A 70269-nucleotide genomic window follows, 5' to 3' on the forward strand; every position below is an offset into this window, starting at 1 on the left:
ATTAGGATTTATAGCTATCTCTTAGTTCCCAATTTTATGACATTCAGTAATCTTTCATAACATTATATAAAACTATTCAAAATGCCTCCATATAAATAAATAAATTATTTTTTAAAAAATGCCTCTTGCCTTGGCTGGTATAGCTCAGTGGACTGAGTACTGGCCTGTGAACCAAACGGCTGCCCAGTTCGAATCCCATCAGGGCACATGACTAGGTTGCAAGCCAGGTCCCCCACCTGGGGGCGTGCAAGAGGCAACTAATAGACGTGTCTCTTGTACATGGAGGTTTCTCTCTCTTTCTCCCTCCCTTCCCTCTAAAAATTAAAAAAAAAAAAAATTAATGCCTCTTTAAGGTTTTTGTCTGAACCACTTCAGGGTTGGCTAGAATGTTATATCTGGAGGGTATATTTGGGTCTGACCCAAAAAAAGGCTAAGCAGTAAACACAAAATTCACTTTAGAGGGTAAGGCACCTCAAAGAAGTGGGAAATTATCTTCCTAAGCAGCTGACACTGGGGTGTGACAAGAAGATTTCTAATTGCCAAGCCAGCCACAGAAAACAAATAGTCTTTTCAAATATGATCCTCAAATTGAAAATCACAAGCGCATACATTGAGAAGAACAATCTTTAATCAGTGATGGAGCTGTTACAGAGACAGCTTCGAGTGGCAAGGACCCAGAGTGAGAATCAGCAGGGATTTATATATTTAACAATTGTTAATAATTCTCCTGAGGGGAAGCCACGCTACCTTTCAAATAACACCTACTAAATTTGTAAACTAAGAAACTCATATGAATATCAAGGGATTAAAATCCAAGATATCTACAACTTAAAGTAAGTTACACTTTAGCTACTTATTCAAAAATCTCTGCTCCATAACAAAAACATAATTATGATTTTTGGTTCAGAGTGTTGCCATATAAAAGTATATTATTTCCCCAAATTACGTCAAATAAATTAGTAAATTTCATGTATACATATATAACTGCTTTCATGCTAAGATCTGATGCAATAAAAAAACTGAATTTATCAAGTTTGCATTTCCTGCTTAGCTATCATGAATTATACTGGAGCCCAACAAGTAATGAAAGCAATAGTAAGTCCCAAGCCTCCTGCACTACAAAAATTTATCTATCTTACAACAATCATCTGCATGAGGGAAGAAAAAGTGTCCGTAAGGCAGTGAAAAGTCGTGCTCACACAGGGAGACCAATACCTTTCCAGGGGCCCGGAGGCTTTCGATGGCGCCCAGATCGCTGAGGCTCTCCGGGGGGCTTTTCAGACCCTTAAAAAAAGAAGATAAAAGGAACTTTAATTGTGCTGCAGAACTATAATATGATAGAACATACCTATTCAAATAGAAATCACCATTTTAAAAACAGAAATTTTACTGCTTTAAAATATATAGAATATGTATCCTAAAAAACACGTCACTTAATACATACAGTATTATTATTAAATCAAGTAAAGATGTACTTTTGGTAGTTTGGAATAAAAATATCATACGGCAACTCAAAACTAATGAAGACTAACTTAACCATAATTTAAAAATGACCAAAAGAAAAAAACTTTTGAGTGGCAAAAAGCATTCCACAAAAACACTTATCTATTATTACCAAATTCACCTGGTAAAATGGTCAAAGATGTATGATTCACAGATTTAATACACCAACCAACTGAGCAAATCAAAGAATTTTAAATACTACTAATTCTTAATACATAAGTAATCCCTTGGTTTTACCTGATTTAAGTTATCACCAATGTACCCAATTTCTACTGCATAATTGAGACTTAAATCTCACGTCCCTCTGCTTTCTACCAAGTCTTAACCTCTTTGGGACCTGGTAATTCCTATATCCATATCAACTGAGGTATTCTGAAAGTCTCATTTGCGCCAGGAAAAATTATCAAGACAGAAGGAAGTTAGCAATTTAAATTTTTTTTAAAAGTCTCATTTTAAAAAGAGGCCATTCGAAGCAGACACCTAAGGTTCCTATAATGTCAGTGTGGAAGCAAAAATGGCTGGTACGTTTGTTTGAGGAGAGGTTTATGCTGCAGTCGTCTTCATCCTGTAGGTGTGCCGTACTGGGCCTTCGATGTCCTTAGTATTCAAAATACATGGTACACTGAAGGTCGACTGAGCCTGAGAGCAGAACTCGCTTGTTTTTAAATTTTAGAGGTGTATTATATCTTCCATATTGTAAAATACTACCAGTCATAAGTACCATTTTTATGACAAGGTGCTCTGCCTACCCCAAGTGTCTTCCAGGACCCCCAGAGTGCTCCACCCACACCCAGCCTTCACTCTCATGCCTGTCTCTCCCCACCCCACCCAGAGTTCTGTCTCATCTCTTTCACTCCCATTCTCCTTCATGCTCACGTGCGCGCGCGCGCGCCATCTCTCTTCTCTCTCTCTCTCTCTCTCTCTCTCTCACTCACACACACACACACACACCACCTTCTAAAGAAACCAGTAACCCCCTTTCAGAATTAACTCCTCTATGCAGTCTTCCTAAATCCCTATGTTTCAAACAACACACTATTTCTCAGTATTGTCCATGGATCACCTCAATCAACACCCCCCACGGAACACTTTATAAAAAAGATTCCTGGGGCCCCACCATGGATCTAATGAATAGGTATTTCTGGATTAGGACCAGAAACTTCACTTTAACAAACAAACCAGGTGATTCATATAATCACTAATGTTTTAGAAACCCAGCCAGACATTTCCCAACACAACACTTCTGCCAAAGTGGTTAAGTTTTAATTATTAAATGTATCTCTTTCTCTCCCAGACTGACGTCCCAAGAGAAGGGAGACACCAAGTGTTATATGCCTCTATAGCCCAGCAAATATAGGCCGGCAAAGCTCCAGGAACAGAATCAACAGCAAAGAAACGAGTAAATTATTCAGCATAAGTCCTTGGGCAAGCTCCACTCTCCAACTAATTAGAACACTGTTCCCATGGGAACATGCAATTGACTTTAAAATTAAGCTCCCAGGGCAGTTTCCTAGAATAAGGGAAGCATACTGAGGATTATTGTCTCACAATGACTGAGGAAATGAAAGTATGTAACTACTGTGGGTTTGTTCCTCCTTGTCCGGGTTTCTCACCAAAAGTCACCATGAGGGCAGGACAACAATAGTGGCAGATAAGGCAAGGTTGGTTACAGGACTAAACCTCTATATACATTATATACCTCCGCATGTATACCTAACACACAGACGTGCTACAGAAAGATCTGATCAGATCACTGCGGAGAAGTAGGGAGGGGCCATAGGAGGAGTTTGCCTGGCAATGGTAAATAGCCTAGGATGGGATTGGCTAAGAAGCTGAAAGCCTCTAGAGTGCAAGGAATCACAGGCAAGAAGATTTGAAATAAAAGAAGGGCTCTCAGACTGGTGGGCTCAGGCTTTCTCTCGTTCTCCGGCTCTCTTCTTCCTTGAGGATGCCTGGATGATCCTGCTGCAGCTGCCTGCATTTCCCAATGGACGGTATTTTGGATGGGAAAGAACTCAGGGTGCAGCCTACGGTCCAGCTGCCTGGCAAGTTTCTTCTTCTTTTGGTGTTCTAGAGGAAACAACTTCTGAGGCAGTGGCCTGCCATTCTTCGAAAATTGTGTAGCTTTTAGTATCTTATGTTGTTTTAGTTTCTAAACTAACCCTATAGAAATAAGATAATTAAAAACAGGGGGCATGCTAGCAGAAATCAGGTGTTAATAGTTTACCCTTAATTGACAGGCCTACATGATTCAAGCTGTACCCAAAAACTTACAGTTTAACTTTAATTGATAGGCCTAAGTGACTAATGCATGTGGAAAGCTGTTATTCCAAAATCGTGAAGCCTTTGAATAAAGACTCCCCCTCTTTATCACCAAACTTTCGCCTCTGGAATTTTGTCTAGAGGGTGGAGGCCAGCAGTGGAACCCCAACTGCTATTCAGAAACTTACATACTTATCAATATGTATGAGAGTAAAACTTCCTAATTTGACTCAAAATTACAACCACCCTTAAAATATCTTTTTTAAAATGCAATTGCCATGCCTTTTAAACTAACATTTTCAAAGGATAGATTTGCTTAATCAATCTAACAGAAAACCTTGGGGAAATACATTGCGAGCAATTTTCTTTCCCCAGAACTACTCAGTAAAAAAAAAAAAATGCCTGAAATATAAACAAGTGACATGTACCAGTATCTCAAGAAAGGCCTTACTTCCAAATTAGTCACCACACACAATAATTTGCCACTCATATGCGACAACTTTCCACCAAATGCACAAAAATAATAATAAAAGCTGGAAACCCTCTGTACACCATAGGAAGGCGGGGAATGCAGTGATTCAAGGGATGGGCCCTTGGCCTTGAATAACTTACATACCCTGCCTGTTATTTTATTCTAACGTTGGTGACAATAACCCAGAGGCTGTTATCGCAGAGAAATGCTATTCTTCTATCAAAACTAACAAAAATTAACACCAGTATCTCAGAGTACAACATTGACACCTGCATTTTTAGGATTATAAATCTTGAATCCTTTGATTTGCAGTTTTATAAATTTCTAACAAATGTGACATCATTTCTTTTATCTTCACCTCTAAAGCAGGAAGTCATGGTTATAATTGTAGTACTCTGCCTTTAAACTGAAACTTTCACTGTAACCATTAACCATTACTTAATTTTCTTTTATATTTGTTTTGATAATTTCCTCAGTTTAAGTTTATGCAAAATTCAGCATAAAAAAATTCTTTTTTACCCAAATCAGATTAACACTTCACACTACTTCTGTTATGTTGACAAATCCTCAATTTCTATTTATGAGACCAGCAGCTTATGTCCCAATGATCAAAAGGAGCTTTGGAGATGATCTGTGTTTCCTGCTCTTTTCAGCAACATTCAACAGTCTTTATACTCAGTCCTCAGTTTCCCTGGAACGCACCCTACTCAGACTTCCTTCCACACCGCTTCACAGAGTAAGTGCTGTTGTCGAGTCGCTGATGACCTCCACGCTGCTCATCCAAAGGCTGACTCCTGTCTTCACCTTGTCGCCCATCTGCAGCATTTAACCCAGCTGATCACTCCCTCCTCTCTCAAACTCTTTACTGGGCCTCCAGGACCCACTCTATTGGGCTGCACTCTCTGTCCACCATTCACCCAATGAATATTTATTGAGCATCTGTTACGGAACAGGTGCTCACTGGGATGCTGCAGATTTCCTACCTCTCTATCTGCTCCTTCGCAATTGATGTGCTAGCTCCACCTCTTCCCCCTGATCTTGCAACACAGAATTCTCAAAAGCTCAACTGTGGACTCTTGTTTTATATCTATATTCACTCTGTTGGTGATCTTGGCCAATTTATATACGTTCTATATGTTCTCCACTCCTACATTTTTACCTATACCCTGGAATTCTTCTCAGAAATACAGACTCTTTTAGCCAACTGCTACTTTTTATCTCTCCACTTAAATATCTAAGAGGCTTTCAAATGAATGAGTCTAAAAACCTTCTCTCTTCCTTCAATCTTTTCCTCCCTCAGCCTTACCCACTTCATTAAATGGCAATTCCATTCTTCCAATTGCTGGGGCCAAACCATTCGGAGTTAACCTTGATGCTTCTCTTTCTCTCAAAGCCAAATCCAATCTGTCAAGAAATCCTGCCAACTCTACATTTAAAACATTTCCACAACCCAACCTTTTCTCAACACTTCCACCACTGGCAGCCCGGTTAAGGCCACACCCTCTCTCACCTGGATTAACCACAACAGCTCTTTTGCCCATATGGATCTCAGAGAGACTGTGGGTTCGGCTCCAGACCACCACGATAAAGTGAGGTGTAATCTTTTTGCTGGTGGAGGATCTTGTCTTCAATTTGTAAACAACACAACATCTGTGCAATAAAGCGCAATAAAAATGAGGTATGCCTGAATACTTAAAGCATAGGCCAGAAAGATCTTTCTGAAGTATATGTATAATTACAATCCTCCTCTGCTTGCTATTTCAATCAAACAGAAGCGATGAGTGAGGAGAAAAGGAGGAGGAGATGAGGTCAGGATGAGGTTCTCTGTGATCTGGTTCCCTGCTCTCGACCTCATCTCCAGCTACTTTCTCCTCACTCTCAACCCCACCCACACTAGCCTCCCGCTGTTCCTCAAACAGGCTCCAGCCTCAGGGCCTCCGCATTTACTTTTCCTGCCACCTGCCACCTGGAAAGCTGCTTCCCAGACACCCACATGGTTTGCTTCCTCACTTTGCTCAGGTTTTTATTCAAACGTGCCCTTCTCAGGGAGGCCTTCCATTGCACCCTATCTAAAATTGCAAACGACTCAAATAGTCAACTCCCAGGACTCCCCATCCTCTTAGCCCTCGTCTGTTTTGTTCACTGCTGCATCCTCCAAACTTAGAACAGTGCCTGGTACCTAGTGTTCCATAAACATGTTGAATGAACTGAAAGAACAGAGGCAGGCATAATGGAGAAAGCCTCTCGTCTAAAAAAAGAGATCAAACAAAGCCTACTCTATTCCACATCAAGGTCATGGGAAAGCCAAAATGCCAAAAACAAAACAAACAAACAAACAAACAAACAAAAACACAAGTGTCAGAGATCTTAATTTCACATCTCTTCCAATTAACAATATATTACTAGCATGTTCTATAGCCTCACCCCAAAAAATCTTTGTGTATATGTATGTGTAACACTACTCATTTAATCCAGTAACAAACGATACTAAATAAAATCCCCGGCGTAACTCTTAGGTGGCATGCTACTTTTTTATACCATACAGTTTCACAAACTGTATTAATAATGATCAAATTTGTGGAGCCAAGCTTTCATTAAATATAATTAGGATGACTTTAAAAATCTGTGTAAAATTCCTTTTACCTCACTTTTTACATAGGATAGTTGTAGCTTTTCACACGGTTCTCTGGCTTTTTTTTTTCCTCTTCATTCTAAGCACCGACTTCACCTGGTTATGTCTAATACACAGCTGACTGGGGCTGAAGTTGCCGTTTTGAGCACAATTCCACTACATTTAGGAGACAAACTTATTGCCACTGGGACCTGGACTTCTGTATTTTTACTCATTATTACAAAAGATAGTTAAAAAACAATAAATGACCAAAGCTGCTGTACAACCATGACAATGCTGACCACCCTGACTTGCACAGCAAGCAACGTGAGAGAGTGCCGAACTTAGTTGATGCACGGAATTCCAAATTCAGCATTCCAAGGCAGTTTAGGGTCATTAGTGGTAATAATGTATGAAAGTGCACATTGTTTTAAAAGTCAGATGCCAAAGTCAGCCTATTGTTTGAATTACTCAACCGCCTGCCAGATTTCCTGCTTTCCCACCATCCATGCAGCCACCGAGATGATCTCTATGATCAAACACTTCCTTGACAAGGCCCACAACTCAGTTGAGTCCTTTATTTATCTCTTTACCTTCATCACATCATATAAACATCATCACCAGGCTAAACCCATGAGGTTATTTATTATTCCTATTTTAAAGATGGGGAACAGATGATGAAAAAAGTTAGGTGACTTGCTCAAGGTCACACAGCTACTATAGATAGAATAGAGCGGGACCTGAACTCATTCTCAAGTAAGAAATGGTATGAAGCGTAACACCAGTATTCAACAAATGTGAAGGATTGTCAAATGGTACTACCCACTTACTTAAATCTTTTGTTAATCATAGAACTTTTTTAGTCTATGCCCATGACATTAGCACTGTTATCTGATGGGTAAAATGTCATGTAGGACTCATGTATTGTTAGCCAGAAATCTACAAATTGTAACCTGTCCAGATACCTCTCAAATTCTAAGTTCGCAAATCCAAATAAGAATTTAATTTGGAATTTGTATTCTTTTTTAAGCATCAACAAAATAACTCAAAAATGAACTTTTCTTTAAATGATTATCATACACCTTCGCCAAAGTTCTCAAAACCACACTGATTGAAAACTCTAATCTGAATTATCCTTCTCTCATATTAAAATAATAAAGATGGCCAGTGATAGGGAAATGTTAGAGTTCAAGTAACTAAAGCTACCTAAAACCAAGTCATGATTAATAAAAAAGGGAAATTTCTCCCACTTCTTGCTTGAAGGAAGCTGAAGCATTATTAGGAAGACCCCGACTTTATGAGATCGGATAGAAAATAGCCAGGTTTTATTCATGAATTATCACCCTGGCAAAAAATAAAAGACTATTATTTTGCCAGGACAATGATAAAAAGCAGTATTTCACAAAGAATTCTCACATACATTAGCTTACTGATGACTCTCAGAACTGTGAGATGGAATTAACAAAAAAATAAATAAATAAATCATCCTCATTTGCAGAAACTTAAGCTACAAGGCTTGGGGACTTGCCAAAAGTCATAAAGCAACCAATTCTGTCACCAAATTATCCGCTGTTTTCACTCTTTCGAGGTCATCTCTACCGCACAGACCTCACTTCCCTAGCCAGGCCACCCACTCAAAGACGACAGATAGTTTGGAAAAGGGAACTCCGGAAGGCACCTGGGGCTGTTGGTAGGGAGATGGCACACAGAGGAATAAGGGAGACAAAGCAAGCGCTGATTCCCTCACTACCCTCTTCTAAAGAAATGTTCCTGGGACGCCGCTTCCCGCTCAAGCAAGGCTCTGGACTGGGGTGCTCAGTTGAGTTTTTCAGGGCGTGCACCGGCTTGCCGGGACCCAGGACACCAGCCACCACCTACAACTTAGGTCTCCGCGCACCACGGCCCAGAAGCAGAACCTCTCAGCCTCTCTCCCAGCGGAGATGAAGGAGGCCATTGCTTCCGCCTCCGCGACTTACCTGTCGGGTCATAAGAGATTTGATTTTTTGCATGTCGAAATCGTGACAGAGGTCCCCCAGCCGCAAAGAACTAACAAATCACAACAAACCACCACCGGCTAGTCCAGACACAGGGAAGCCATAGTGAGTGGTCACGTGAAGCTGCCGACCTTCCCTTTTCCTGGGCATGCTGGGAACTGTAGTCTTCCGCCTGCCGCCCGCACCTCCAGGTACCACATTTCCCAGGAAGCCTAGCAGCCAGCGCCCTGATGAACCCTGCCAACCTTCCTCCGAGCGACCTAGACGGTATCTTGTCTTTACCTGCTGTCGAAAGTTCTAGACGCGAGGCGAAAAACTAATTCTTAGGTGACCTGGCACTGAGAGATGGGGACAAACACCAAAAAATAGTATATAAACCAGCCGGACATGATGCCCCCAGGAGTGGGACAGGAGGAGAGGAAGCCCCGCCAGATCAGGAGAGGCGGGTGGGGAAACGGAGTCTCCCGTGAAGCAGCAGGACCTCCAGGGAAGACGCTCTCCAAGGGATGACTGAGCACTGTGGGCTTGGGAAGGAGAGGTGTGGTCCAAGTTGTGCAATGGGCTGCTGGCCAAGATTAGCACTGACATTCCCCAGCCTTGGCATCCACTGCAAAGAGCCCCAAAGATTTAACCCCCACTTATTTTACTACCAGCATCATCTAAGGCAAGTCAAGAAGGGAAATATAATAAATACAAATGTCAAGATACAATAAAGATTAAATTTTAAAAGTTAGGAGCAAAAAGAATAATTGCAAAGATCACTTTGAAGTCCTTTTCTCAACTTTTAGCAGTTTAGTTAAATTGAGAAAAGTGATAGGAAAGTCATTTCAGGCTGAATTTAGGAAAAAAATGCAATTATGAGAATACAGGGGGAGGGGGAAGAAAGCAACACATAGCTAACAATAATAGCTAACATTTTTTGAAAGCTTTCTATATGTCAAGAAGTCTGCTAATAGCTTTACATGTATTACCTGATCTAGCCACACAAGCATCCTAATGGGGTCGATAACTATTATCCCCATTTTGAAGATGAGGAAAATGAGGTGTGGAGAAATTAAGCAATTTGCCTAACATTACTGCAGACGTGCGTGCAGAAACTGAAGGTCTGTTTATCCAGATGTTTTATGTGTGGGGTGGGAGAGTGAGTCCTAAGCCCCTGTGGAAGAGAAAGAGGCCACACGCTAAACCTGACAAGATTCTGCCTGGCAGCCTTACAAACTCAGAAACAAAAAGTAGCCACGGAGGCTTGTCTGAACATAAAAATTCCTAACTAAAAAAGGATCATAGTTCAAGGGATGAAGCCAGCACCATTTGCTGAGCAGGACTATGACCTTGTTAAACACAACGGCCATTTTACTCTTCTGACTCTATGTCCCCAGCACTGGAAATTACTGGAAGCATGAACAGAACGTGGCTGACTGCTCCCTGCAGCCACAGGCAGAAAGTAACATTGGAATACAATGCAGCCTGGTAATACAATGCCCCAACAGCTTGGGGGTTGCACAACAGCAACCCCCCCAACCCTTTTTGTAACCCCTCCGAGCTGGTGTAACTCTCCACACCATGCATGCCCCTCTCCTTTCTCAGAGAGTGAATAAAAGCTTTATTCTCTACGCTTTCTTCTCTTTGTGAATTCTTCCATAGCCCGCAACACCAACCACCCTAATGATAGTCCTGGCCAGTGTGGCTCAGTTGGTTGAGCACTGTCCCAAAAACCAAAGGTAGGTAGTCACACCCCAGGCTTGTAGCTTTCTAGACAAAGGTCATTCTTTACCTTAAATGAGCCTCTATTGTCTTTCTCCATCTAAAATAACATACCTTTGGAATGTCAGAGTACCCTTTTCAGACCCCTCAGGGCACACCGAGGCATGAGATCACAGAACCCTTCATTGTTATCATGTTCCCTGAATACCATGTCTGTGTGCTGTAAATGTTAATTGTTAACTGTCCTGTACCCACGAATGTAAAAGAAGTACGTGTGTCTCCATTTTACTCTTTATCCGATCTCAGAGATTTCCCTGCCTTGCTTTGTCCCATTGCTGTACTCCACCACTGATGGATTTCATGTAATCCCCCTTAGGTTTCCTCCTTTGATTCTAATGTGCAAAGTAAACTGTAAAACTGCCATCCTCTGAAGCATTTCCTCATTTCTTTGAGATTTCTCTTCCTAGCAATTGTCAGCTTGGCTCAAATAAATGCATAAATCATTTCTCTATAGGTTTTAGATGTTTCTTATGTCAACCCATGTTACTGATAATTTTTTATTTCATTTTTTTAGTGTTTATTAGGGGAAAAATCATCAGACTCATGATTTCAAAAATATTTCTTAAGACAAAAAAATGTTAAATATGACGTAAATGAAAAGTATTAGGTAGTTGCAGCAAAAATAATAAATGTGGTTTGGAAATGACTGACGGTTGAGGAACACTAATATAGTGAATTCCAACTCAAATTCCTTTATCTGACCTCTCAGACTCTTCTTAATTTTTACTAATGAAGTTGAAATATCTGACCTAGGGTTTTGTAAGGATAAAGGAGATGAGGCCAGTAAGTGCAATTTATAAATTGTACAGAACCTTACAGTTGTGAGGTATTATAGTCATGATTCTGCCCACATCTCTGCTCCAATGAAACAAACCTGTACATACTTCTATAATTGTGCTTAAAAATTCCTTTTGAAATTCTATGTTTACCTATATGCTTCTCTGACTCTGTTATTGCTAACTGTATAAAGAAATTCCAGTCACCTTAGGACAATACTAGTTTAGTTCTTCTTCTTCTTCTTCTTTTCTTGCCTGCTATAATCTTAATTGCCAGACAGATCTCAGTGTGTGAAAGTCTTTCAGATTTAGAAGTTCCTAAAAGCATCAAAAGAAACAAATTGCTAATCATATTAACATACAAACTAAAACCCAGTTCAGTAAACAGTGGTCAATTGCTGGGCATGAGGCGGAAGGATACTAAGCACTTTAGAAGCACTTTAGATTCTAAGACACATTTGTGGTCCTCAAGGAGTTTACAATTTTGTTGAAAAGCAAGTTCAGCAGTTTTTGAGCCTGAACATTTATATTCACATGAAGAGTGTGCTATTGTTCTTTTTTTCACTTATTTTTATTTTTTTATTTTATTGTTGTTCAAGTACAGTTGTTTGCATTTTCCCCCACCACTCCCAACCACCCCAACCATCCCCAACTCCCTCCCCTGATTCCACCCCCCTTGGTTATGTCCATGTGTCCCTTATAACTGTCACTGAGATCCCTTCCCCGCTTCCCCCCTTCATTCCCTCCTACCTCCCTTCTGGTTACTGTCAGATTGTTCTTAATTTCAGTGTCCCTGGTTATATTTTGCTTGCTTGTTTGTTTTGTTAATTAGGTTCCACTTAAAGGCGAGATCATATGGTATTTGTCTTTCACCTCCTGGCTTATGTCACTTAGCATAATGCTCTCCAGTTCCATCCATGCTGTCACAAAGGGTAGGAGCTCCTTCTTTCTTTCTATTGCATAGTATTCCATTGTGTAAATGTACCATCATTTTTTGATCCATTCATTTACTGATGGGCATCTTGGTTGTTTCCAGCACTTGGCTATTGTAAATTGTGCTGCTATGAACATTGGGGTGCATAGATTCTTTTGATTTGGTGTTTCAGAATTCTTAGGGCATAATCCCAGCAGTGGAATTGCCAGGTCAAAAGGCAGGTCCATTTTTAGTTTTCTGAGGAAATTCCACAGTGTTTTCCACAGTAGCTGCACCAGTCTGCATTCCCACCAACAATGTACTAGGGTTCCCTTTTCTTCATAACCTCACCAGCACTTGTTGTTTGTTGATTTGGTTATGGTGGCCATCCTGACTGGTTGAAGGGGTATTGTTATTGTTCTCTTTGGGGTTCTGTGTTTAAAAAACAGTGATTCTTACAGGCAGCCAGCTCTTGCCTTTCAACTCCATTCTTTGTGAAATGGGAAAATTTACCCACCTAAACTGTTTGAGGCCACACATTTTATTAGAGATTGATCCAGGACTAGAACACACACTCAAATCCAGATCCAAATTAAAAAAAAGTTTTTTATTCAGTGTATTTTTTTCCTATCAGCCAAATTTGGAGAAATGGGTATTTTCTGTACCTATTTGACCCTGAAAAAGCAAAAAAACTTTAAATTTTCATTTTATTCTAATACTATACAGTTTATTTTATTTCTTATAAACTAAAAAGAAATGAACAATTCAGCCTTCTGAAAGCTCAAAGGCTGTGATTGTAATATTGAAAACATATAAAGTAAGCCAGTGCTATTGTCTAAATAAACTATATTGTCTAAATAAACTATATTTTCTAACTGAACATACCCTAACACTATAGAAAATAATTGAGCTATACATGATGCATTTTTATTGACCATAAAAAAACTACAAACTTCAAGAGCACTTTTTAAAAGGTGAAGCACATTATTTCATTTCCATTTTCCAAAAATACATATATAAGACTTATTTAGGATTTGCACACTTGCCTGAAGGCTGTTAGTGGCAGGACAGAGCACAGTAGTGGATAATATGGATGGCCTGCCCACAAGTCTTGAGGAAAGCTTGCTGGGTGATAGTCATTTTATAAAGGAGTGCTGGACCCATTTTTGCAGATGGGAACATCAGGCCTAAGAGCTACGTGGATCTGATCTGGGGCAGGAGCATTAGCAGCAAAGTAGGATAAGGGCATATTTCTGGTGGTACAAATGGGAGGAGACTCTAGAAGCTTAAATAAAAGCAGAGATCTCAGTTTGATTAAAAAGATATGTTTCTAGCCATCCTATGAATATCAAAATAGTGGAAAAATGTGACCTCTGCAAGATGATGTAACTGCACTTCCTGAGCAAGCAGTAGCAGAAAACAGAATACTTTCTGAAGATGAAACAGTGACCTAGAGAAGGACTCAGGAAGGAAGCTGTGGCTGCATAGTCATTGAGCAGTCTTATCAGCAGACCTAGGTTTCTGGGCTGCAGCCCTGTTAGACATAGCTACACAGAAGTGCACACCAGCACAGGCATAGGTGGTAGCACTGGCCCCCTCCAGCGGTCAGCTCTTCCCAATAAACTGTAAGCTTTCCTAGGATCAACCCATTACAACATAAGAGAGTGCTTCCTTTGCCACTTCTTCCTGGCCCCCACTGTTCTACGTGAACTTCTCAGTTCACCATCTCTCCTTTCCAATTGTCCCTCCCATTACAAATTACTCATATGCTACTCATAAGTAAAGAATGTAGATGTTTGGAATGAATGACTGTTTGCTTTATTAAAGCAAGACCAGACTTACTTACAATTTATTAAAACTAGTAAATTATAGTGTGACTTGAGAGGTGACAAAAAGCCCTGAACCTTCTTGCCAACTTCTTTCTCTAGCCCTCTTTCTCTCTCTCTCCAGCCCCAGTGGCTCCTTGCATTGCTTGAAATTTAATCACCATGGATATAAATTGTTTTAGATTCATCAGTTTTTTCATTGCAAATGCAAATATAACTAAGATCAATATACAGGCTCCTGAATAGAATGGTAGAGCAGAGCTCCCCAGGGGGTTACAAGTGAAATGTAAGACATTGATGGTGAGAAATTTCCTACAATTATTAAACACTTTAAACCATTTTTAACAATCATGTAAACATTTACAATAGTTGAAGTTATAGTTTAACATTACTTGTAAAGGCTTCCTGTATAAACATCCTGATTTCAGAAACTAGTCGAGCAGGTAAGAGTTTATACCCATCATCTGCCACAAGAGGGCACTGTGTCATAGTTCTGCCAGGTAGCACTTTAGGAAGTTGTGTCACACAAGTAATATTACTTTTTTTTAATATTTGCCATGACGTGAAAAGATTACAACTATGATTAATGTTGGCACTTATCTTATTTATTGGTAATATTATTTATTTACCAATCATTTACTTGTAATTTATTTACATAGCACCTGTTATCACCTATGTCAGCAAAGAAATTTTTAAATATAACACAAAAATAACTAAATAAAATTACTCCTTTAAGTTGAGTAAATTTAAGATTAGGAAGAAAACACTACATTGTATTTATTTCTCTCATGTTGTGTAGGACCCAAAAAACTTCATGAACCAGCACTGGGTTTGAAACTGGAAAGAGCTTATTTTAATAAAGGTAATTGAAGATTAATATTGATTTTAAAAATGTGAGGGCTTATAGAGTCCATATGAAATCTATAGAATTTCCATGTTACTTTCCAAATCGTACTTTGTGTAACACAATATTAAAATTTACATGCATTTCTTAAGCATGAACTGAGAATCAGAAGACATGGGCTAAAGAGCATGTGGGGTTTATTTCTAGGGGAACAACTTACAAAAATACTAGTTAATCACTATGCTAGGTGCTAAGGATTCAGAAATGAATCAGATTGGCCTGCATTCTAGGAGCCCAGTGGGAAAGTAAACATGCGATGAACTCATTGAGGCTAGTGTGATGCGTGCCGCAATAGACACCTGTGCAGCTCAGAGAAAGGTGTGGTGCAGTAATTACCTGGGGGAGGCTCTTGCCATCGTTCCGAAGCACGGAGAGATCACCAAGTGACCTCTGAAGAGGCTTCAGGTTCTCCAACAGTCACTCCCTCTGGTTAGAGAAGCACCTGTGGAAGAGTTGGGAGCCTGAACATAGAAAGTGTTTCCAAACTTGGATTCCAAAATAACTATCATTCCTTTTTGTGTGTGTCCTTCAATTATAATTGAGGAATAGTCTTCCTTATCTATTATCATTTAATTTCTTCAGTGAGCCTTTATGGTTAAAAACAATTTATGCAAGGAATTTTGCTCAGTTTGATACAGGTTTGTTTATATACTTCTTTTTTTATTTTATAGAGTGGAAGGTTTGGACTAGAACCTTCTTACAAGAAATGAAATGAAATGAGGGTTAACTTATAACTTAGTAACTGAAGCAGAAATGTTCAGGCTGCCTGCTGCCATGGCAGTGAAGAGGCCGGGCTGGGACACCACAGCCCGGACATCACAGCAGTGGTGAGACTTCTCCAGCCCATTGGTTCATTTCCTCTGTGCTCAGCTGTGGAAATGCGGCCTCAGATATTATCTGCTGGCATAGGCTTTTCATTATAACTCTGCCGGCCCATAATTCAGTGTTACTTGGAAACACACCTGTGGTTTGCTTTTAAAAATAACATGAATCCATAGATTCAATAAAATCATAGCAGAAACTTGTAATATGAAATACTGCATAGACAAATATATTTTTAAAGATATTCAGGTGCTCTGTTTTGATTCTTTGGTATAATTTTTACATGTTCCTCAGTCACTTCATGATGATTTATAACTGCTTAGAAGCTCTATGAAATAGTTCAGTTTTTGTGGGAAAAAATTTTAATTTCAAAATAATGTCACAGTTTTACATGAAAACAGCTTTTGTTTTTCAGACTACTTCACAATATACTCTCATTATAAAAGCATACTGTTTTTCAGTAAAGTTACCCAAAAGGATGTTTCCCTTCATGTAATCATTAATAGCTAAGGATTACTCATGAAATATATTGACAGTTACTGATAAATGCTAAGAAGCTGTTCTGAAAGTCATAAGCCCATATTCTTGCAGAACATAAAACAGGTGTTCCCACTCCCTGTGTCCTTTGTATACACATTCATTCTGTATTCAAATCACAGAAGCAAGAGGCAGGATAGGTCTGTTACCTCACTACTAATTTCCCTGGCAAATAAGCCAGCAGCTGCTGGTCCATGAACCAAGGTGCCACTACAAACAGGACGCTGTGTACATGGGCCAGGATGCTTCCATGGAGCCCTTCGGCAGTGCCGGTGGGGTCTTTCAGTACAAAATATACCTCCTTCTTGTAGGTAAGACACTGCACCACCTAATTTTTAGCTGTTGTTTGTTTGTTTTTTTAATTGTGGGTTTAAGGTAAATATTTGCTTTGGGCTGTAGATTGACTCAGATAATAGAAGAACAGCTCAGAACCCTTTATACAATAACACACTTTGTTCCAGCAAAGTGGCAGGAACATTTAGGAGAAACAAATTTCAATAAATGGATGGTCATTGTCTTCCGAGAATGACAATTATTGTCAACAGCACTCATTTGGACAGTGAAGATACTCTAAAAACCTAATGAAGTTGTTCATTTTAGAGAGTTTACGTGTAGGTTCGGTAGTCCTCGGTACTTTGCATTTTGGCAAATATTCTTAGAGGCCATGAATTCGTGACTGCTTATAGTGAAACTCAAAACAATTTTTGAAAATGTTTACTTGCTGTTTTTATTCAAGATATGGTGGCAAACTACTAGATCTACTTCATTTTGCACTACCTATCTTATGAAGAATGGAAAAAGGTGAGGTTCCACACTGACAAAGAATATTTTATATGCAACAGGGAGAAATGGGTTTTAAAAAGTATTATTTCTCCAAAATGCCTTCAGCCTTCCTCTTTGCCTAATGTCTAGTCCTATTAAAAAATTCTTTTCTCCACCTGAATACTTTTTCCTCCATCTCTTTATCCTTAGCATTCAAAGGAGTCTTTCTCCAACATCCCCACCATTTCTGCGTCATCGTCATTTTCACCAGGCTTTCTGTCTTTCAGCCTTCCTACCTATCGGTTTTAAAGTCAAGGTTAGTTTCTGGTTTACATTCAACCAATGGGAATTTTTAAAAGCTTCTATTTCCTAAATTTGAAGAGCAACTTACTTAAATGAGCAATTTGTTTTAGCCTTCTTCAGTAGTTTAGAGCCTTGCTTTTACTGGCATATTTCCTTATAATAAATGAAATTGTTATTCACATTTATACCTAATGTTGTATATATCCCACATATTTGAAATGTACAATTTGTAAAATTTTTTAAAGTGTTTGAGGTTTCCCTAGTTGTGATCATTCCAGTGTATATGTTGTCACATTCACATCAATACAGATATTATTTTTAGAAAAATCAAACAACTGTCGTAACTGGCTTCTTCTCTTTGTGCATTTTTCTGTGATTTAAAAGTATCCTGTGTGTCAGTGCCCCACTGGTTGCTAATTTATAACAGTAGGACTGCTGTCATTTCATAAGTAATGCTTTTGTAATTGGCTTAAAGAAGAACTTAGAGACAGTTCACTTGAGAAATTCAGCTAAAAATGCTTTAGAGAAATAGCATATTCATAAGTAGTTAAAGCAGTTATTATCCCTTAAGTTATTATCTTACACAAACTCTCTTACCCATTGGTGGTGTGTCATAAAGACCACAGGGAATGTGGGAATCTTTTTGTTTTTTGGAATATTAAATTATCTGTTTGTTTGGTTTTTTTCTTTTAAAATAAAAACTTAAAAATTTGAAGCCCAAAATGTAGTTTGTAAAGTCTATTCAAAGTAAGACTGTATACTTTCTATTTTTTCTAAATATGCAAGAGTTTATTTTCAGTCAACAATAGCTGTGTTATGCTTGCTAATATCATACACGGTAATGGAGAAGTAAATGCCAACTATTTTGAGCTACTGGTAGAGGTCACTGGGAAAGTTTGATGTTTATGTTCAACACAGGGACAGTGGCCTAAGGAGTCTTTTGTTTATGGAATATACATACATTTTACAATATGACTTCAGGTGTTCTTTAACACCAGACATTCCTCTAAAACGCTATTACTACATTGTTTAAGGGAGTGTCTACCAGGGAGATTATTGCTATAATTTTGATGTCAGATTATTAATTGTATCAACAATGTCTCTCCAGATTAGTGTGCTTTATATGCAAAAAGTATATGAGTTTTCCTTTTTTATACTGAAAAAGTATTAATCTACAAATACAAATGAAATACATTTTCATTTAAGTAAAAATATTTGGAATATCAAAAGGAAGTTAAAATTTCATCACTTTTATATCATTTTTGAAGTTTATTTTTTCACACAGGGGTTGACTTTCTAAAATTAATAGTTTTAGTCTTTTTAGGTTTTCTCATACAACTAGAAAAGAGCACTTGAAAAACATTCAAAATGAAGCAAATTTTTTGAAGTTACTTAACTGCTGATAGACACATGAATTCATCACATCTGTGGGGGAAACACAGCAATGGCAAGAGAGTACGTGTTCCTGTGGTGTAGAGGAGGCATTCAATGATCTGTTCACACCTGTTCACACTCCCAAGTTCACTGCAAGTAAGGATTGAGTCCTATCAACAGAGGCATGTCTTCCCTGCAAAATAAAAAGGTTATAAGTGGCCAAAATAAAATTTTATTCCTTGAAGACATTCTTATAGCTTACTACCTACAATTTATCTGATTAAAACTGGTATAGGCGACCAACACAAACAGTATTGTCAAGCTGTGCTATGTGCTTCGTACATATATTTTAAAAATTTCAAATGACGTGACTTCATATAATTGATGTGATAAGTATTGAATATATGCAGAGATATTAATGGCAATATGTTGTTTAAGGTATTATAATGTGATGCAGTTTCTAAAGTGGTCCAAAGAACTAGTTCACCCTCCATAAACAATATTGTAAGTGCCATATAAAGTGCTATTTTCCACTAAAGTGGTTTCATTTTTACCTGGGCTGCAATATTCATATGCAATATTTTATGAAATAAAATTCACTTCTCATAACTCCAGTCACAGACTTTCTAATCAGTCTTTCATACTTTGATTCAGCATTCTGATTCAAAATCCAAAAGTCACGAAAATTTCTGTTCCCATAAAGCTGGCACTCCACAGTACGTAAGTGTTTCCCGACCATTTTCAGAATATTACAATCTCAGTTCATCTTTTTCAACCGCAACCACACAAAAAAATGTAGATAAGAAAGGGTTCTTATCCTTTTCAAAAAAAGCGAACAAGGACCTTTGCAACGACTTCCCCAAAAGACTCCAACAGACTGGCCAGAACTGCGTTCAGGGCATCTAGAGCCTCACCCCAGTCAGCAGCGGCCGCGCTTGAGCTGTATAAAGTGTGTTAAATGGGTCTGCACATCAATGACCAAACTGCTGACTAACCCAGGCAACTCCCAAGCTCTGTGTCAGTGGCCATGTAGCTTTTCCAGGGTATTCTCAAGGCGATGATGTGGATTCCCGCCCTCCCCCTTGATTCCTTGGTAACAAACACAGAATTGCCCCTTTATTAAAGGACAGCCAGGGATTGGCAATGTATTGAGTGGACTGAAACCTGAGACTCAATACTTCAAAATTCTTTGGGCTCTCTCTCAGTTAAATATGGAACCTTCAGCTTCAAAAGTAAGGTTCCTGCCACCATGGGAAAAGCACCTTAGAATGTGGAGAACATCAGTGTAAGAGAGGCCTTCGACCTCACCTGATAGCACCCCCTTTTTGCACTGGACAAAACTGGGGTCTAGAGAATAAAAACAACTACTAAGGTCACTTCACCAATCAACCCCCATTTTTATTCCAAGTGTGTGTCCTTTACTAAGACCTCACATTTGGTGAATTTTTAACTTTATCAATGTATAAGATATAGTAGCCTTTCTCTGCAAATTTAGAAAATAGGTTCCTGAAACCCCTCATTTCAAGGCAATTAATTAGCAAGTGATGGATTTAAGACCATATGGTGGAAGTGGGAAGGGAGTTCAAGCCGAGGAGTGAATGATGAAACCCTCATTAATGTTTGTATGTGTAGTTCAGTAAAAAAGAAGACAGCCAGACACAATGCATATCGTGGAAATTACATTTTACGTAGGTTAATAATGGGCACTAAAAACCTAGTTTTTATTATTGTTTACCAGGAACTTGTCAGGAGCTTGAAAGCTCCAATGTCAATGACAGGCATGCAAATGCGTGTTGTTTCATGCAGACAACACTCACACTGAAATGGACTTTTCCCTGTACTGGTCTCCCATCCAAATGCCTGGTGTCTTTCTAAAATCTGTGACTCTGAGAGCCTCGTTCCCTCTGTCAGCCTCAGCTTTACACGTCTCAGGCATCAGCGCTTCACGTCTCAGATGTCCTCTCTCATCTCCCTTTCTCTCTGTTATGATTTCCTTGCAGAAACCATTACTCCTTTCCTGTGATCCACTTTACCTCCTCTTTAGAATCCCAGCAACCAGTCCCTTCTTTTTCTACAGATTCAAATTTAACATTCTTGCACTTTCCAGAAAAGAAAACAGAAGCAAATCTTCCTACTTTTGTAACTCTTTTGCTATGGACCAAATCACTAAAATGAATATACAGGTACAGCCCATCATCAAAAAAGAAAAAAATTTACAAGTCAACCACAAATACACACAGAGGGCGAGGACAGACTGTAAGACACTTACTTGTTTATTTTTCCCACAGAGTCACCTAACTTCCAGTCCATACAGTTGGTTTCTGTTGAGCCACTGGGAGTCCCTTCTCCTTCTCACCTCCTCTGATCTTGCCCCTTCTTTCTCCTGAGTTCTTTGCTCCAACTTCCCTGCTGGCCCCAGGGTCTTACTCTCTGCTACCAGCTAGCCAAAGACCAAAAACATGGAAATCTTTGTTCCTACTGCTACCCTGGGAAGGAAAAAGGGAAATTTACTGCCAGTAGAAATTTACTTGATACCTCCTAGGAGCAGGCCTTCGTCTTCCACTTTCTCCAAAGAAATCATTGTACAATAGGACTTTATACCTTTCCCTTTCTAAGACTGAGACTGAGATAAAGCTTCAAGATTCCCTTCCTAGTTAGGGATGAAAAGGGGAAGCAATTAAAGATAGTAAACATTTTCTATATGAGGAAGTGGAAACTGTGAAACCTGATTTAATGTGTAATTTCAAGCTCATATGTAGCCCCAACACAGCAGGCCCTGCAAGCCTTGGATCTTTCCCTTATAAATCTTCACCTGCCCGAGGCAGCCAGAAACAATGGCCGTGACTTGACCAAGGGTCACAAGGTATTTTAAGTTAAAGATAATATCTTGACCTAAGGTACGTTTTAGCTCCTGAACCTGAAGGTGGAATGACTCCTTCTCTCCTTTTCTATGAATGAGAGGACCTCAGAGCTGTCTTCAAGACCTGAAGAAATGACTGATTACCGATCAGCTCCCAACATGACCCTGAACTTCTAACCCACTGTGTCTGTGATTTTTGCCCTATATAATCTGTAACCTCATGCCATTGGAGAGTTTGGGCTTTTGAGCATTCACTTCCAGTTCTTCTGCCGGGTGCCATGCATAATAAACTCTTTCTCCCCTGCAATCTTCAGGGTTTAGTGTTTGGCTCTGCTAGTGCCAGCTGGGCAAACTCTTCCTTTTCGATAACAGTTGTAAGACATGTATTTGTGCCCAAATCCCCATCTCTTCTCACCTCGGATTTTACCCCATCTTCATGCATCTGTATTCTGCTTCATCAAGATTTCTCTTTCGAGTGCATCACTCCAAGAGCTACAAATGTTTTCCTGCTGCCCTTCACAGGAAAATTCCCAGACGTGTTGTCTATACTCACTGTCTCCAATTTCCTTTCCATTCTCTCTTTTTCCCCTTACTCTTCAAAATACTTCACATGTAAGTTCCTCTATTCCCTCCCCCACTGTTTCAAATATTCCTATGATACAGGTACCATATTGCTACTTCTAAAAATGAGGGTTTTGAGGCAAAGAGATTTTAATTAGGACTTCAGCAACATGGTAGCCTAAACTAAGGAAGACTCTCTTCTCACTTGCAAGTACATAGAAATGCTAGATCAAATGAAACAATGTGTCATGGTTTAAGTAAGGACAGGGAGATCTCTAAATGCCAGAAACTAGAAAGAGACCTGCACACACAGCAGTAAGTACCTGGGCCAAAAGAAACCCAGGCAGCCAGGAGGCCAGGAGCCAGGGCTCTGCACTGGGCAGAGGTCCATGCCCCAGGGCCCTCCAGAGCCCTCCAGGACCCTCATTCCCTCCTTACTTCACTGCAGTCAGGCTTTCACGCCTAGTACACCCTTTCAGTGTTCCCTCTTCGATGTCTAATGGGCATCTAAAATGAACTTGTCCAAAACTGACTCCAGATCTTCCCCAGGAAAGTTGTTCTCCCCACAGTCTTCCCAATGATTTATTAGTTCTCCATTAATAAACGACAACTCCATTCCTCCCATTGATCAACAACCCTGGAATCATTGTTGACTCTTCTTGGTTTCATATGTCTACCCCCAATGTGTCGCCAAACCTGCTCGCTGCACCAGTCTTTTCTCACAGTGTCTTTTACCACCACCCTGGTCTACAGCACAACCGTCTCTTGCCTACTTTATTGCAGTCACCTCCTAAGCGGTTTCCTGCTCCTTCTCATGCCCTTATTTCTATCTATTCTCACAGCAATGAAAGTACACCTTAAAAAAATCATATCCCTCTCTGCTCACAAAATTCTAGTTGTATCCCCACTTCACTCAGAGAATAATTGCCGAAGTGTTTTTCCATGACTCTGAGAGACATGGGCTGATCTGCCCCCTGCCACCTTGCTGACCTCACATCTTACCACGTTCCTCCTTCACCCTGCTCCTACTCCTGCCTCTCGCTGTTCCTCAAACACACCAGCCAGCTTCCTGCCTCTGAGCAGGAATAACTGATCGTGTCTGATAATGATTTAACGTCACTCTCCCTGGGATCTTTGCATTTGTCAGGGCTTTGGCTAAAAGGAAAAAGTTCCAAAAATGTACTACTAATCATTTCAGAGGACTTTGGAAGAAGATTCTTGGGAGGAAGTACCCCTTCAATGTTTCTTGAATCACATAGTTTGGTTAGGATATGATATAACTGAGATCTTAACATAGTCACAATTTCAAATGTCTTAAAGGTTTCATGGACTTTAGAACTAATAATCTCTCACAGTTCTCCTTTTCCCATTCTTCTTCAACAGTCATAGGTAATAACTTCTGCTTTTCTTTAAAGAAGTCATGCAATCAACACAGTGTTTGGGTGGAGTTTTTGAAATGCACAAGGTTTCAGAGACAAATATTTACCTCTACCCATAACCGGTACTAGAATGGTCAGTGCCTGGAAGCCTCTCTTCTTTGAAAGGAGTTATCGTGTGATCAGCTTCTCTCTGCACTGCCTCTTTAGACTGTGAAATGCAGCTCTGGGTCTTTACTGCTTTCCTTTCCTTTGTAGTAGGAGCTTGCTCCGGGCTGAAGGTGGTGGTGCCATCACACACTGTCCATGGCACCAGGGGTCAGGCCCTCTACCTCCCTGTGCACTATGGATTCCACACCCCGGCCTCAGACATCCAGATCATATGGCTGTTTGAGAGACACCACATGATGCCCCAGTACTTACTGGGCTCTGTGAACAAGTCTGTGGTTCCCGACCTGGAATACCAACACAAGTTCACCATGATGCCACCCAACGCATCTCTGCTCATCAACCCACTGCAGTTCACTGACGAAGGCAATTACATCGTGAAGGTCAACATTCAGGGCAATGGAACGCTCTCAGCTAGTCAGAAGATACAAGTCACTGTTGACGGTGAGTCCACTGTAAGTGGCATGGGCAGCCGGGCAGCATGGCAGTGAGTCGTGACTCAGATTAAAGTGCTGGGCTTTAGGTCCTGGCTCTCCTACTTTGGGCAAATCAATTAACCCACACAGCCTCAGTGTCTCAGAGCACAAATGACACTACCCACCTCACGAGGCATCCTGAGGATTGCAGAAGACATGCATGTAAAGGACATGCACGGAACCCTGCCCCAGGTGATCCAGCAATAAGTAGAACTCATTTGTTTGCCTGGAAACTATTGAGTATAAAGTTGATAATAAAATAAGATGGAGACAATTTTATTTTCTCAGTAGCAGAATGCACCCTGGGAAGAGCTCTAATTATGTCACAGGGAGATTTTATTTTGGCACACTGTGTGGGGGAGGATGAGACCTGCTTAAAGACTGTACTTAAGGAGCAGCAAAAGTTGTGAGAAATGTCCTCTGAGGGGCAGTGGGGTCAGCTAACTTTCAGGCATTCATTCTCCTCATTGAGGTATTTAAGTGGTATACCTTAAATATACTATGTCCAAAGCCCAACTTCACATTTTTCTCTCTAAACCCATATTTTTATTTTTATTTTTTAATGTTTTTATTGTATTTTTTCATTACCATTTATATTGACCCTTATATTCCCCTCCCCACCCCTGCAATCAGCACCCTGTTGCCCATGTCCATGAGTCCCTTTTCCTTTTTGTTTGGTCCCTCCGCCCTCTAACCCCCTAAACACATTTTTTAACAATATTTCTCCTAAAATCTCAGGAATACCAACTTCATTCTATCAAGTGCTTAGGCCAAAACCTTGCCATCACCATGGCCCCCCTTCCTCTCACGTCCCACATCTGGTCCTCAAGTCACTCCTGTCGGCCTCACCTTCAAGTATGCAGAGTCCCACCACTTCTCCCCACCCCCACTACTGCCCCACCCTGCGCCACGTGGGCTCTGGCCTGGGCTGTCCTAATAGCCTGCCACCTGGCCTCCCTGCTTTTGTTCCCACCTCCTGTAGTTTAAAATCCTCCCAAAGCCTTCTATCTCACTCAGAATAAAAGTCAAAGTGCTAACAACCGCCTACAAGGCCCACCATGGTCTCCCCAACAGAGCCCACACCTATGTGACCCCACTTCCTGCCTCCCTTCCCCTCAGTCTGTTCTTCCCAGAACAGGCCAAAGACACTCGCACTTAAGACTTTTGTATTTGCTGTTCCCTCTCCCTAAACAGCTTTTCTCCTAGATAATGGCCTGGTTTGCTCCCCTATTTCCTTAAGGTCTCAGGCGAAATGTCACTCTATCTGTGAAGCCTTTCCTGACCACGTTATACAAAGTGTAGCCTCGCTCCCAAAGAAGGGGGAGGGGCAGGCAAATATCTACGTTGAGTTCCATAGAACTTACTTCCATGCAACATATTCTATGTTTAATTTTATTATTTTATTTTTTATTGAATGTCTTGGAGTGACACTGGTTAACAAAATTCTACAGGTTTCAGGTGCACAGTTCTACAACACATCATCTATACACTGCATTGTGTGTTTAAACCCCAAGTCAAGTCTCCGCCCACCACCATTTATCCCTTCCATACCTTCCTCCATTCCTCACGCCCACCCCTCTACAATCACCACACTGTTGCCTGTGTCCCTTTTTTCTCTTTATTTTTCTTTTTTTGCTCAATCCCTCCACCCCACACCCCAGTTAGTGAACCCCCTGACATCTGTCCGCCTGCTCTCTATCTATGAGTCTGTCTCTATTTTGCTTGTTACTTCATTTTGTTCATTTTATTCCACATGTGAGTGAAATCATATGGCACTTGTCTTTCTCTGACTGGCTTAATATTATATGTTTTTATTTGTTTATTGTTTCCCTTCCCCACATAGAATATAAAGTCCATGGGAGCAGGGACTTTGTACTATTTTCCACTTTGTCCTTGGTGCCTAACCCCACCATTGGCCATTAGCAGGTGCTCAGCGTGCACCTGTGGGGTAAAGGAGTGGGGACTGCAGAGCACATGTGTGGGGGACAAACACACAGGGGGTGGAAGCAGGTGCATGAAGAGCAGACTCAGGGAAAGAAAAGGAGAAAATTTTAGAGGCAATTTTCATGGAATTCTCCTGTGTAGCACCCTATCTCTACCCAAACTTTTAATAAGACATCCATTACTTGTTAACGTGTAGTAACATTGGATCTGTTTTGAGAAATGCAACCAAAATGCCTTAAGGAGGGCCTAGGGAGCACGAAAAAAGCCTTCTCAGGAAACCTGCACATGGAGCTACACTGTTTTAGGCAAATGTGTGATTACAATTGTAACATCTATTCTGATGATGGATTCTCCCCCTACGAGATCTTCCACATGTTGCCTATTTGACTTACTTCGTACCACGTATTTTTCCACACACAGGCATATTCGAAACATAGGCTTTTTTGATGTAATCGATGTACACAACTAATTTTTCTTTTTAAATCATAGTAATCTAGATAGTGCTATTCCAAATCCTTTATTCTTGTCAGAAAAGATAAAGGATTAAATTAAACAGACAAGCCAACTGGTTGCACCCATCTAGAGAAAGGCGGGGGAGGCTTCAGAACTGCCCGGTTGCCCTGCGGGCTGCGCTTTCAACTCCCTTCTAAGCTTTCCGATTTTCCTGTCCCCTCTGGGCTCACGGTTTGGGTCTGTTTGTTTCATAATCAATTTTACAGTGTATGAAATTGTGTGAGTCAAGGCCGATGTACTTAAGATACATCAACCCCAGTTAAAAACTTGATAGGAAATTGAAATCTTAATATTGGGGCCAATCATCTGCACGTATGTGTCATCTCAAACTCTCTGAGTCATACACAGATTATTAAATGCATATTTCTCCAAATTGCCAGAGAGAAACAGTGCCAGACTTAATGACCCCTTTGTCTTGCCATGTCTGCTGTGGAACTCTGGGCAAGCCCCCATCCTGTATCAAACAAAGACATGAACCCCAAAGTTTAATGAAGGTGCTGAAAATGGTTGTGGGTACTTTTACAATTTCCACCCTTATCCAACAATTTTAGAGTTAAAACTCAGAGGAGAAATATATACTCATTCTTGGAAATTTACTCATTTGACAGATATTATCTGACTACAGTGTATTGGACTTGTGACATAAAACTGTTTTCTTAGGTCTTGAAGTTCCAACAGGAATTTCTGTTGAATTTGTCTTTTATATCTCTAATATGACATAATCCCAGTAACACATTTCATTCTACTTTCAGACTGAGTCAATTTTGAAAGGTAGGTGTTGGTTTGTTGAAGTGATACATGTAAGGTTGCTACACAAATGCACAGTAATTAAAGCATATAATAGTTTGCTCACATAAAAGGAAAAGTAACTAGTACATCTATGGTTCTCTGAAACTTTTCCTTAATTTCCTGTAAGTATAATATACATGAGCTTTATATTTTGCAAATGGTAGATAGAAATTTGGATTCACCACACCCACCCCACCAGCTGCTCTTGGGACTTGGGACAAATCAAGAGAGGGGACCCACCGAATTAGTTTTGTCTGCTCCAGCACACCTTTCCAGTGTTGGCAAGCACACAAACAGGAAAGAAGGAAGCTGATACTCTCTACCACTAACTGCATTACTGTAAATGTTTTCATTGGAAAATCCTTGAAGAGTAAGTTCTTGAATGTGGATATTTCTGCTGCAATTTTTTTATATTTTATTCTTTTGAATTTCTGTAACTTTTTAATTCCCTTCCTTAATTTTTGCCTAATATCTACAGTGACAAAGTATGAAACTGTAGAATCATTTCCCCAGGATTTAACATTTGAGCGATCTCATAGATTTTTATTATTACATCATGGCAGTAAAAATCATCTCTCTCTCTCTCGACACTGCAGATCCTGTCACAAAACCGGTGGTGTGGATTCAGCCTTCCTCCGGGGCTGTGGAATATGTAGGAAACATGACCCTGACTTGCCTTGCAGAAGGGGGCACCCGGCCAGTCTACCAGTGGCTAAAAAATGGGAGACCTGTCCATATCAGCTCCACCAACTCCTTTTCTCCCCAAAACAACATCCTTCATATTGCTCCAGTGACCAAAGAAGACATTGGGAATTACAGTTGCCTTGTGAAGAACCATGTCAGTCAGATGGAAAGTGACATCATTACGCCCACCATATATTGTAAGTTAAAAAAAAAATCACAAGTTTTCCCTGGGAAATTCTCACAAGGGTAGTCACAGAGACTATCATAGTAGTGCTGTTGTAAGCACACTTCCTAGCCACCATTTTATCATGAAATACAGTTGCTTGTACAACCCTATTTCCTTTTTTAAATTTTATTTTTTATTTCTTTAATTGTTGTTCAAATACAGTTGTCTCCATTTTCTCCCCTCCTCTCCCCCACACCCCACCCATCTCCACCTCCACCCTCGATCTTACCCCCTTTGGCTTTGTCCATGTGTCCTTTATACGTGTTCCTTGACAACCCTTCCCCTATTCTCCCTTATTATCCCCTCCCCTCTGGTTACTGTGAGTTTGTTCTTTATTTCAATGTCCCTGGTTATATTTTGCTTGCTTGTTTGTTTTGTTTATTAGGTTCTTGTTATAGGTGAAATCATACAGTATCTGTCCTTCACCATCTGGTTTATTTCACTTAGCATAATGCTCTCTAGTCCCATCCGTGCTGTTGCAAAGGGTAGGAGTTCCTTCCTTCTTTCTGCTGCATAGAATTCCATTGTGTAAATGTACTATAGTTTTTTGATCCACTCATTTACTGATGGGCATCTAGGTTGCTTCCAGCACTTGGCTATTGTAAATTGTGCTGCTATGAACATTGGGGTGCATAGATTCTTTTGGATTTGTGTTTTAGGGTTCTTAGGCTATAATCCCAGCAGTGGAATTACCAGATCAAAAGGCAGCTCCACTTTTAGTTTTCTGAGGAAATTCCATACTGTTTTCCACAGTGGTTGTACCAGTCTGCATTCCCACCAACAGTGCACTTTCTCCACATCCTCACCAGTGCTTGTTGTTTGTTGATTTCACTATGATGGCCATTCTGGATGGTGTGAAGTGGTATCTCATTGTGGTTTGAATTTGCATCTCTGTGAAGGCTAGTAATGCTGAGCATCTGCACAACCCTATTTCTTGAAGTTCAAGTTGTGATACTTGCCAGGGACCTTTCAGGATACATTTTGTGACTTAGTGCATTGTGTGACCTTATTTCTAGTGGAAAATAGGAGCTTCAGTATGAAAACCCAGAGCCATGGAGAAGGCACTAAATTATTCATCCCCACGAAAGAAAAGTTGGTCATCTTAGACTAGGAAATGGATATGCTCTATGGCTGACCAAAGGGAAAAAGAAGGTTCCTAGGCTGGCTGTTCTCCCTGCCAATTTTCTCAGCTCCATTCTTGCAGTCAGGTTGTAGAGAGAATCATAGGCAGAGAAGACTTAATTATTCCTCAGTGAGGTATTGAATTTCCCAGGAAACAGTAATTATTTCAGGCATCAGTTTTCTTTGCTTCTTTTTTTCTGGTGTTGTTTAACCTCATGTACAGAGTTAAGTTCATGTCATAATGTCATCACCAACCCAAACAAGACCCCTCTCTTTATTCAGTATTTTCAACCCACTCCTCCCTACTCCATAGCGCCACCTCTAACATGTTTAATACTGCATTCTAAGTTTCTCTTTGCAGTTTCTCAACATCCACAGTAATGACATTTGGGGCTGAACAACTCATTGTTATGAGATGTTTATAGGATGTTTAACAGCATCCCTGGCTTCTATCCACTACATACCAGTACCACCTCCCTCCAGCTGTGACAACTAAAAATGTCTCGGGATATCACTGTATGTTCCCTGGAGTCGGAGAGAGGGGGCAAAATCTCCCCTAGTTGACAACCAATGGCCTATTTCACTGGGAAGTCTTCTTATCAGTTGCCATGTGGCTTGGAGCATAGCTACAACAGCAGTGTGAACAGGAAAAGTGAACCAGAGCAGAGGAAAACATCTCACTCCTGTGGCATGAGAATAGATGTGTCAGCTGGTTGAACCATAAGGGTCAAGTTAAGCCTGGTAAACTCAGAATTCAGTGTCTTACAGATGAACCAGTATCTTCAGAAACAGAAGGAATTTTATTAAAAAGTGCCAAAGAAGGAAATTATAGTTTTTCACCAAGAAATACCAAAACACCATTCACTACAAGCAAATTACATGACTTGTTACCATCATTAGTGGTAATAATATTAACAGTGGTACTGTTTTTATAGCCGAACTTTTAGTTTTATTAATATTATTACAGTAGTTTTACATAAACCTATATTCAGAAAACATTCTAAAAATATTCTGTCTGCTGGGAAATAGATTCATATAGAAAGTATAAATGGTTATACATGCACTATTAGCATTGAACTGGAGCAAAAAAAAACAGATTTGGTACAGTCTACTTATTATGTAACCATATTCTTGACTAAATAAGGTTATCCTGATATGAGTTAAAACTTCCATTCAAATACAAGTAGCACAGACCCAAGCATTCAAGTTACTTAGGGTGCAAGAAAATGTGAACAAAGTGAATTGAATCTAGGGCTATGCTGACCCATCCTTACATTATTCTTTATTGTTTGGTCTAAACTGTTAACATTCACATAGAAAAGGTACAAAATGCAAAACAAGGTATTAAACCAACCAGATATTGACTACTGGATATTGATCCCAAGAGTCCATCATCCAACGTAGTGACAGACAACAGGAAGTGAGATTGTGTTGGATCATTCCTTGTTAACTACGGAAAACCTGACCGTGCTTTGGCCACGTGCTCTAACTGACGTCTTGTCATTTGGAGAATTCAGTGGATGGCACAATGGTTGGGAGCCTCAGCTGTGAAACCAGACTGCCTGGGGTGAAGACCTGGTTCTGCCCCTTTCTGTGCCTCAGTTTCCTCATTTCCCAATCTACACTCGCCCCAGTGTAAAAGGGGTGGGGAGGATTAAGTGAAATTTTATGTATAAAGACCTCAGTGAGTGGCACAGAGGAGTAACTCAATAACGTTAGCTCTTTTTTTCCCTCTTTTTTTTCCTTTGAGCCAAAACTATGCCCATATAATTGGCAGAAAGCCTTGACAATTTAGAAGATACCTGCAAAGACAAAATGGAAAGAATACCTTTAGAAAAATATTTTTTCTCCCCTAAACATTACTTTTTAATTTAACATATTTTATTTTTCTATACGAAAAAATTTTCTTTGCATCAGTTCTTTCTTATATTATCTATCTCTCCGTCTATCTGCCTATCTTTAAACTCTGACCACAGATTTAAATAAAATATTCCTGGGGGTAATTGCATAAGCAATTATAGGCACATGAAAGTATCAATTGCTTCTTTATACTTTTGTGTTGCTACATAGTTTATTTTAACCTGGAAAAGCAAAAATAAGATTTTTCTTTCAACATGTTCAAGTTCATGCCCCAATGTCATTATTATCACAGAATATGCTGATAGTGTAGAAAGTATAAAAATGGGGAGAAAACCCATAATCACAACTGTAAATGTTAAATATTATACCTTAAATGCTATCCCATCTTTCCTTTCCTGTGTTATTTGAAATAATTAAAGTATACCAATTTCAATATGTTCAAATTTTCAAACATACCTTCCTTTACAGACTGTACTTTCTTCTTCACATTCTTTCAGGTATAACCTATGGAAATCTCACAGAGAAATTGTCATGAGTACAGGCTGACAGTAGAAGGAAGAACATTGAGAAAATTTACAAATGTGGGTTCTGGTTACACATTGTAGAGATGAATGCCTGCAGGGTTTCAGATTTTTACTCTTTTCATGGGATAATTGTGAATATAGTATTAATTAATTTTTTTGATTATTTTTATGTTCAAATGCAAAAGGGTTCACTTGGTCAAAACCACTTAATGATAGTCATTCACTCCTTTATGCATTTATTCACTTACTCATTTATGCACTCATTCACTCATATTTTGATTTGATTCAAAGATAAAATATCATTGTCTTGTTTATTCTAAGCAATTACTGCCTTTAGAAACACACATAGAATATACCTGTATGTAACATATGATAGAAACACAACTCAGGCTTGTTAATTCACGAATTTTTCTTGCTATTACTATTTTAGCCCTATTTGATTTTTTTGTTTTTGTTCTGTTTTCTTGGTTTGGGATTGTAAGAATTAAGTTAAATATATAATCTGAAGACTTGTCATTTATCCTTTCTGTCGATGTGGCTCTGACGTGTTTGCGATCTTCACCATTCCATGCAAACTGGGAATATGTGCCTGAGTGGCTGTTGCTCTCCCTTCTCTTTCTTCCCCTGCTGACATGCTCCAGGTTGCATCCTCTCCCTTCACACCTTCTCCAGAAAGGCTCCCTGCCCTGACACTGTCTCTCCTCTTCTTTGCTGCCAGGAGGGTCGCCGTGCTCCCGCAGTGCCCCGCACACACCTCTCCCCCCCCACCCCCGTACTCGCTGCACTATATTTTCCTTGAGTCGCTTCCCTCATCAGTGTCCCAGCCCCAAAGAGGAGCTCCACGTTATTCATCCTTGTATCCCTAGGGCAATACTGGACACAGATTAAGAACTCAGTCCATTCTTGAACTTGACCAAAATGGAACAGATTATCATTTTTTTCACATCCCTTTGAAATTCCAGTGTTACTTAATAATGCTGTGGAGAGGCTACATTCCCATTACAATAGCTTCTTACAGTGTTTTGGCCCTTTGTCATTGTTTTTTTTTCTGACCTTTAGCAAATTTCCTCAATAAGCTAGTAAATGTCATATTCCAATATTCTCCCAGAGAGGTCCATGGCATAAATTAGAATTTCAGAATGAATCGCTTATTCTGTTCTCTTAAGGCACTGTTGCTATGACAGCTTCCTACAAGAAATCAGGAATTATTTTTTATTCTGGCAGGAAAAAAGTATAACAAAATCTTTATTTATGAGGATATGATGTCATAATCTGGTATTGGTCCTGGTGGAATACAGTGTTAAGCCAGTAATTCAGACAAATTCCTACTTGCAGTTCATGAAATGTATATATGCCTTCCAGCTCCAGCTGTAAATAATAACCCAGTAACCCAGCCTTTTGTGTGTAGCATATGGCACCACTGCAGGGAAGTACTCTTAAGTGATAAAAAAATTAAAGAAAAAAAAAAGGTCATTCACAGTAAATACTTGCCATCTGCTCCCAAGCAGGGTGGCAAGCAGCATCATGATGAAAATATAGGTACTGTTCCCACCCAGCCATAAATTGTTAAAGAGGCAGACGTTGTGTGATTTTACAATTCATTTAGTAAACAGCCATTCCTGAGGCAAAAGGTTCATTTCTACTGGGAGTTCACTGCCAAAGGCAAGAAACTGAACCACAGTTCAAAGTCAGAATTACCCCTCTGCTTTCATCTTCAGTGTCAGAGGCCGCACCGGTCCAATCACTCCAAATGTATACAATTGGATTACTTGTGCCCATGAATAATGAACTAGGCTGCACCTCAGGTAAAGGGATGGTCAGCCTGAAGTGCTAATAAAATGCAAATAACATCATAGTGTATTAAGAAGAAAACAGTTTATAAGCAATGTATAGAGTGGGAAAGATAGAACGATGGTAGATCTATATGGGAGGGAGGAAGAAGAGGGGAAGAAGGAAGGAAGGGAGGGAAGGACAGAAAGGAAGAGAGAGAGATTAGAAGATCAATTGAAGATCATACAGTGAAATATGGATATTTGTTTTCTGAATGGTGAAATGACAAATGAGTTTTCATCTTTGTGTTTCTTTGAATTTTAGGATTTTCTGCAATGAATATGTTTGTTTTATACAATGAAATAAAATAGGTTACACTTTAAGAAACCATATCAGAGGCAAGCAACTAAAATGCTTCAGGCATTAGGTTCTAAGAACTGTGAGAAATGCTGGTGGGGACCTGGGGGAATTTGGGGAATTTGAGGCTGATTCTGAAGAGCCAGATCTAGCACATAATTCAGACAGATGGAGGACGAAAGGTTATGCCAACCATGAAACAGGACAAATGGGGACACAGCAAACTCAAAATAAACATGAGTGTAGGGAAAATGAGGTAAACTCATCAGATTCTTCTGTTTAGAAGCATGTTTTACTTTAAACTAGAGTGATGTTATTAAATTAGATGATCAGTCTTATTTACCAGCCTTCTCTCTAAATGACTGTGGGCTTTCTCTACAAATCAAACCCGTTCTGCAAAATGGAAGATTTACTATTTTTGAGAATATTCTATTATGTTGCAAGGTCCTAAGGCAATTCCAAATGAGAAATTAAAAAGCTTTGAGTAATGTCAGCACAGAGTATCGCTCATTTTTATGTTTGTTAAATTACCGGGCAATTTATTTTTACAGTCACTGTCTGTAAATGCTGAAAACCAGTGAGAAGGCAGAGGCTTAAACTGAATGGCGATATTTTTATGACCACATTTCTCTTCTCTATCCACCTTGCTCTGCATTCAGACTTCACACACGGGCTTGGGTCCCTTGTTGTTCCAAACCTCGGTTGACCCCTTCCACTTTACCGTGTGAACCAGAGCCAGCGCCCACCAGCTGGTGGCCTCTATTTCCCTAATGTTCTATCCGTGATGACAGCTTGAAGGGACCATGCCACTGCACTGGCTCCCTTAGAACAGCACACGGTTCTGACACAGTGGTGGCCCCTGAGACCGTCTCACAGCCTGAAATGAGAGAACAGTACGACGGGGCTCTAGTGCAGTCACAGGACAGGGGCACTGATTTCTCTTCACTTCAATGCTCCATCTCCAGTTCTTGGTTACTCCAAACCTCTACGTTTGCTTTCTGAAGGCAGGATCATCTCATAGACACACATTAATCTATGGCTTTCCTTCTGATGTCTGTGTGTCTTTAGGAAGCAAGGATGTGTAAAGTGTACGTTCCCTAGCTAAATGTAATTCATTTTTTGCATTCTGCTTCTGTTATGTCTCAGAAAGTTTGTTTCCCCAAAGGTAGATTGGTCAGAAAATGCTGACATAATAAAGAACTACTCTGGGAATCTGCACTTTTGAGGCTGGCTCGCCACTATCCAAAATAGCTTTAGCACAGCGTGAATCATGGTGTTTCAAAGGTGAAAAGAACTTTAACAGCCAGTCATCTAGACAAACTTTTTATAGTAAAGGTGAGAAAAATGAGACCCAAAAGTTTAAATGAGTTCTGATTACTTCATTAACTGAGTACACAACTGATATCTAATTAGACAATAATTTATTGTAGAACTAATAATATTAGACAAAACACTATTGTGATATAGAAAACTACATCACTTAACATTTTTAAAGAGGCAGTATGAATGATTAAATGCATGTATTTTAAAGTCCCAACTATGCTATAAAATAGCTATGTGACCAAAGCAAATTTAATCCTTTCAGTATCTCTTTCATCTTATAATGGAAGTAATAACATCTACTTCATATGCCCGCTTTAAAGATTAAATGTGGTTGTTTATATAAGTTAAGTGACTTCAGATGGCAAATATCCAATGTATATTGGTGTGGTCAGCTGAAAAATGAGCACTATCACACCCAAAACTTGAAGTATTTGCAATAGTAGCCAGGATTTGGATTGAATGAGAAAAACCTATCTAACTGGGGAATACTCTTTTAATCTCTCTCTTTACTCTCTGAAAAAAGTAGTGGAAAATGTATCTTCATCTGCAGGCAATCTGATGCTACAGAAATAGCAAATGCTAAGGAATATTGTAGTGTAAGAAAAACACCATGGGATATCCATGATTAACTGGTTTGTTGATGATCAATAAATATTTGTTAATGATAACAAAGATGTATTTTTTTCCAAATGGAATTCTAGGCTTAGCTTATGGAGAGGAATTTAAAAAAATTGTTAATCATTAAAATGTCATGAAAATATGCTCCTGTAAAATACTCCTTGTATCTGTTTCACATGTTCCATGTGAAACCATGTATTTTATATTTTCATGATATTTTCTGCCTAGCACTGAGAGAAAACCACAATACTCAGAGTGATTGTCAAAGAGAAAATAGTGGCCATAATCTATTTTTAAAATACTTTTAAATGCAATTACTGTTTCAGAAAGATTGAATTTGTCTAACAACATTGCATATTTATGAATATATGCTCAAAAGCTTAGCACCATGGTTATGACAACAGTGTCTATAAATTGTATATGCTAAGTACCAAGGCTTTCATTATTTCAAATAAGTTCAGTCACATCTTGAATAACTATTATTTCCATGGATAACAGAATAAAACATTTTTAGGTCCTTATCATTTATTGAGAATCTAAATGAAGATCTATTTGTCCAGGTTTAACATGAAGAATTTCATAGAAGATAAAACATTGCTAAGCTCTTCCAAACTTATAAACTATGTCATGATTATTTATGTCACCCCTTTATTTTTTTTTCAACTAATGCAGATGGACCTTATGGACTTCGAGTTAATTCTGACAAAGGCCTAAAAGTCGGAGCAGTATTTACTGTTGACATTGGAGAAGCCATCTTGTTTGATTGCTCTGCCGATTCGTACCCTCCCAACACCTACTCCTGGATCCAGAGGACTGACAACGCAACATACCTCATCAAGCAGGGGCCTCGCCTGGAAGTCGCCTCCGAGAAGGTGGCCCAGAAGACGACGGACTACGTGTGCTATGCGTACAACAACGTGACTGGCAGGCAGGATGAAACTGGTTTCACAGTCATCATCACTTCTGTCGGTGAGTGTGACGTCAAAGGCAGGGATCCCCGTGAGACCCAAATGCATGCTGGCCGCACTCCACCCCGATTTGATAACTATGCGGCAGAGAATATCATTGTGGGATTGTCGATATACTATAAGAAATTCTCTTTCCTGAGTTAACTAAGCCGTGGCCCCTATGAGAGAAAGAAAACCCTAAAACAGATCGGAGAGGGACTCTAATTGCTAACCAAGGGACATAAGAAAAAGAGAATTCAATAAATTATGTGTTAGGTCAGAGTTGCTCAAGAAACCAGATGGATGCAGCAAGCTAAGGAGTAGGGTTTATTAGCGGGGAATAAGAGGAAAAGTGGAGCCAAGCAACGAGGTTGGGGGGGCCAACCAAGGGAGGTTAAGACTCGTTAGGCTGCTCTTAGGGCAGGGTTTTTAAGTGCAAAAACTCCGAAGGGAAACTGGTTGGGGTGTTAGAGTCTGATTGGCTAGAGCCGGTTGCTGGGTGTTGTTTTCTGCTGACCATTGTTCTTGATACATCTTGTCAGGCTCGAGTCAAAGCTGCATATCTTGTTATGCCAGGTAGGCCGACCCCAGACTCCAGTCTTAGCCAGGCATCTGTTTGTCCTGGGTAGGGTTGGCAGGCAGTTTCCCAGGCTACAGTTTCCCGCCTGGTGATTTTCCATTTCTGCTAGGCCTACCTAGGTCTGTCATTATGTAGTTCTAAATATGCATTCTTGCTTCCTGGATTTTACAAACAAACAGGAATGTAATAGAAGTGGGCTTATATCTAGTGTTGCATTAGGTCAGATGAATAAATTTCCATGAGTTAAAAATCTGGTTTTCCTACTATTTGACTCCCCTTCTCACTGTCTTTCATGGGCTTCCCTTCCTCTTCCATAATGTAAACACCTGAAATCTGTAGAAGTTCTCAAAGCAGATCCTGGAAACTTTTGTTGAGTCTGTGATATTTGACACTCTTTAGAAATCATCTGATTTTTCACAAAGTTCATGAAACCACAAAGGGTTAAGGATCACTGCCTAAAATAGTTATGTCCACCAAATTCCTATCCTTTTGAGCCTACTCTTCTCTTTTTACTGTATGATTGTATTCTCTTGTATGATTTCATTCACTCCCATGGTTTCATGCAACACTGGTGCATCCCAAGTCTCCACCTGTAAAGCTTGAAAACTCAGTTGCCTTCTAGATGTCTTTACTTTGAAGACCAGAGGCAGCACACAAGTCCACAAAACTAAAAACCATTTCCTTCCCCCTCAAATTACTATCCTTTCTGTATTCCATGATTAAAAGAATGGTCTTGCTATCTACCAACCTGAGCCAGAAATATAAATGCCAGCTCAGACTCTTTCCTTGCCTATTGCCCTGCCCAACATACAATCACCAAGTTTACACATTCTTTTTCCTTCCTGTCCCTCAAACCCTGTCTCTTCTGTCCTTCTTCTTTCTTATTTCTTTCTTTTCTTTTCCCTCTCCTTCTCTCTTTCCCACTCCTCCACCAACCTCCTCCTCTTCCACCTCTGCTTTTTCCACCTTCTTCTCCTTTCATTTCTTCCTTTACTACCACTACTTCTACTCCTACTATCAAGTCCTTCCTGAACTTACCTTTGCAGACAAAGAAGCCAGATTCCATGTGGGGACACCTGGAAGCAGGTTCGAACAGGCAGCAGTGTTCAGGGAACCTATGACTGGAAGTACAAGTTTGCAAAAGGAACAACCATTAATATCTTTTCCACTGATATCTTGTCTTTCTCTGTCTTTATAACTGTGGTGCCCAGAATAATGCCTATAACACAGAGAGAGTCGATACAATTTGCTGAATAAATGAAGCAAGAATATAATCTTTGTAATTTATAGGCTACGTTTTTCAAAATCACCCAGGGTATGTGCATCAAAATCACCCAGGGTGGTCAAATACTGTATTTTCATTAAGATACTACAGAGTTATTGGGTCAGGATCTTACAGCTAGGATCTGAGAATCTGAATATTTATCCTGTATATGTTTGACAACCACTTGTTTACTGTATTTTTTCTCTCTATTGCCTTTTGAATTTAGTAAAAATCTCTTATAGAGCTATTAAGTATTATAAGACTATCACAACCTACACATTGATAAAGAAATATATAGTGAATGGGGTCTGCCCTGGATTCTTTAAAGTTGAGGGTATTCATAATTGCAAAACTGTCTGAGTATATTGGAATTTATATACTGGCATGGTGAGATTTGGGGTTTTTTTATATGAAGAAAATACCATGCTCTCTAGAAGAGTGCTTATGCAGTAGAACTTTCTGCAATGAAGTAAGTGTTCAATATCTGTACTAACTAATACAGTAGTCACTGGTCCCCTTTGGCTTTAAATACTTAAAATATGGTTATGCAACTATGGAACTGAAGTTTTATTTTATTAATTTTATTTTAAATGTAAACAGTCACATGTATCTGGTGGCTACCCTATTGGACAATGCAGCTCTAGAATTTTTACCTGAATTATGTTTCTTTTGGACAGTAGATAATATAGTTCCCTTATAGTTCTCACAGCTTGTATGTACAAAGGGTGATATAAGTCAGGCACTTATTCATTCATTATTTAGTACCTATTATGGGCCAAATACTGGGGTAGGCCTAGATAATGCCATTTGAAAAAATAATTCCTGCTCACAAGATGCTTGTTGACCTAATTTGGGTAGCACTCATGTAAGCAGCTAGATGCACCTTTTGCTTTCTATTTTCTTAGGTTTTCAATAGGCTTAACCAGCTTTTTACTTCAGTGGGTAATAGAAACTTGATTTCGAAGAAAGCCATAATTAAGTGTATAAAATAGTTTATTGGTAATCTGGATGTCATCTTAGACTTTCTCTTCATGCTTATTTTAAGTGAAAACATGGTTAGAATATGTAGGTGTATACTGCCTTTCTGACTGCCTAACCCTTCTCCAGTAATATTCAGCCAAGATATTTTCATAAGATCAGAAGCCCCCAATATTTGATTAAGGTCTTATTACTAAGGTTCAGAGACAGCTACGGTCTTAATATCAAATAACTGCCTTTTGCAAATTCTGAAAAACCTGTTCGACCTGTACAAAGACCAGGCACTTGTTATTACAGTAAATAAGAAGAGCAGGTGCTTATTTTTCAGAGGGATTCAGGGTTGTCAACATTAATGACCTCTGTGGTTTTCAGAGCTATATTCAACCCTCACACGTCCATAGAACTATAAAACAGCACACATGGCAGAGAAAATGAGTGGTATTGATGTGTTTTGTCAAGTGTTTTTTTTAAGTTTTCCAAATGAATGAACCTTTGCAATGCATATTACCGGTTTAAGTCTATACCAACCTAGAGTAAGAAAAATGAACATCACTTGTAATTATCAGTTGAATACTTACTGACCACTCTGACAAGCAATCTGTATTAAGATGCATGGAGAATTTGAAATAATTTTGAGGGGTAACATACCTGCCTTTGAGATATTTTCCAAAACAACCTGTGTTTGGTGTCACCAAAATCAACTTATAAGAAATAGATGAATCTCTTTATTTTTAATGATGCAGAGAATATGAGCAATCAAAAAGTCTCAGCAATAAGATGTAGAGGGCAAAGGAAAAAGGAGGCAAAGTTATCTGTGAGGTCACCAATATAGAATAAAATAACAAGGTCAGGAAATAATCAAAAGTTCTACTGGGGACTTTCAGTTGGGGAGAGGAAGGCTGGAGAATGTCACAATTATCCCTATGTCTTCCTGCCTCAGACAAGATGGTGCCTTCCACCGCTGTGGGCTATGATTCACATATAATTTGAGACATCACTTGATCTTGCTGTATCTCAGTGGAGATATGCTAAAGAACACAGGGCAATGGTTAAGGTCACATGGCTAATAAGCAATAAAATAATATTCAAATTCAAAGCCCTTGTTTTTAACCACTATATAAACTGCTTTGGATTAAGAATATTAATCAAACTATGGTCTTTCTAAAAGATATGTCACCTATACAAGATAAATGTATTTTCTCATCACCTTAACCCATTTTATGCTGTCTACAAAGAGGTACTCTGGTTTGTCCATGACATGTATATACATTCATGTCAATGAAAAATTATATAATATCTGTAACTAGAAATAATATCTGGAGTATAAGTTTTAGGGAAAGAATAGAAATGAAGATAATAAATTAGAATCCTTATTTTTAAAAAAACCAATAATTTTATCACCCAAATTAAAGGCTTCCTTGAATGCAGGTGTTCCTGTTTACAAATTTTCATGGGTCTCAATCACTGTTGTGCCATACTGTGTGTGTGTGTGTGTGTGTGTGTGTGTGTGTGCATATATACATATAATAAAAATGGTTAGCATTCAAGTGTTCACATTTAATGAAGATATTCAAATTATTAGAGTTCCCAAGGTCCATATGGCTATAGTTTGAGATTTAGACATACTACAAATGTTTTAAATTTGTATGATCCTGAGAAATCTATCCTTTTTAATATTGATTTCTATTGCACACCTTTTTTTCCTACATAATATCAATGTATTTCCATATAGCATAAACAAAGTAAAAGAAGAGAATAGCAAAATGACCCAGGGCAGGAAAATAAACATACTCATTTCTTCCATCTGCCCAGAGGTTTCTCAGGTGAAGGTGTCCAGGAGCCGTGCTGCACTTTGGGCCACAGGAGAAAACGGCTGGAATAGAACTACATCCCTGACACCCAGACCCTAAGAACTTAGGTGGCACCGCCATTAGCATCTAGCACAGAATAACTGTGTTGTCAGGTGGGGCCGTGGGGGAGTGTGAAAATAGCACATCCTTCAACATGGCACCTACGTCTCTGTAGGAACACGAATCAGCTGCCATAATCAATGAATACACTGGATGGGAGTGAGCTTAGAACTCCGTTCTGATCTAGAAATAGGCATGCTGCCTAGTAGCATATGGCCATCCTGTTTTAGGTGCAGTCTCTCAAACAGCCGGGTGGCGATACCATGGATACCACACCTCTTGCCCATATTTGCACTTAATATGTTATTTCATTTTATTTGTTTGCCTAAGGAGGGAGCAAATAGCATTTGCACTAAGGCTTTGGTAAATGAGTCAATCATGTTCAAATAATGGGGAGAATGGCATGCTATGTCCTGAAAAGTAGAAACCTCTCTGAAAGGAGAAACACTGAGGCTCCTGGAAGTGTCCCAAGCTACATACAGTCAAGGTCCCCAGACATTCTCTGTGGTGGCTGGGTCAGAATTCCCTGCTGTCCTGTTTTCAAGCTGTGCTCCTGGAAATACGTCTCTCCTAAACACACTTACCTACAGCTGAGACTACAGCAACTAGGCCCCTTGACTTGATCCTTGACATGTATGGCACTTTTTACTTTGTGAAAGGGAGCAAATTCCAAATGCTGGACCTGGTGAATCTCGTATGTTCGAAGACAGAGTGAAGCAGTGTTAAGAGCAGAGAGACGGGATGCACCAGAGGAGAAGGAGATGAAGTGGGAAAGCTCACTTGTTCTGAAGAAAGGACTCACCCTGTTTCTCATCTCTGGGGCAAGGATGCCAGGCCTTTGCCACAGCCAAGGATTTGGGCTGACAGGTGCTGGTCACCACAGGTGGTTCTCTGATGTAGGGCAAACAGGGGCCAAGGGGAAGAGAGGCAAGAGGACAATGGAAAGGAGTCTAAAGAAATAAGGAAACAATGGAAAAGGAAGTAAGAGGGATTCTCTGTAGGAAAGAATGTGCAAATTTGGACATTTTAGCACATACATATCAAAGGTGGGAAAAAAGTTTAAAATGGTGGAGATGTGTCTTATCTACTGAAAGATATCCATTCATTATATGTCATTATATGTTAAACCTACTACCAGGCCTCAGAATCTTGGAAGAGCCTGGCAAAGAGCTGACATATGCTGGAGTGTAACTGTACCATTAGAATGGGAAGTACTCTGAAATAATAACTATTAGCATATTTTCATGTTTACAAGAGGCAAAAAAGCTGAGACTATACTAAAATGTTTTTCTGCAGTTTTTCTCAGGGTAAAGTGCATTGCAGAAACTTGACAAGAATAAATTAACATTGGATACTTTTTTGAGGGGTCAGGAGTTATCACATTTTAGTGAAGGTAGGTCTTGCCATCAAGAAAACAGAGAGCAGCTCAGGCTGGGAACCAAAGTGTCCCAGGTTTGATTCCCAGTCAGGGTACATGCCTGGGTTGCAGGCCATAACCCCCAGCAACCGCACATTGAAGTTTCTCTGTCTCTCTCTCTCTCTATCTCCCTCCCTTCCCTCTCTAAAAATAAATAAATAAAATCTTAAAAAAAAAAAAAGAAAAAGAAAACAGAGAGTTAAAGCACACCAAGTCTGGTGTTAGAAAAGGTTAAAGAAAACTGAACATGTAGGAGACTACCTGCCAATTCTAGAACCATTCTTTAACCACAGGCTAGCAGGAAAAAACTGAACTTGCAGTCAGAAAACAACAACAAAAAAACCCTACGTTCCAGTCTCAGTTCTAGGACTTACTGACTGTGGCAAATACTTTAGTTTCTCTAAGACTGTTTCTTTATCTGTGCCTAGAAAGGGTGCTATAATTTTTCTTATTATTTTCATTATTATTAATGTGATACACCTATACTAAATAAATGGGGAAAATGAATTGAAATACTTTTGATTTTGTACATACATAAACCTCAACAAAAGCATCCCATAAGAATCAATTAGATACACAGGGAATTAAAAACAGAGAGTACTGACATTTTTATTATTCTAAATTATGTACTACACATCTTTTATACCAGTAAAAGTTCCAACTTTTGTCAGCCTGGCTGGTGTGGTTCAGTGGACTGAGCACAGCCCTGTGAACCAAAGGATCACAGGTTTGATTCCCAGACAGGGCACATGCCTGAGTTGTGGGCCAGGTCCCCAATAGGGGGTGTGTGAGAGGCAACTACACATTGATGTTTCTCCCTTCCCCTCTCTCTAAAAATAAATAGATAAAATCTTTTTAAAAATTTTAACTTTCGTATAGCTATACACACATATACACACACACACACACACACACTACTATTTTGAGACTCAGTAATTAGCATACTAATGGATATAATGTCCTATTTACATAATAAACTTTTGCCAAACTCTCTGGCTGCCCCAAATCATATAACAGCAGAGCAACAGAAAACTTAAAACTCAGTCACGCTAACCTCCGTTTTACTAATGTGGACGTCCAGACCCTCAGAGTCAAGCGGCTCACCCAGAGTTGTCTCGCTCCTCAGAGAGGACGCACCTGCGAAGCAGGAGCACAATGCCTGAAGAAAGGCCAAGACTTCTCAAAGAGATCACCCAAGTGCTAAAGTCGTTCCAAACTAGAAGGTCAGCTTTCTAACAGTGGGAGAATATAAACTGTTCTACAAATGATTAACAAGGGGAAAATGAGGAAAAACAATCCTAGTAAGTTTTGTGAGGATCTGGACTGCATGTAGAACCAGTAAGTTGCCATTCTAGTTCATTTTAAACCACCCTGCATTTATTTCTTCCTCCCAGAGTTAAAAAGAGTTTAACTTAAAATCTGTTTAAAAAATAGACAGGGGGATGTTAACAATAGTATAGGGAAAGGAGAAGCCAAAGAACTTACATGCACAACCCATGGACATGAACTAAGGGGGTGGGGCGTTGCTGAAGGGAAGGAAGGTATGGGTCATGGTGGGGGGGCAAAAGGAAAAAAATTGGGACAACTGTAATAGCATAATCAATAAAATATACTTAAAAAAATAAAACCTGTTTAAAGGCAAAAATATTACACAGGTATTATAATCCTATAAAAAGAACATTTTAAAAGAAAAAAGCTGGGACACAATTCTGTGAATTAATATCAGAAATTTACAAACTTCTCATCTGAGATGGTAAAGACTTTTAATAATGAAAACAACCTGCTTAACTGTTCTTAAAGACTTCAAAAGAATATGTGAATAGCATTGTACAGGAACATTAGAAGAAATAGATTGATTTCCATGACTTTTTAATGGAGTTTTATATACATGATCCATACTGTATTATAAAAAGATTGTGGAAGACGAAGAATGGCAGCGTTTAAGTCGCAAGCCAAGGGAGCGCACACAGATCCACAGTGAAAGAAGGGAAAGACTAAGGTTTCTTCCACATCTTGGCTGCTGGAGTCCTCAGCAGAGGTTCCACGGTGAGCGATGACAGAGTGCAGGCTGGATACTTATTGCTGAGCCAAGTGGCCGCCGTAACTTCACCACACCCACGTTCCCAGGCTGTTCTCAGCACCACCGTGGAGTAGAAGTGAGGTGCCATGACTGTCACTCCCACATTAGGATGGAGCAAGCCAGGTGACTTCCACGATTCATTTCCACATCAATACCTGATGCCCATGATAAAGTGGAAGACACCTGTTACTCCCATTGGTTGGTGGTTAAACTGCTTCCCACTTCATAGATTACAGTAACTCTATGACTAAACATATTATAGTCTGAAACTAGTGTTAACATTGCCCTGGTTAATAAGTTGTGTTAGAAGGACATCCAAGTGAGGCAGCACAAAGTGTGAACAGCCTGCGGTCCCCCTGGACTCTGCCACTTACTACCTGAACTACTCGGGGCAAGCCTCAGCTTCCTCATCTGTAAGAGGGGATAATAACAATAATAGCTCCCTAATAAGATTATTGTGAACATTTAGTGGGTGAATATGTATCCTGTATTCTTAGAACAGAGCCTGATATATTGTAAGCAAGCACTTAGATATTACACAATGTTTTACACAGGCATACTGATAAAAGGAATGACTTGCAAAACAAAGGGAATTTTAGTCACAAGGTGGGACTTTAAATATTTTATCATACACACATTCTATTGTAAGAATGAAATTTCTCTATTGGTCAAAAATTAGTAAAGTGTATTTAAAATAAATACCTCCCCTTTCACACCTTTAATTATACTGCACCTCCCTGGAGAAGATTCACACGCCTGAGCTGTACTAAAAGAGGGAGATGGGAGGAGACAGGGAATAACCTAGCATCTGGGGATGTTGGGTACAATGAGATCAAACAGATCCAAGCTAAATGGTGGCAAACACTGTTGAAAGGTACGACATCAGAAGAAAGGGGATGAGGAGCAGGAGGAGGGCAGGAAGACAAAGGAGAAAAGTGTGACGTGAGCTATTTGCTGTATCTAGCACAGCGTACCAGGGTGACCCAGAGCAGCTCACCACCACATCCCAATCACGGATGACCCCAGAGAGCCTACTGTGTGTTCTAAAAGAAGTGCATTCCTTTCATTTCATCTCATTCATATTCTGTCTCATAAATATATCTGCAGTGGTGTCTCATTTTAAAAAAAGCATGAACAAGTTAAATTATATGGCAATTTATTACTGATCTTCAGTAAAAATATTAAACCTGTGTTTGTCCTTTCACTTAGGACTGGAGAAGCTTGCACAAAAAGGGAAATCACTGCCCCCTTTAGCAAGCATAACCGGGATATCACTCTTTTTGATTATATCCATGTGTTTTCTTCTCCTATGGAAAAAATATCAACCCCACAAAGGTAGGTTCAAATTAGAAAAAAATTAAATGGCTTTATATATGTACTGTAAAGTATTTACTGTGTTTCTTTTTCTTGATTTTAGCTATAAAACAGAAGCTAGAAGGCAGGTAATGCATATGTTTCTGTGAAAATATTTTTTTTCTTAAATGTGTTTTCCTCAATTGTTAAGACTGACAGAAATGCCAATTTGTCTTTTAGGCCAGAAACAGAATACAGAAAAGCACGAACATTTTCAGGTAATGGCCAGGCTGAAAGGGGCTATTATCAATGTACTGTACATTAATTTATATATTTTTGATATTTATTATTTATAATATAATATTGATATAATAGAATCCACATAAGCTAATATTGATAGAATACTGAAATCCCTTACCTTTGGATAGTGCCTTCACTTTACAAGGTGCTACCCCATGCATCGGTTTTGTATAGGTCACAAAAGGCTGTAAGATAAGCCCTTTTAAAGTGAGAGGCACTGAGCTCCACTCCAGAGGCAAGAGAACTAAGGCTCAGGGAGATTAAGTCATTTGCCCACTATCACTGAATTCTGCTGAATCCTATTCCACTGACCCTATCATTATTTTGAAAATGCCCAGGGTTCTCTCACTGTGTTCATTCCAAAGGCAGATACCATGCTGGCAGCCTGACAGTTTTGCTGCTTCTTTGTCTCCAGAATGCTCCTCACTGCCAGCACTACTGACGCCTGCTGAGTTGTTACAAGTTAACAATGGGACTTGGAGTCACAAGGAGCTGGATTTTAGTCCCATATATACCACTTTCCCCAGTGTCACCTTGGGAAAATTATTTTTCTTGACCTCAACTTCCTCATTTATGTAATAAAGATACTAACTTCCCCTCAGGGTTGCTATGAGCACCAAATACGTGATGTGGGTGGAGTGCTTGATATGATGCCTGGATGCTTGGCAAATATGGGGCTCCTTCCTCTTATCTAGTCAGAGCTGGGAAAGGCCGCAGGGAGACCATCTGCTTCCTCCTAAGCACCTCACTCCTGTCATCTTTCAGATGAGAGTTTAGTGACCTTGACATTGTACTGTGTTGCATTTTGTAGGTATGGGCAGCTGTAGTTAGTTATTCATTCTCACTAGTCCTGGCGTGCTCTGTTCGATCTAGCCAGGCGCAGCAGGTACTACGAGTGGGTCCAGAGCTGCTGCGACTGCCAGGCTGGAGCCTTGGTGGTTGGAAACCCCTGTTATCTGACAGTTACAGAGGACAAGCCAGCCCCTGTACGTTTATCTGAATATTTAATACACTGTTCCCACATCAGGCTCCAAGAATGATTGTCCCGATTCAGTTTCAGTGCTCAGTTTCAGTAGGAGTGCTGTCCAACAGTGTATACAGACAGTATGAGTACAGGGGGTGAGGAAGTGTTAAATTGGCTTTATATACATACAACCTGAAGAGGACAATAAAGATTAAGTTTTACAAAGGCTTAAAAACAATGATAAGAAGTTGAGGCATTTGGTTTATATATAGTATTTGTTTTCCATTTCAGGCCATGAAGATGCTTTGGATGACTTCGGAATATATGAATTTGTTGCTTTTCCCGATGCTTCTGGTGTTCCCAGGGTCAGTTTCCCCAGTGGCTGATTAGCAAAGAAGTACAATTCTGCTTCACCAGAGGTGGAAGCAGCACTCATTTCAGCACATGGACAGTGTGGTCAAGTGGCTGCATTACCATCAGCAGTGTTTATTCACTCTGAATGACATTGCTGGGTCTTGCTCAGACTTCATACATAAGGCTAACACGAATAAGGAGGTTACACTAGTTCATGCACATGCTTTGCCTGGTAAGCTCAGTGAAGAGAGGACCAAGTACAAGGTCAGGGGAACTGAAGACAGAGGGAATGAGGACACGCTGGTTTAAATGTCCGTGTCACTTCAGTGACTGCAGCTCGCCACTTCACTGAACTCTGTTCCTCGGCTCCCCCTTCCTTTCCCCCTCACATCTCTTGAGGACATTGCAAAGGCAGCTGATCACACCCCTGAGGGTACCTTATGCTCTTCAGAAGAAAGGTACCATATAAACCCAAAGCATGCAGGCACACATCTTTATTTTTATCCTAAAGTGCATGAGATGTGAGAGGGGAGATTTAACACAGTTGAGACCATTTTTTTTCAGTCTGCAAAGACAAGGTCTTTTGTAGACATGCAGAATGTTTCTCTGAGCTGTTCAGCTCAGATTTGTGTAGAACCAGACTTTTCTCAGCTTCCGTATTCCTCTATGATAGCTCACTTAAGGAAGGGGCCAGACACAGCCTACTTGCTTCTGGGTGTTTTAGAACTATCTGTAGTTAGGGATGGTCACCTTACTTGTTCAGAGAATTCTATCAATGTAAGGTTCATCCAGTAAGTGTCCCGGCCGCAGATTTTATTTCAAAAACACCATGTGAGTAATGGGGGGGACTGATTGGCTTTCATCCTCCTAAGGGTGAGTCGGTAGTGCCAGCACCCACATCATCAGAGTCGAAGGGCAGGACTGCATTGCAAAAGCTTTGCAATGCCCTAGTCACTCTCAGACAGGACTGGCTCAGCCTTCACGCCTACAACCAAAAGGACAAGAACAAATGTTTGGTGGATCTATGATTCCGAATACCAGCTTCCCACCATGGCAGAAAGCACCCCTCGCAGATGGGACAGCAGAAAAGTGAAGAGTTGATAAGACTTGGAATGGGATTCTTGAAGTCAGGGGTTTATTTTAAATCAGGCAGTTTTTTATTCCCAGGAATTCATTAGAAAAGAGTGAGATGTATGTGAAAAACTTCACATTTAGCCTTGGGATTAGTCAGTACTCAGTTTGAAGATTTAATTGGGAGGACTTCTATTTGCTGAAAGTGCTACAGTCTTCAAGAACATGAGGCGGCCATCAGTGGATGAGTGGATAAAAAAGCTGTGGGACATTTATACAATGGAATACTATGTAGCAGAAAAAAAAGAAGTAATTCCTAGCTTTTCCAATAGCATGGATGGGACTGGAGACTATTATGCCAAGAGAAATAGGTTAGGCAGTAAAAGACAAATACCATATGACCTCACATGTCACTAGAATCTAAGGAACAATATAAACTAATGAGCAAAATAGAATCAGAGGCACAGAAACAAGGAACAGACTGACAGCTGTAAGTGGGGGGAGGTTGGGACTGGCTGAAAGAAGGTGAAGGGATTAGACAAAGAGCACGTATGCATCACCCGTGGACATGAACAACAGTGTGGGGGCTGACTGTGGGAAGGGAGGCTAGGGGATGGGGTGAAGGAGGGAAATTGGGACAACCGTAATAGCATAAACCATTTTAAAAAAAGAACATGAGGCAGAGAAATGAGTGCTTTGATTGCAAATCAAAAGCCTGGCTTATTTGTGTCATAAGCAGAATAACTTAATTTGGAGCTGTGCCCATCTTCAAAGCTGAAAACTCCTGAGAAATCAGCTGGGGTTTTCTACGGGTGCCAGGCGCTTTGGGAAGAAGCAAGAAATCAATACCAATAACCGCAGGAGGAGGACGAGAAGGATTCAGACTGGAACATGTGCAGGAGGATCTGTGTGAGAAGGAGCCAGAACGGCAATTTTGTGTGAAGATCAGCAGCAATGGAATGGCTTGGCGAAGAAAAGGAGAAATACTAATAAACCCAAGATCTGAAAGTTGAAGTTAAAAAGGGAAATCAATTGAATTATGAACTTTTGAGGTTTTAAAAAATCAGAATCATCTCCCACATAGTTGTGGTACAGATGAGATGCTCCTCCTCTCTCTGCTTGCCCTGCATCTCACTGTGTGCCCAGCACCTCCTTCAGAAGTTGGACAGAAAGCAGTGGCATGAAGTGAGCAAATTTATTACTGGTTGACAGCTCTAATATTAGGTTAGGTGAGTTAGTTATCTATCATAGCCCCTGAACACCTCCACACCAAAGAAAATCAAGAGTTGATCTCAAGTACAAACTGTAAACCAAAATCTTGCTGACACAAAAATAATAGGAAATAAAGATGTGAAAAAATCACACCTTCTAGGGCAGCTCATGACAGCTTTAGCAAGCAGAATGAAAACAGGCAGCTTCCAGGAAAACATAAAGCTAAGGTGCCCCATATAACCTAGCAAGCCATCCTCCCAGTGGAGATACATAAAGGATAGAAAGTGATCAGAAATATGGTGAAAATGGGAGTTGGGGATAAGGAGGGGAACCAAACTTCGGCTAAATAATTGGAAGGCAATGTTTATAGGAAGAAAATACTATTAAATACAAGGAATAGGAGTTAACAAAACATGAATTCCTGTTTCAGTAAAATACATGTTGGTTTTTACCATTCACAAGTACACTACTATACTATCCACATTCTTCAAGCCTTTAGTTTTTAGAGCCCTTCACCGTGTTCACATCAAAACATCTCCCTTTCTGGGTTCTATGCTTGTTGGTACCGTCTCTGCTAACTTGCAGTACGATGAGGGCTTTTGTCTTACTTTCCCACCATCCTTGTACACATAGTCAGCAAATGGTGGGAAAAGGCAATTGAGATGTAATATAAAGACAATAACGTACGCTCTCTGATTCTAAACTGTCCTGATATCTTCTCTTTTGCCATTTTTTCCTTCTCTTCTATTTCCTTTACAGTCCTCCCAACTTTTTTCTTAAAGGAAGAAAAAAGTGATTGCTTTGTCAACTATTCCCCTTCTGACCTCGCAGCTCTGCTGCTACACTAAATGCCATAGGGTAAGTGCAGGAACTGTAGCAAAGAGGAAATGGACATCGTAGGGAAGAGAAACAGTTTTAATTTTCCACCCAACTATTTCCTGTTGTTTTCAGCTGTGCAGAATAGTGGAAATACTATTTACTAGTCTGATATTTTTCTAATGTGCCACATTTTCTAGGTGCCCAGTAGGTCTGTTCCAGCCTCTGATGGTGCCTCAGGACAAGACCTGCACTATACGATTTATGAAGTTATTCACCACATCCCTGCCCAACAGCAAGACCATCTAGAGTAAGTATGGACTTGCCTTCGGTGATGCTGCCTTGGAGGGGCTTGCCATTCAGGCCCCTGCTTTCCCCGGAACTTACTGTAAGGCTCAGAAGGAAAATATTAAAATGGGCAAGTATAGCTTCTGTACATAGTTCCCCACCTGAAAATAATCTCAAGAAACAAGACAGGCAAACACACAAGTATCTTCTGGGGCCATGCATTTGGGCCAGTGGATAAAATGGAGAGCTCCAGAACCCAGCATTTCCCCGCAGTGACTCCACGGCTAGGCAGGAAAGCCATCTTCGGTCCAGCGCTCAAGCCATTTGGGTTATCTTGATGACTTTCCAGTGGCTGCGGTGGTTTTAGAGCCAGTGAGCTCTTGCTATACATAGGACTGGGAAAACAACAACAACAAAATAACCTGCAAAACGTGCTTAACACTATCACTAGCCAAATGTCACACCTCTTACAGACCCGAAACAGTCTACTCCCAAGCGAACAGAAGCACAGTGAGGACGGGCCTCACACTGAGAGCATGAAACCTTAGCTTAGGTCAGTGCCAGGAGACCACTCATCCAGGTCACCTCAGGACTACCACTGAGGGGTCGCCAGCCTTCCCAGCCCAGAGAACCTACACCTACAACCCTCTGGAATAGTGCAGTGAACTTCCCTTTTTTGTGGGCTTCAGCGGCCTGCAGGCATAACTGCCACAAATCATCTCCCATCGTTTCTTTCTGTGTCATTTATTGACTTAGAAAAGAACACCAATAACCACACACAGGAACTTCCCCTCTGGCAAAAGAAAGCCAGTCTAGCAAAGTAATTCACGCACACCTCTGGGTAAATACCAAAAATAACAGCTGGCAGTGGAGGAATGCCTGGGAAAACACCTTACAGGGCAGAGACTGAGTCCTGGGGGGCAGTGCCGCCAGGGAAGGCTGGATAAGTGGCAAGAGCACCTCTGAGGACCCCGTAAGTGCGTGCCTTCTCATCCCAGGGAGCCTGGGGAAAAGGGAGTCGGGTAAATTAGGAGCAGACCCTGATGAAGCTAGAAACTTTCAGTTTCAAAAGAAAATTGTTTTAAAGCATAATTTTAATCTACTAAAAGACAACAGTGGAATTCCATGATAATTTTTAAAAACTATCTAAAATGATACCTAACCCTCTTTACTTTCTGGAATGAAAAATTAAGGGATATTTTTCTTTGTTTACTATAAGGAATAGAAGAATTTTTTAGAGCATGTCTCCTTCCTAATTTTTTTTTGATCCTCGCTGGAGGACATGCTTACTGATTTTAAGAGAGAGGGGAGGGAAGGGAGAGAGGGAGAGAAATATCAATGTGAGAGAGAAACATCGATCTAGTCTCTTGTATGCACCCTGACCCTGGGCAGAACCTGCAACCTAGGCATGTGCTCTGACTGGGAATTGAACCCACAACCTTTGGGTTTATGGGGCAATGCTCCAACCAACTGAGACACACCAGCCAGAGCTGTCTGCTTTCTAATTTCAAGATTGTATCCAATTAAACATTATGCCCTGTTTAAATTAATCTGTTTTTCTATATGTCCTTTATTCTACATACCTATTTTTTTTCAATTAGAATGCAAACAAACCAAATGAAAACTTGAGATTTATCTTTTAATTCTCCTCATAATGCTCCTCTTATAAATGCTCATTTTATTTTTTAATATATTTACTGATTTTAGAGAGAGGAGGAGAGAGAGAGAAAGAGAGAGAGAGAGAGAGAAACACCAATATGACAAACATTGATTGGTTGCCTTTCCTTACATGCCTTGACCAGTGATCAAACCCACAACCTACATATGAGTCCTGACCAGAAATCAAACCCCTAACACTCTGGTTCATAGGACAGTGCTCCAACCTCCTCACCCACACCAGTCAGGGCGTAAATGCTCATTTTAAACTGTGGAATATGACAGCTGCAACTTCACTACACAAACTGGCTAAGTAGGTTTTGCAGAAAAAAACTAATCCCTAAATTTAAAAACCATAACCCTCTGAAACTAGAACGCTTTCACATATGAGCAACATCTCTACAACTTTTTGGGAATATAAACCTTATTTCAGAAACAAACTTTAAAGAATGAAAGTAAAGCAGAAATGCTCTTTCTCAAGCATGTAAAGGACTATTCAAAGCTGCTTTTGAGGACACGCGTCTTCCAGGGAGACTCAACCCAAGAGCACCAACGCACGCGCACCGCCCTAGTGACGTCCCCATCCCCGCGGGCTCTCTCTTCTCACCAACGTCTTCCCTGCTCAGTCCTTGCTTCCCTTTGGGTGCCTTTGTCTTCCAGTGGCGCTCTCCCTTCACATGACTGCCATCCTGTGATGTCGTCCCTCTCTGATTCTGCCCGTCTCTTTCCTTCTACCCCTCTGTGAGACGGCCTCCCTTCTCTCAAATATCTCTTAAAAGTTGCCTCCCCTGTCTCTCTTCCAACCCATCCGCAGGGGGAGCCAATATGTTTTGCAGTGCAATTTTCCTTGAATACAGATTTATGTTACCTCTTCTAAATTTTAAAAGCAAATGAATAGCATAGTTTCTTTTTATTTCATCACAAACTGTTTTGCACTTATTTTATTTACAGTCAATCCACAAACATTTCCAGGATATTAACTATGTGCTGTTCAACGAGACTCAGTCTTTTGAGGATTTCATACTTTAGTGGGTTCCTATTTGCTTATTTTAACTAAAGACTAGTGGTTCTTAGCAGAATAAATATTCCTCGGTAGAATAAACATGGCCTAAACATACCGAGACCATTTCTCTCTCCTGATTGCCTGTGGTTTCATGCTCTAGGTCCAATTAAATTTAAAGATCAATTTCCTGAATAATTCAGTATTACTTATGGCTAGTGAATGTCTCCCACCCCCATTCCCAAAGAGAATGTGCCAGCTCTGGGTAAAATTCTTAATTCACTGCTTTCTTTTACCTCTATGTGACAGTTGCTTCCAAGATAGGTAAGACAGCCAAAAAGATTTTTTTTTCTTTAGCTATTCTGGCAGTGTTGTTTTTGTAATGACATGTGTTTATTACCTAATTGGACTGGTGTTTAACAAACTGGTAAGTTGACCTGTGTTCATATCCTAGTACGCAGACCAATTATTTGTCCACTGAACTTATGGCTGTATTTATTTAAATGCTGTCTGTGGACTGGCTGTTGGGATCTAAAAACAGGACATTCAAGAAAGTAAACCTTTAGTTTCAACAGGAAATTATCTACAGAATTTAGTGGCTGCTTACTCTTTATGTTCATTAGTTTATAAATGTAATTTACTTTGAACTAGTTCAAAACACTCATGTTATTTGCAGCTGTGAAAAGGAATAAAAAGAGGTATCTTTCTTCTACCTTTATAATTGGAAATCTATAGAATAACAGCACGTCACATATTTTAACATCTCTTTGCCAGGTGAACATTCGTGGGCAAGCAGTACACCAGAGTGAAATGATGAAGGAATGTTTTCAGGAAAAACAATGGAAATGTATATTCATTCGGAATCAGTGAAGAAATCAAGCCCATCTAGCTCATCACAGAAGTCATTTATACAACTTGGACTGCAGGTTTCCTAGCGCACACAGAATGCATTGTGCTGCCGGAACAGCAACAGGGCTGGGAAAACGCCCTCGGTGGAGGGTCTTTACCATGCTGACCAAGAGAAGGAAAAGGCTGGGACTTTCCAATTTGCCTCTTTGTGTCAAGTTTCTGTAAAAGGCTCAGTTCTGACCTATACTTTCACTTTCACCTACACTGACACTATCATATAGAACCTATAAACGTGGAAACTTTGTATTTGTAAAATTTTCAGCAGGCTTTGTTTTATTAAATTCTCATTACTGTTAAGATTGCTCTATTTATTTTTTTTACTTTGTTCCCAAATTTCCTTCTTGCTCTTTGTACCACAGAATGATGATGGTTGCCACAGAAGCAAGACTGTGCCTTCTCCTAGGTTGTCAATCACCAATGGTATTTTTGGAAAGACATGAAACACTGGAGGAAATGACTCACTGAAGTCTTATTTCTATTTTTGTTCAAGAAAAGGTAGATTCTAATAAATTATTCTGTTTGTGCTTTTATATGGCCTTGATTCTTTGTCTTGTAAAAATTTTACATAAAAGTCAGATTATAGATTTAGATTTCTTTTCCTTATTTCTCAATGTGCAATAAAGTGTAGATTATAGAGAACTACTAAAGTAAGAATCATTCTCTCACAGCTATTTTTTGTTTTAGACTTGAAATTTTTATTGTATTGAATTGTTGATTCTGGTAAGGTCTTCCTCCTTCTTTGTTACAGTATTTTAAAGAATCCATTAAAAACTAAATGGTAGAATTAGTTAACACCATTTCACAACCCCCAAGTGAAATAAATGATTCTGGTAACAATCATCATTAGGCAAGAATGCTAGATAAAGGATAGCAGATAAAACTACTCGGTAACCAAGGGTCAGGCTGCAGAAACTGTGAGAGGAAGGTGGGCCGAGGCCTAGGGAGAAGCAGGTATACGAAGTAACAACAGTCAACTGCTCAGGGTGCAGCCAGGTCCAGGGAATGGGGACGGAGCAGTCATCTGAGTTTTGTAGCTCTGAAGATGAAAGATGAATATTTATGTTTAATCACATTAATGTTTATGTTTAAACACATTTATGTTTAATCACAAAACATGCAAACACTCTGACCTGGCAATTCCACCCTTTAGGGTTTTGTTTCAGCCAAATAAAGGTAGAAACAACCCAAATATCCAACCAGGGGATTTTAAAATGACATTAATGGCATTAGATTCATACAATGGCTCATACTACAATTATTAAAAAAGAAGATATATGACTATATTTTAAACTGACTTTAAACTATGTCTCATGGCCTATTGCTTTATACAGAAAAAAAACAAATAAAAAATAGCATTTCTCTTTTAGAGTGTTCCAAGTGAACCACTATATTTACACTGTACCTCCAATATTTTCATGGAAACACGTGGTAAAAAGAAAATGAAGACTAAGTTCCACAACCCTTATTGGTCTTCTTTCTTTATCACCCTTATATATTTTCTGCTGAAAAAGTCCATCAGTCCTATCACAAATGTTTTCTTCTCCAATTACTAAAAAAATTTTTTATCTAATTAGAAAAGGAAGTCATGCCCATTGAAAAAATATACAAGGGGGGACCCAAAAAAACAGGACTTTATAAAAAATTGTGTATTTAATCCTGGCGGGTGGCTCAGTGGATTGAGTGCCAGTCTGCAAACCAAAGGGTTGCTGGTTTGATTCCCTGTCAGGGCACATGCCTGGGTTGTGGGCCAGGTCCCCAGGAGGGGGCATGTGAGAGGCCACCACACATTGATATTTCTCTCCCTCTCTCTTTCTCCCTCCCTTCCTCTCTCTCTAAAATACATAAATAAAATCTTTTTTTAAAAAGTACATATTTTAATTAAAAATACTTTATTAAAAATGTGTCTTTATTCTTACATGTTTAAACTTCAGTCACCTTCAAATTAATCTCCATTGGATGCAATACACCTATCGAGACATTTTTTCCACTGCTCAGAACAGGTTTTGAAGTTGTCGATTTTAATGCCTTTCAGTGTTTCTGCTTTTTTGTTGTTGTTTTGTTTCACCTCTTCCACATCAGCAAAATGTTTCCCTTTGAGGAGTTTTTCATCCAGGAAACAAAAACAAAAGTCGCGCAGGGCAAGATCAGGTGAATAGGGAGGGTGGGGCACTAGGGTCATGCTGCTTTTGGTCAAACACTGATGAACACTCAGCACAGGGTGGGCTGGTGGGCTCATAAATCGGCCGTCATGGAATGGGCACACTCACCTTGTGGGAGAAGCCTGTGCCACAAGGGGCCTGCCCTCCAGAACGTAATTCCAGAAGGGTTTTTTGGTGGTGGTGGGGGGAGGTGTCCCTTTGTATAGATACTAAGAAATGCAGAAGGCTAACCATAAGACAAAATCACCAGTAGCAAGTAGATCTTAAATATTCTCATAACAAAAAAATTATAATTATGTGAGGTAATGAATGTGCTAACTAACCTTATTGTGGTAAATACTGTGCAATATGTAAATATACCAAGTCTTTATACCTTAAACTTACACAGTGTTGTATGTCAATTATATCTCAATAAAGCTGAAAAAATAGTATCATTTGTAATCTCTCCTCTCAAAAATCATCTTTTAACATTTTCCTCGATTAGGTATGCATGTGTTTATTCATATTCATTCCAGTTCCAAGAAGGATTTATGGTAACTCATACAAAATATACCCCCCAAATATTAACTTGACAAAGAGAACAGGATGAAGGAACAATGAGTGTTCACAAAGGCAAGGTGAAAGCATCAATGTGGTTAATAACCAAGATGGTGAATTCCCCTTCATCTCTGAGCACAGTTTCATACTGCCGAGATCACATAGCTTTCACAGGTATGTGTCTAAGCCGAAAGCAATTTATAACTATCAGAGCCAAAGAAAGGTGGTAATTCTACTGCAAGGCTAGGAGAGCACAGGTCAGCTTCACTTACCACAGGTCCATCCACCTCTCCATCCTTTCTCAATCTTGAGTCTCCACCCCCCACTGCCCACCGCCCAGGCCCTGACATCTGCAGGTGGAGGGCAGATACGGACCACAATGAGCGACGGCTGCTTCTCCACATTCCCTTTCCTGGTCCCAACCCTGGAACAGTCCAAACCACAGGCAAACTCGAGCAGCATTTTCTTGAGTAGGCAATAATACATCTGCATGATTCACAAATTGAAATCCTGTAAAAAAGTTGCACTGAGATAGCGGTTTTTATTAGTTTTTTGTTTGGCTACTTTTGTGTAACCCTCCAGAGTTTCATACCACAAGCCAAAGGAAATTCAAACACATATTCTTATTTTTTCAAACTCATTTTAGTCGCTTGTAATTCCTGTCATTTCTGTATCTCTCTCTCACACACAAAAATGCATAGACTGTCCTGGTGCATGGTTCCACTCAGGCAGTGAGGACTGATGAAGGGAAAAATGTGAAAGGATCTGGAATCCAATTAACTTTGCTGTCATTGCTGAGTAACACCGGATGACTCACTGCTTTTCTAGTAAATGGGGATGAAAATCTCATAAATAAATCAAGGTTTCTAAGGGAAGTGACAAACTGAACCCAGATGTTCACCTAATTAACAAATTAATCTTTAAAAACCAGCCTAAATTATTTTCTGATTACTAAACATAATCTTAGCTGTTGTTACAGCTTTAACTCTATCTTACTGATTCTAACTTGGAATAGAACTATATTCCCAGAGAATATTATTTTTAAAGAGTATATCTTACTGACAGATCTTTTGTTGTTGTTGCTGGCTGTAAGACTGCTTTCATTTGAGATGAGTGTGGTGGGGGGGGGTCCCCCCCCCCCCCCCCCCGGGGAGGAAGGAAGATATAAAAACAAACAAGGGCTGAGTCATTTCCAGGGAATTTACTTGAGTTATTTAAGGACAAATGTAGCCTATCATATATTTTCTTCCATTCTGAAACAAAACTGAACTTTGACCAGCTTAGTCCAAGGAACAAATTGTGATGCAACCATTTAGACTCATGTAGTACAGTGGTAGGGCGCTACAAAAGAATGATCCCTTTCTCAGAACTTTTTTTTGGGGGGCAGGGCCATGTTTGTATGAACTTTTGAACTTTAATCTTTCATTCAAGTGTTACCCCAGGCAAGACAGCCCAAGTTATAATGTTATTATTAGTTCTCAGAAGGCATACACCACAAAAATGCAAACATGTTCTAAATAAAAGGCAGAGGTTTGTTAATTTCATTGTTGATTCCCCCATGCAAGAAAACAATATATCTTTTAGGTAGAAAAAATAATAAAATTCTAATATTTATGTAAATTGTTGTGATTTATTTTTATTTTTATTGCTCTTTGTCTTAATATGGAGATGCTACAGTCTTCCTGCTATTTAGAGAGAACTGCCCTCCAGCATAATTCCACTCAGCTTTAATGCTTGAGTTCAGTTTCATACAAGTAAATGCTACATTCTCTAACTAGAAAAAAATGAAACAAATAAGATGCAGGAGTCAGTTTAAGAATATACTGTAATCTAGCCCTGACTGGCGTAGCTCAGTGGATTGAGCACGGGCTGTGAACCAAAGTGTCACAGGTTCGATTCCCAGCCAGGGTACATGCCTGGGTTGCAGGCCGTGACCCCAGCAACCACACATTGATGTCTCTCTATCTCCCTCCCTTCCCTCTCTAAAAATAAATAAATAAAATTTTAAAAAAAGAGTACACTGTAATCTAAGAACGAGCAGTGTTTTTATAGAAAACCCAGACCTTTATATTGCAATCTAAATGGGAGGCAATTAGGCTTGTTTTTATTAGAGATTAGTACATCATGTTAGTTTAGAAAGGTTTAAAAATTAAAAAGTAAATCATAAATATGAGCTCCATTTTAAAATAAAGCAGCCACCACCGCTCGCAGCCTCCCAGTCCTGTGTGTAGTGAGCACATCACACATCATTTGAATCACCAGTGTGCACCTGACCTCTTCTGACCGGGGAGGTGAATACGTTTTTCAAAGGATTTTATCAAATACCTGCCTAGGTGTGTTTACATCTTATATGGATATATATGTTTTAGTTGAAAGCAAAGATTTCTTTCTCATAAGCAGACAAGACAGACACCGCACTTGGATTTAACACTGTTAGTCTCCGTCCTTCTCATCTGCCAAACACATTGTTTATTGGGATTACCATGTTAACCTTGAAATTTATAAACAGTTTCACAACCATTATCTCAAGAACCATGCTATGACAAGCATGCACACTTTACAGATGAAAGAACAAAGATTCAAGGAGTTAAAAGACTTTCCTAAAGTCACCAAACCAGTGAGTGGCTGAGCTGATCCCTAAACAGCGCCTCAGGCTCCAAGTCCAGGGTCAACTCCAATGCACCACACGATTTCTCTGGATAGAGAGTGCATGTCAGTCTTTCTTCTCTCAGCCTTATCTTGAGAACTTCACTAGTGTCAGTTCTAAAATTGGTCACTCAGAAAACATTAATTTATTTGTTTTGCATTTGTGTCTCGGATCTTTCTCATGCGAATATGTTCCTAGGGAAGATGATGGCTCTATTGTTCACCACACAATAAGGCACAAACTGCCAGATTGCCTCTTCCCTGCAGCAGAATTCCTCTTTAGGTTAATGACAGAAGCAGTTGGAAGCTCCAGAGAAGCAGCAACTGAAACTCTACAGAACACCAGTTTTCCGGGGAAGTAAGGCCTTCAGAGACCCTCCCTCCATATAGCTAGCTGGTCTGAGTGTCCCAAATGGCACCCATCCCCATCGCATGTACCTTAGAACACAGACAATAAATGATTTTTGAATTGTACTGAATTAGATGACCTGCCCTCTGTATATCTAATGAAAACACCATCTATAGGAGGCAAATAAATTACTGTTTCCAATAAGCAAGTTCCTTTGAGACTGACCCTCAGGAGCACCTGATAACTTTGGGTGCTATTTTTCCTTGCAGTTCACTAAGACCCTGTCAAACCGTCCTTCAGAAAGTAGAGTTGTAACAATGTGATTGTATCTGTAAAGTTGTATCCTCATTACTTATAAAATAACTGATAGTTTATGACCCACAGGTCACTTGCCAGGATTAATTTAGGATTCCAAACAGAAATGACTGATAGGTAGTTTATATCCAAAATGAGAACATCAAGGAAAGATCTGAATTTAAGAAATAAATATAAATCATGTTGTTATTTACAATGGTTTAGCAGCAAATCACAGAAAACTCTGATTAAAACTGACTAAAATAATAATTTATTATTTCAATTGACAGAAAGTTCAAATGCATGGTGGATTCCAGGACTGGTTGACTCAATGACTCAAAAATACCATCAAGAACCCAAGTTCTTTTCCATCTCTCAGCCCTCATGGTTACAAGATAGCTGCAGCAATACCAGAAATTACATCCAGACACCACAAAATCCAGAATATGGAAAAAAACATCTTTTCTTAAGTTATTTTCTTAGGTATAGAGAAACCTTTCCCAGAAGCCTCCACCAGAATTCCAGTAGTGTTTCCTTGGCCACACTACATGTTCCTTCCTAAGGAATCACTGGCAAGAGGAGTGGGATTACCTTGACTGATACGATACTCAGAATTTACTCCCCTGGAGATGGAGATAAAGCCCAATATCCCCAGAATTTCATGGCTACGTAGAAGAAGGGTGGGTGTCTGAATAAAGCCCAAATTTTTATGGAAATGAGAAACAAGTGGAAATAGGTGCGAGAGGACGTGATTGAAAGCAAATAAAGAGCAAACATCAACTTCAGGAAATCAAAGAGGCCCCAGGGAAGGTTAAGAGGCAGTAGTTAAGGGACTAAAAGAACTTGGAAAGAAGTATTAAGGATGTTGTATGCAGATTTAATATGACTTTGAATCCATTTGTTTAGGACTTAAGTGAAGTTGTTTTAACCAACTTTTTATGACAAAGACAAATTTAAAAGTTGCTTTGAAGTAAGTATGAAGTCAGTCTTGCCAGCATATAATCATTCTACATCTGTTATCATTGATAAGCAACCAGTAACCCAGCTGCAGAGGAGCCACAATGGGGGCTTATTAATAAGAATGTGCAGTGAAGCATCTATAGCAAGGGCATATTTAGACTTTAAATACTGAGTTTGTGAGGACTATTTGAGAGTTTTTGTTTATGGGAGGTGACTTCCCTCACTGAAAAACTCTCTGAAGATCCTTGAGGCATTTGCTCCTCTATTGGGAAGATACTCCATAGGCAGTGGTGATAACCACTCAGACCACCTACCAAGACACTGGCATTTTTGTTCCCTAGCAACATGCTCTAGCAACAGGGGACTTTTACTTTTGCATTGGCAACTGGAAATCCAGCACTTGGTTGGTCACAGACTCTAGACATGCTGCGTATTATGAAAAGGTACGCCTCATATTAAATTTGGGTTTTATTCCTTCACTTCCCCTTGCCTGAAACACTAATGTGATTAATCTGTCATTTGTGTATATTATTTCTTTATTTGACTTAAGAAATATTATCCTGAATGCTATTGGCCTATTATTATAATTCCCACAGCAAACCTGTGCTAAATAAATTGCTGAAAAAGACAAAATCAGTGTCTGAGCATAACTTTTGCTGCCTCCTCAAAACAGGAACACAGGATAATCTGGGCCCACTGAAAAGAAGGCAGGGAGAGAGAGAAACTGGACAGGAATTTTACTGTCATGTGTCCATAAATATCTAAGAAAGAGGGTGTGCCATATATTCTGGCTCCTGAGGAGGGAGGTTCCTGAGCTTACAATGACAATGACTCCAACCATATTTTCTTAGATAGTCTTATTTCAGTGAAATTGTATTAGTCTAATTAACACACACTTAATACATCATTAAATTAAACTTAATTTTTACTTTATAATTTTTTATAGGAAAAATTTACCAACTGGGAGCCCTGATTGTTAGAGTCAAACCCTCAGTAGTAGAGACGGACCTGCCAGCAGCCATAGTTGGAAGCTACCAGGCAACTAGATTTGCTTGGTTCCATGTCTCTCAGACAACCTCTGACTTTGATTTAGTCTCCCAAACCAGGAAGGAAATTGCCTGTCATCTCCCCACTGTTCCTACACACACACTCAAAATGCATTCACTTCATGCCTTCTGCTCTCAAACATGTCCCAATTTGAACAATAATAGAAATCTCTGTCCTCCTTGTCCTTCTGGAAAATTGTACTCCTCTTAACTGTTAAAGCCAATAACACCTCTGCCACGCAGCCACCCCAGTAATGCGCTTGTACGTGGTGCCCCAGTGCTGCCCACAAAACTCTGTTGGGGCCCTGGTCACTGGCCACTTCCCCCTACAAGACAATGGATGAAATAATTTTAAATAAATGAAATAACATTTAGTCCCTAGGTTATAAATGTAGCAATGATATTAGCACAATACTAGTGCACATTTCGCAATATACATGCAAAACCAAAACTGCTTTTAGTGACAATAGTGGCAATCCTTGTCGTCTAATCTGCAATATGAGAGGACAGGACCAAAGAGGGCCTTTAATTTCTTCAGATCCCACCCCTGTGATTTCACTAATTTACTGAAAATGTCTGTATCTTCTTTGCAGATATTTCAAGGTCCAAATCATTTAACCATGCTGCTGCCTTTGCTTAAATAAGTGAACCGGAAATCAGACATAAAAGAGTTTTTTCCCCTCATTTGGGAACTCAGCACAGCATCTCACTTGCATCCTTACCATTTTTATGCAGCACTACTGAGTGCAAGCACCAATAAGTAACTACACAGTGTGGTGTTATGTCAGTAAAATGTTCACACTTTTCCAGTTAGTGTTTTTGAAGTTTCTCTTTTTAAAATTATCTACCTAAAGGCAGTGAACAAGAAATTCCCAGATAATGCAGGAGAAAACCTGGATGAGTTCAGGTATAACGATGACTCTTTAGATACAACACCAAAAGCATGATCCATAAAAAAAAATGAATGGATATGCAGGACTTCATTAAAATTTAAAAAACTGCTCTGAGAAAAATAATATCAAGAGAATAAGACCAGCCACAGACTGGAAGAATATATCTGTAAAAGACATACCTAGTAAAAGACTATTATCCTAAATGTGCAAAGAGCTCTTAAAACTCAACAAGAAAACAACCTGATTATATAAAATGGACCAAAGACCTTAACACTCACCTCACTAAAGAAGATACATAAATGAAAAATAAGCATACAAAAAGATGCTCCAGCACTGGCCAGGTGGCTCAGTTGGCTGGAGTGTCATCCATGCACCAAAAGGTTGCAGATTCAATTCCTGGTCAGGTCATATAACCTAGGTTGTGGGTTTGATCCTGGGTCAAGATGCATATCGAAGGAAACCAACTGATAATCAATGCTTCTCTTTCACATGATGTTTCTCTCTCTCTCCCTCTCTCCCTTCCTCTCTCTCTAAAATCAATAAACATATCCTCATCTAGAGATTAAAAATAAAAACATACTCCACATCAAATGTCATCAGGAATATGCAAATTAAAATGAGATAACAGCTATTAGAATGGCCAAAGTCAAGAACAGGTACAGCACCAAATGCTGGCAAGGATGTGGAGCAACAGGAACTCCCATTTACTGTGGGTGGAAATGCAAAATGATACACCCACTTTGGAAGACAGTTGGGCTTTCTTACAAAAGTAAACATAGCATCGCAATTTATTGTGCAAGATATACAAATCTCTGCTGGGTGCTTAAAATATATTCTCCTTTAACTCTCAGAATAACGATATAAAGCATCAGCACTTTATAGATGAAGAAACTAAGGTTAAGAGGTGTTAGGTCACCCCTCCAATGTCACCAACTCCAACTAAGGAATGCCTGTGTCCCTCTCAGCCCCCTCCCAGCCAGTTCGGCAAAGACTGCTTTGAGAAATTATGTGGCAGCCTTCAGCAAGCCATGCGTTCACTTACATGCCCCCCAGCTAAGGCCTCTAGGCTTTCCAGAGTCAAATAGCTGTAGAACACCAACTATTTAATTGTTGAATGCTCAAGTGGGTTCCACTTTACAGATGGAAGCTACACAAAAATGGCAAATCTTGCTATTAAGCAGAATCAACAAACTAGAATCAAAAGTAGTATGTTGCTCCCAATATGTATATAATATATACTCATATATATGTGTGTTTGTGTATATATATATTTCCATATTCTATATTTCTATATTTATTTATTTCTGTGTGTGCGCATTATATAAGTATATATTCAGGGAGTGTTTCCATTGCAGTGAGGCAGACTGCAAACTTCTTTATCTGCAGAGAGAAACAGATAAGGTAGTATTCTTGACATTCCTAGCATTGGGTACCCAGAAATGTAACTCATATATCTGATATGAAGCTGATCCCCGAATGTCGTCTGTGAGACCTTTATTTATATGGAAACAAAAAGGCCCAGATGAAGGAAGAGAGAGAGAGAGAGAGAGAGAGAGAGAGAGAGAGTGAGTGTGTGTGTGTGTGTGTGTGTGTGTGTGTGTGTGTGTTTAATGTGTCTCTCCAAGGTCTTTGAAGCCACAGGTACTTGTTTAAACTAGTGTTAACTAGTTTTAACAGTTCAACCTACTTCATCTGTCCTCTGCATCTAATGTATTTTTAACTTGAGTGGCAAGTAGTACGGGTTAGCATCTTGTAACTTACCTTTAAAAAGGCACCAGAGTGAATGCTTCTCTTTGCTCTTCTTCCCTTCCAAATCTCCCCACCATAAATTGGGAGTGATGAAAACATTTTCTAGTGCCATTGCTAAAAGATGTGACAGAGGGAAAGCTAACCCCATATTTTCACTTCAAGCTGAGTCAAGGCAAGCAGTATTTAATGCATGTTTCATCTGTACCAGCAGGGGCTGTTTGGTCTTCCAAGAAAAGCAGGCACCCTGTGAGCCTGTTTACTTCTCCATCACTGGCCTATGAAATCTCAAGTGTTGAGTAAGATGTCACGTGAATGGCAAGAATAGCCAAGCAACTCCCTCCAACACTGCGATGGACAGTGGAGGGCATGCTACATGCTAAACCATCTTTACCAGGACTTATCAGTTTGGCATTTGTATATGTTTTCTTAAACACAATTTTCACACTGAAAACTTAGGCATCAAACAAGAGTTCTTCACCATTCTGACTCATGAATATATTTCTTTCTTTAAAAAAGTTATAGAAGCAGAGTGAAAGGTTCTGCATAAGACAATTGATGTGAAAGCATAATTTGTAAGTAATGTGATGAAGCACATCCCACAGCCTAGAGGACAAGATAAATGTAAATGGGCTCATACTGTTACAGAGCCTTAAATGTGAGAGACCGTTAAGACTAAAAGTATAAGGCCCTGGCTGCTGTGGCTCAGTGGACTTAGTGTGGGCTATGAACCAAAGGGTTGCCAGTTGGTTTCCCAGTCAGGGCACATGCCTGGCTTGTGGACCAGGTGCCCGGTAGGGGGTGTGTGAGAGGCAACCACACATGGATGTTTCTCTCCCTCTCTTTCTCCTTCTCTTCCCTTCTAAAAATAAATAAATAATTTTTTTAAAAGACTAAAAGTATAAGATTATAAAGTACAACTAAAGTGATTTACACATAGTGATAAGAAGAGAAAAGGTTATTTTTCTGGAATTGTTTATTGCTTGTCTGCTAAAAGCATATGGCTGAGATGCCCCTTCAAAACCCCTTCCAACCTAGGAATCTGGCTCCATTCCTTCATCCTGTAGTGCCACCTGTGGTTCCAAATAAGAGAGTGTCAGTTTAAAACAGAAATTCAGATACGATGAACAGTGCCCTATTTTAAATATTATCATGGTTATCACTCAATTATATTTTGCCTTTGGGGTTTGAACGGAATATCATTGTGAAGGGATTTGACAATATGCATTAAGAGATTTTAAAGCATTTGGATTCTTTAACCCAGTCAGCTGTGTTTAGGAAATGATGAGGGACATAGACACATGAATAAGAATATTTATTAGAGTAATGTTTAAAAGAACTTAATGCTTAAATGATTATAACACATATACAGGGTGAAATATGATACATTCAATTATAAATATGTAAAAAGAAGAAAATTAACTTTAGTCAATTTCTATCATTTTTCTCTTTCTTTAAAAGTGATTTTAGGTCTTTTATAAACTGTCAGAACCTTGAAGAGACATATAACTCTACATTGTGCAATAGCATACTAAAGTAATGTAATTCATAACCCACAAAACTAAACAGCTATGTGCCTAGAATACAGAATGTATAAATTTGCTAGAAGAGATCATTGTCTTTTGCCTATTTATCAGTCAAGTCAATGAGATAAAGTTCCTACTTTGTAGGGGGGGAAAAACTATACACCACTAACTAGGTGGAAGTTCCATCTTACTAAAACAAAACATACACACTTCCCTTGGACTTCCTGGTCTGCATCTCCCTACGGATCATAAAAGGGCCTGCCTCATCCTTTCATCTCTGCTCTGGGATCCACCTCATGTCACCTAATCAAGAACTTGCACCATCCAATATCCCTTTTTTTCTCTTTTATATATACAACCTTTCTGTTCAACCTGTTCCACCAGCTTTAAACTATAGTCAAGTGTCTATTACCTAAAATAATAATAATGAATAATCCCTCATTCAAACCCATGTCTTCCACTTCCTCACCTCCAGCAAACTGTAGCCCTATCTCTAGCTCTCACTTCACAGCCAATCTTTTTAATTTTTATATTTGTTATCACAATTTTCACACCTGCTGCTCAGTCCTAAACTCACTCCAGTCTGGTACATGCCCCCGTCACTCCATTAAAACAGCTCTCTAAAAAGTCACCAATGACCTCCACATTGCTAAATTCATGGATTTTTTCAGTATTCATTGCAGTGTCTCAGCAGTAGTCAACAGTCTGGACCTACTTCTCTTTCCCCCTTCTCTAGCCACTTCTCTGTTTCTTTTGCTGCTCATCCTCCTCTTCTTTACCATTAAATACCATAGCTCAGTCTTTGGCCCTTTTCTCCTTCCTTAAGCTCTTCCTAGGCAATTTCTTATTAGCTATCATTTCAATTACCACCTATACACAAGTGAGTCACAAACCCTAATTTCTAGCCCAGTGCTTTCCCCTGACTCCTGGGTATGAAAATTTGTTATCACAATTTTCACACATTAAGATAGATGATAGATAGATAGATAGATAGATAGATAGACAGACAGACAGATAGTTTTATTCACTTTTTAGAGGTCTCTAAGGCATCTCAATCTGTACAATGGTATATTACATTTCAATGAAAAAAATTAACTAGTTACAGCAACATGGATGGATCTCAGAAGCAGTGCTGAGTGTCTGAACACATTAGAAGCCAGTTCCAATAAAAAAAAACCCAACTAAGCAATATATGGCTTAGAAAATTGGGAACACTAAACCTATTTATGTACTGATGAGAAAGATGCCATTTAAGTGGGAAATTTAAAGTATAAAGATAAGAAGGGAGTTAAGTCCCTGAAAGTGAAGAGAATGGACTTCAAAAAATTACATCTTTTATTGGGGGTTCAGAGTGTTTTGATACCATTGTTAACTGTGCTATCTCTTCTTAATTTTTTGTAGGAAGTATTATTGTACAAGGACAAAATATTTCACTGAATAGTCTGAGTTTGTTGCCCAATCATCCTCCAACACTTCAGTGTGTATTTTAACAGACAAGGACATTCTAACCACAATAACAACAACACAATCATCAAAATCAGGAAATTAACATGATGTTTGTTAACGTAGATGTTAATGCTGATCAAAGCCTCACACTTCCTTCAGGATTCACCAACTGTCTCAATAATGCCTCTTATGGCAAAAAGACCCAATTTGGAATCATAAGTTTCCTTTAGTCTCCTCATCCGGAATAATTCTTCAGTCATTCTCTGGTACTTATGACCTCAGCACTTTTTATGTTTATGGATCAATTATTTTCTAGAATGCCTCTCAATTTAGGCTTTTCTAATACCTCAAGGTTCTTAGATTTAAAGCATGCTTCTTGGCAGGAATGTGTCACAGAAGCGATGTTGTGTTCTCATTGCATCCTCCCAGGTGGAACAGATCAATAGTTCTTACTTGTCCCATACTGATGACGTTCACCTTGATGGCTTGAAATATAACTGAAAAGGCATACTGGCCAGGCTCCTCTACTCTAATATTAGCCCTTCTCTCCTTTGTCACTGATAAGTATTTTGTAGGGAAGGAATTTGAAAAGTTCTAAAACTATTATTTCTCACTGAACTTTTCATGTATTTGTTTGTTTGTTTGTTTATATCTCTGCAGACATGCAGTTTTCTAATTCATTCAGTGGATTACAAAGTTACTTCATTATTTAATTTGACGATCAAATTACCTAGATTTGCCCAGTAGGGACCTATTCAACTTGGTCTTTGATACCTTTAGACATGTCCATGTTTCTCTGTGCCCGCCTTTGCTTTCTGGCACAAACACTGTTCCAAGTTTCTCATACTTTTCTTGACCCATCCCTGGAATCAGCAGTTTTACCAAGGTTCCCTGGTTATTTAAAGAGAAAAAAAAGGCAGCATTTAGAAGCCATGATCAGTGTGCTAGTGGTGTTCATTGCTATTGAGGTATGTCTCCTTCCCTCTCAGTGAACAATCCTGGAAAATACATCCACAGCTATACTTATTTGTATGCTTAAATATATGGAAAAGCAGTAGTTCAAACTGATACCTCCAATTTTAGTGCTATATCACAAGTTCCTTTCTTTCTGTATTTGTAATTCACTTTCCCATTAATGAGAAACTGGCTTTCATTTCTTTATGTAATCCTTTATTTGATCAATTCCTCAATGTAATCAATCTTCTACCTCGACGCTGCAGTCCCCTGCCCAGTACAGATGCGCTCCTTTCTTCACTCAGCTCTGACTCTTGATCAGCATGGCCTTAACTATCCATCCCCTCAGCTTGACTAACCTGTACAGGCACCTGGCTAAAAGTCTCCCTCCTTGTAGAACACTTACCTTAGAAAATTTGTGATTTCCAATCTTTTCTCTGCTTATTTCAATTGCATGTAAATATTCTCCCAGATTGTTGCCAGTTTTACAACCCAGGATTGTCATTCTCAAGCAGCAGGAAACCATGTCTTTGAAATGTAAACATCAAAGGAAATAGCACCCTGTCTCCCAGTCTCTGTGGGAATGTTACAGAACAGACCCAAGGGAGGTGTAAGATATACTATTACTGAAGGGGCCCTCCACCTATATTTGCTATGCCCGCCGCCAGAGGAAAGATGTC

At 39.6% G+C, this 70269-nt stretch overlaps 2 protein-coding genes across 5 annotated transcripts in view; one reads left to right on the forward strand and one right to left on the reverse strand.

Moving 5' to 3' along the window:
* VPS50 (VPS50 subunit of EARP/GARPII complex) overlaps positions 1–8983 on the reverse strand; it is a 118642-nt gene extending 109659 nt beyond the window's left edge. For both annotated transcript variants that reach the window (XR_004899621.1, XM_028525596.2), the window contains exons 1-2: positions 8825–8983; positions 1216–1284 (exon numbers count right to left, since the gene is read on the reverse strand). Coding sequence is in view for 1 of the 2 variants with exons in the window: in XM_028525596.2 (XP_028381397.1) it covers positions 1216–1284; positions 8825–8857 (102 nt within the window). In the remaining variant the exon portion in view is untranslated. The remainder of the gene's footprint in view (positions 1–1215; positions 1285–8824) is intronic.
* A 7530-nt stretch (positions 8984–16513) lies between these two features.
* Positions 16514–55563, forward strand: HEPACAM2 (HEPACAM family member 2). 3 transcript variants are annotated; one of them, XM_036010610.1, is made up of 10 exons: positions 16515–16695; positions 23879–24232; positions 28107–28391; positions 36667–36963; positions 46380–46505; positions 46588–46612; positions 46704–46741; positions 48019–48092; positions 51381–51490; positions 54899–55563. In XM_036010610.1, the coding sequence occupies exons 1-10, from the start codon at positions 16617–16619 to the stop codon at positions 54900–54902; spliced, it is 1392 nt and encodes a 463-aa protein (XP_035866503.1). In that variant the 5' UTR covers positions 16515–16616; the 3' UTR covers positions 54903–55563. The 3 variants fall into 3 exon arrangements, with proteins under 3 accessions (XP_035866504.1, XP_035866503.1, XP_028381399.1); XM_036010611.1 differs by lacking the exon at positions 54899–55563 and having other exon boundaries at positions 16514–16695; positions 51381–51494; XM_028525598.2 differs by lacking the exons at positions 16515–16695; positions 46588–46612; positions 54899–55563 and having other exon boundaries at positions 23794–24232; positions 51381–51489.
* The last annotated feature ends 14706 nt before the right edge of the window (positions 55564–70269 follow it).

Source organism: Phyllostomus discolor, chromosome 10 (assembly GCF_004126475.2).
Source record: "Phyllostomus discolor isolate MPI-MPIP mPhyDis1 chromosome 10, mPhyDis1.pri.v3, whole genome shotgun sequence".
Lineage (NCBI taxonomy): Eukaryota > Metazoa > Chordata > Mammalia > Chiroptera > Phyllostomidae > Phyllostomus > Phyllostomus discolor.

Coding starts and splice junctions, on each gene's coding strand:
- HEPACAM2 (XM_036010611.1), top strand. CDS start 16,617: ATGGGCCAGGATGCTTCCATGGAGCCCTTCGGCAGTGCCGGTGGGGTC. Junction 24,233..28,106: donor GATACAAGTCACTGTTGACG/GTGAGTCCACTG, acceptor TCGACACTGCAG/ATCCTGTCACAAAACCGGTG. Junction 46,613..46,703: donor AAACAGAAGCTAGAAGGCAG/GTAATGCATATG, acceptor TTTGTCTTTTAG/GCCAGAAACAGAATACAGAA.